The sequence below is a fragment of the Salvelinus namaycush genome, unplaced genomic scaffold (assembly GCF_016432855.1).
Source record: "Salvelinus namaycush isolate Seneca unplaced genomic scaffold, SaNama_1.0 Scaffold5, whole genome shotgun sequence".
In the NCBI taxonomy this organism is placed as follows: domain Eukaryota; kingdom Metazoa; phylum Chordata; class Actinopteri; order Salmoniformes; family Salmonidae; genus Salvelinus; species Salvelinus namaycush.
In genome coordinates this window covers 358,573-430,661 of record NW_024061197.1, presented here as the reverse complement: position 1 = coordinate 430,661, position 72,089 = coordinate 358,573, and the positions used below count along the sequence as shown (strand labels likewise).

The following is a 72,089-nucleotide window of genomic DNA, read 5'->3' as shown; positions in this document are numbered from 1 at the left end:
TAGTAATGTTGTCTGAGTGGGACAGGTTGTATGATGTAGTAATGTTGTCTGAGTGGGACAGGTTGTATGATGTAGTAATGTTGTCTGAGTGGGACAGGTTGTATGATGTAGTAATGTTGTCTGAGTGGGACAGGTTGTATGATGTAGTAATGTTGTCTGAGTGGGACAGGTTGCTCTGATGATGGCTATCATACGGTAGATTTCCTGAACTTGCTTCGTCATTGTAAAAAAAAAAAAACACACACAAACACGTATGCAAACACACACACACACACACACACAAACACGCATGCAAACACATATACACAGACACACAAGCATGGACACACGTATGCAAACACACACACACACACACATAAAGAATGTTCATAGCCCTGTTGTGGAATGCAGAGAACACAAAAAAAGGTTTGGTCTGGGCTTAGGAATGTAGTTGATCAGGACGAACGGCAACACACACACACACACACACACACACACACACACACACACACACACACACACACACACACACACACACACACACACACACACACACACACACACACACACACACACACACCTTGACTGAGTATAGGACCACGCCTGCAATGACAACCTAGTCAAAGCCAACACCCTCCACGTCACTCAGTCACACACACACACACACACACACACAGAAGTGTGAAGAGAGGGGGAGGAGGGAGTGACTGACACAAACAGTGAAAGATGTTTTTCCATCCTGGACTTTAAATCACTCTAAATGACTTCCATTCTAAACCAGAGCTCTATTGTAGAATGTCTTAGTACCACAGTAGAACCTGAGACAGACAAAATGTCAACAATATAAAACAATTAGAGAGTGTCATTTCCCCAAATTTGAAACCCTTATTCAAGGTTTCAAAGACCTCTCTGATGAAGATAGGCTACCCGTCCTGTTGGGGGAGGACGCAGAGAGCTGTGGGTTGGCAGCGCACTACATTGCTGCCTGTCATAACATGAGGGACAGGGTCTGACAGACCAATCAACCTGCACATGCCCTCTATGATTATTGTTATTGTTGTTGTTCAATGTATGGTTATTTTAACCCTTATTGTTGTTGCTGTTGTCAATATTGATTATTATTATTTTTATTATGTTAATATTGTAAATCTCCAAAGAAAGCTTTGGCAATATGTACATTGTTACATCATGCCAATAAAGCAAATTGAATTGAAATTTGAGACAGAGACAAAGACAGAGACAGAGAGAATTGGCAAATCTTTCTTTGGAGATTTACAATATTAACATAATAAAAATAATAATCAATATTGTCACAGGACAACAGCAACAACAATAATCAAGGGTTAAAATAACCATTTTACATTTGGCTAGAAATTCAAAAGGAAATGATCTTAAACAGAGAAAAATCTCCTCCTGTGTGCTACCTATATCCCCCCACTAGAATCCCCATACTTTAATGAAGACAGCTTCTCCATCCTGGAGGGGGAAATCAATCATTTCCAGGCCCAGGGACATGTACTAGTCTGTGGCGACCTAAATGCCAGAACCGGACAAGAACCTGACACCCTCAGCACACAGGGGGACAAACACCTACCTGGAGGTGACAGCATTCCCTCCCCCATATGCCCCCCTAGGCACAACTATGACAACATAACCAACAAAAACGGGTCACAACTCCTGCAGCTCTGTCGCACGCTGGGTATGTACATAGTCAATGGTAGGCTTCGAGGGGACTCCTATGGTAGGTACACCTATAGCTCATCTCTTGGCAGTAGTACTGTAGACTACTTTATCACTGACCTCAACCCAGAGTCTCTCAGAGTGTTCACAGTCAGCCCACTGACATCCCTATCAGATCACAGCAAAATCACAGTCTACTTGAACAGAGCAATACTCAATCATGAGGCATTAAAGCCAAAGGAACTAAGTAATATTAAGAAATGCTATAGATGGAAGGAAAGAGGTGTAGAAACCTACCAAAAAAACAATTAGGCAACAACACATTCTATCCCTTTTATACAACTTCCTGGACAAAACGTTCCACTGAATGGAAAAAACTCCCCATATAGAGGTGTGCCAAGCTCGTAGCTTCATAAACATATTAGAGACACATAATCTCCCTCAGATTACACAGATCCACAAAGAAACTGAGCTGCACTTTATGACCTCCTGCCAAATGTATGACCATATTAGAGACACATATCTCCCTCAGATTACACAGATCCACAAAGAATTCAAAACCCAATTTTGATAAACTCCCATATCTACTGGGTGAAATGTGTGTGCCATCAGTGTGCCTCAGTGTGCCATCACAGCAGCAAGATTTGTGACCTGTTGCCACAAGAAAAGGTCAACCAGTGAAAGATTGTACAACCCATATTTATGTTTATTTATTTTCCCTTTTGTGCTTCAACTATTTGCACATAATATGAAATGACTTTATTATTTTGGAACTTCTGTGAGTGTAATGTTTAATGTTCATTTGTATTGTTTATTTCACTTTTGTTTATTTTCTACTTCACTTGGCAATGTTAACATGTGTTTCCCATGCCAATAAAGCCCTTGAATTGAAAAGAGAGAGAGAGAGAGAGAGAGAGAGAGAGAGAGAGAGGGGAAGAATCTGTCAGTATCTGTGTCATTGTCCTCCTCCACATTCCAAGATAAAAGGAAGTAAAAACAGGTTTTTAGAAATGTATTACCATATCAATAACAGAAATACCTAATTTACATAAACATTCAGACCCTTTGCTATGAGACTTGAAATTGAGCTCAGGTGCATCCTGTTTCCGTTGATCATCCTTGATATGTTTCTACAACTTGATTGGAGTCCACCTGTGGTACATTCAGTTGATAGGACATGATTTGGAAAGGCACACACCTGTCTATATAAGGAATTGTCCAAAGAGCAATCAGGCCTTTATGGTAGAGTGATCAGACTGAAGCCACTCCTCAGTAAAAGGCACATGACAGCCCGCTTGGAGTTTGCCAAAAGGCACCCAAAAGTCTCTCAGACCATGAGAAACAAGATTCTCTGGTCTGATGAAACCAATATTGAACGCTTTGGCCCGAATGCCAAGCGTCATGTCTGGAGGAAACCTGGCACCATCATTGAAGCATGGTGGTGGCAGCATCATGCTGTGGGGATGTTTTTTACCTGCAGGGACTGGGAGACTAGTCAGGATCTAGGGAAAGATGAACGGAGCAAAGTACAGAGAGATCCTTGATGAAAACCTGCTCCAGAGCACTCAGGACCTCAGACTGGGGCGAAGGTTCACCTTCCAACAGGACAACGAACCTAAGCACACAGCCAATACAACGCAGGAGTGGCTTCGGGACAAGTCTTTGAATATTCTTGAGTGGCCCAGCCAGAGCCCGGACTTGAACCCGATCGAACATCTCTGGAGAGACCTGAAAATAGCTGTGCAGCGACGCTCCCCATCCAACCTGACAGATCTTGAGAGGATCTGCTGAGAAGAATGGTAGGAAGTGTCACGCCCTGGCCATAGAGAGGCTTTTATTCTCTATTTTGGTTAGGCCAGGGTGTGACTAGGGTGGGCATTCTAGTTTCTTTATTTCTATGTTTTGTATTTCTATGTTTTGGCCGGGTATGGTTCTCAATCAGGGACAGCTGTCTATCGTTGTCTCTGATTGGGATTCATACTTAGGCAGCCTTTTTATCTTTGGTGTTTGTGGATAGTTGACTTTGTTAGTGGCACTGTAGCCCTGTTAAGCTTCACGGTTGTTTCTTCGTTTCTTGTTTTGTTGGCGACATTTACAATAATAAAAGAAAATACGCACACAACGCTGCACCTTGGTCTCCTTCCGACGACGGCCGTGACAGGAACTCCCCAAATACAGGTGTGCCAAACTTGTAGCGTCATACCCAAGAAGACTCGATGCTGTAATCGCTGCCAAAGGTGCTTCAATAAAGTACTGAGTAAAGGGTCTGAATACTTATGTAAATGTCATATTTCTTTTTGTTTATATATATAAATGTGCAAAAAAAAATCTAAAACCTGTTTTTGCTTTGTCATTATGGGGTATTGTGATGTCATTATGGGGTATTGTGATGTCATTATGGGGTATTGTGTGTAGATGGATGAGGGGGAAAACAACAATCGAATCCATTTTAGAATAAGGTTGTAACGTAACAAAATGTAGAAAAAGTCAAGGTTTGTGAATACTTTCTGAAGGCACCAGAAGTCCCTCTAAGTTTGGACTAATAGTCAGGTAAGAGTACAGGTGGCTAGAAACAGGTTACAGTGAGAGTAGACTACTGCTGAGAAACAGGCCCAGCCCTACTGCATGCCAACAAACACAAAACACACGGAAACAAAGAACACACAGAGAAAACATACTCAGGGTGTATCCCAAATGGTACCCTATTCCCTATAGGACCAGGGCCCTGGATGGAAAAGGGATGGGCCCTGGTCAAAAGTAGTGCACTATATAGGGAATAGGGTGCGACTTTGGAACGCACATTGAGACGGGCCCTGTACAGTATCATCCACCCAGGAAGATTCCTATGACATATTTAGGACTAGGTTAATGAGGGGGTGGGACTTGGATAATGGGGCGGGGCCTGGGAGTGGATAAGGGAAAGAGGGAAGCAGAGAGAGAGTTCTCCGTACTATCAACAGCTTCAACACATATCTATCTACACAGCTGGACAGGTAAGACTCTCTACTGAATGACATTCATTATTATTCTTGTTAGACAGGTTAAATAAAGGTTAAATTAAATAAATAAATAAAAGGTAAGAATCTATACTGAATGACATTCATTGTTATGGTCGTCGGGGTTGACCTGAGGCTTTCAGGTGTGAGGTTCCGGCCGTTTGATAACTTAGAACCCACTGGGCCAGAACTGGTTGAATCAATGTTGTTTCCACGTCATTTCAACCCCCAAACATCTGTGTGATGACGTTGCATCAACGTGGAAGACTGATTGGATTTGCATAAAGTCATCAACGTAATGGAATTATTATTTAAAAAGTCACCCAACTTCGAACCTAAATCCAATGACATGGGAGACATTTGTTGTTGATTTCACGTTGAATTCACATTAGTTGACAACTCAACCAAATGTAAATCAAAACTAGACGTTGAACTGACATCGGTACCCAGTGGATAGTTTCCATAGATTACACCGAAACAGATCTGAGACAGGCTACAGAAACTAAACCAAGCTGTTGAAATACTAATCATTCACTATCCACCTGTGAGACTTAGCAAGAGAGCGATGAGGTGTCAAAGTGTGTGATGTCATCAGGGGGTTAGGTGCTTGGGAGTTGTCTCTCTGTCATATGGAGTAGGTGTCTGGTCATGAGAGTTATAGAGCGACTGCCTTTAAAAAGCAACAAATCCCGTTGAAAACGTCCTATGGGGTGTCCATATGGAGTAGGTGTCTGGTCTGAGAGTTATAGAGCAACAAATCCCGTTGAAAACGTCCTATGGGGTGTCCATATGAGTCAGAAACAGTTATTCTAGTGTCACAATTGACTACAAAGTGAAAATAGGATCATGTTGGTCATAAAGTCTCGTCTAAAATGGAGTTTGGAACATCCATGCATCACAATGGGTAAATGAATGCTGGGCTTTGATTTGTTGATGTCCTTTAGCCCACTAACATGGGTTGAACAGCTGTCGTGATCGCTCTCTATCCGATGGCACAGACAGTGAGACAGACCTGTTCAGCAGCTCCGACTGTTTACGTGAGACAACACGTAGACAACACATTCTTACTCCAGAAATACTGCACCAAACACCTTAGTTCGATGTAAAATTGCGCAACTAAAAAAATCCTTGACAAATAGGCTACGGTGTCTCATGAGGGACAAACATCACTAACCAAACGCAGAATCGGTCAGGGGAAAAAATCAAGTTTTTCTAATGAGCAACAGAAAAACAGGTGCCAATCGGTGTGTTCAGTGGTTCTATAAGGGTTCATTATAAACTGGGTGGTTTGAGCCCTGAATTCTGATTGGCTGAAAGCCATGGTATATCAGACCATATGCCACGGGTATGACAAAACATTTATTTTTACTGCTCTAATTACGTTGGTAACCAGTTGATAATAGAAATAATGCTCCTCTGCGGTGTGTGATATATGGCCAATATACCACGGCTAAGGGCTGTGTCCAGGCACTCTGCGTTGTGTCGTATTAAGGAACAGCCCTTAGCAGTGATATGTTGGCCATATACCACACCTCCTCGGGCCTTATTGTTTAATTATAGACTACCCTGACTTTCTCTGTTTCCTATTTCTATCATGTTAAATATTAACCACTACCAGTATGGACTGTCAGTCGGTCTAATAAGCCAATTTACTGTTAGTTCCCTCCGGTTGGTATAGTCTACATCACCATTCCATTTAATAACACTGTTTCATTTGTCTTCATTTGCTTCCTCTGTAAACACACCATGTCGTTGTTGCTGAGGATCATTAGTAACAGTTGATAATATATATTTATTTTTTTAAACGAATATTGAGGCAAATTAAATTGGTTATGGAGCAGAGCACAGATCAAGTCGTAACATTTTGTACCTGACTTGGCTGTGTCATCAACACAATATCACACGCAATTCCTGCAAATATGTCCAAAAAGTATTTCAGCAGATTTTTTAAGTTTTTGTGTGGTTTTGTGTGGCTTAATTTGTGTGAAAATACACACATTTTCAGAATAGTCTTTTGGAAGTTATTAGACCAATGCATGATGGGCAATGGAGTTCTACACTGGCTTTTTGTGTCCCACATTTATTTATATAAAAAAACAAACGTGTTAACAACCCAATATTGTTCATCAACCAGGTTTTCACAGAAATTATTATAATAGTAGCCTTACGTTGTTTTATTATTATTATTATTATAGATATTATTATTATAGATATTATTATTATTATTATTAATGCCAATACTGTTTTCTATTCTTGTTTTCACTTAACACTTTGGGATAATGGTGCTGTGTCGGATTTTATGAGGGTTGCCAGATTGGAGTAAAAAGCTGTTTTTGTCTGGGCTTTTTGTTGTTGTGTGGTATCGATGAAGGTATTTGATTGGGAAATGGGGATACATGTTCATGATGGGAAATTAATTCATCAATAAATGTGGGGAATTTTATTTTATTTAACCTTTATTTAACTAGGCATCGTTAAAACAGAAGGCCTGTCAAAAAAAATCTGTTTGGTTTAAATTCCCCTGGTGCATCTGTATGGTATTTGCAACTATAACAAGTCTGGACTATGATCAATTAAACCATATCAATAACAAGTCTAAACTATGATCAATTAAGCCATATCAATAACAAGTCTAAACTATGATCAATTAAGCCATATCAATAACAAGTCTGGACTATGATCAATTAAGCCATATCAATAACAAGTCTGGACTATGATCAATTAAGCCATATCAATAACAAGTCTGGACTATGATCAATTAAGCCATATCAATAACAAGTCTGGACTATGATCAATTAAGCCATATCAATAACAAGTCTGGACTATGATCAATTAAGCCATATCAATAACAAGTGGACTATGATCAATTAAGCCATATCAATAACAAGTCTAGACTATAATCAATTAAACCATATCAATAACAAGTCTGGACTATGATCAATTAAGCCATATCAATAACAAGTCTGGACTATGATCAATTAAGCCATATCAATAACAAGTCTGGACTATGATCAATTAAGCCATATCAATAACAAGTGGACTATGATCAATTAAGCCATATCAATAACAAGTCTAGACTATAATCAATTAAACCATATCAATAACAAGTCTGGACTATGATCAATTAAGCCATATCAATAACAAGTCTGGACTATGATCAATTAAGCCATATCAATAACAAGTCTAGACTATGATCAATTAAACCATATCAATAACAAGTCTGGACTATGATCAATTAAGCCATATCAATAACAAGTGGACTATGATCAATTAAGCCATATCAATAACAAGTCTAGACTATAATCAATTAAACCATATCAATAACAAGTCTGGACTATGATCAATTAAGCCATATCAATAACAAGTCTGGACTATGATCAATTAAGCCATATCAATAACAAGTCTAGACTATGATCAATTAAGCCATATCAATAACAAGTCTAGACTATGATCAATTAAGCCATATCAATAACAAGTCTAGACTATGATCAATTAAGCCATATCAATAACAAGTCTGGACTATGATCAATTAAGCCATATCAATAACAAGTCTGGACTATGATCAATTAAACCATATCAATAACAAGTCTGGACTATGATCAATTAAGCCATATCAATAACAAGTCTAGACTACGATCAATTAAGCCATATCAATAACAAGTCTGGACTATGATCAATTAAGCCATATCAATAACAAGTCTAGACTACGATCAATTAAGCCATATCAATAACAAGTCTGGACTACGATCAATTAAGCCATATCAATAACAAGTCTGGACTACGATCAACTAAGCCATATCAATGCAGTTAAACAGGTTAATGTAAAATAATGATTTATGTTGGCTTACACTTACGGCACTTCCAAGGCCGTTTCATGATGATTATTACGGTCCTGTCAAACATGTTATATAATTAGGCTGTTGTAACAAGGCATATGCCAGCATTGTTGGACTACTGCCTCTGCCCAGAGGCCTACAAGACTTTCACGGCACCGGCCGTTAGAGCTCACTTTGCCACGTATGAGCCCTGGTTAGAGTCCGTGTTGCAGCTCACTTTGCCACGTATGAGCCCTGGTTAGAGTCCGTGTTGCAGCTCACTTTGCCACGTATGAGCCCTGGTTAGAGTCCCTGTTGCAGCTCACTTTGCCACGTATGAGCCCTGGTTAGAGTCCGTGTTGCAGCTCTCACTGTCTTCCGCTACACTGGTGGCAGCGTTGGGATCACGTCCAGCTCACGTCTAGTTATGTGACCTAGTGGTGGGAAGCGTTCTGTTTTTCAACATTGTGTTGGATGTAATTACGTTGATGTATCTAGTGAACAATGGATAAGCAGCAATGGGCGTGATGGATAGAAGTCGTCACGACAGGTGTGAACAAGCCTTACAGGTGTGAACAAGCCTTTCATCAGTTGCCTGAAGCTGAATAGGAAGTGTTATGACCCGACCAGTTACTCAGAACAACATCCACTGTGACTGTCTCATTTACATAAGTGCACTTACCAGTGTGGACCCAAAACAAATACATTCTACACATTTATAAACTACCTGTTTAAAGTGTTATTATAACCAGGGCCCCCGAGTGGCGCAGCGGTCTAAGACACTGCATCTCAGTGTAAGAGGTGTCCCTGGTTCAAATCTAGGCTGTATCACATCCGGCCGTGATTGGGAGTGCCGTAGGGCGGTGCACAATTGGCCCGGCGTCGTCCGGGTTTGGCCGTCATTGTAAATAAGAATTTGTTCATAACTGACTTGCCTAGTTAAATAAAGGTGAAATATAAAACCATGGTGTTATTTTAGTACTGAAGTATATATGTGTTGATTAATTATTGCTTTCTTCAGTGGAAATACAGAATATGTATAAAAATACCAAATATACCAAAAGCTAAATCAAGCAGAGATTTCCGACTCTTTAACCATGTAGTCATTACTGCAACATTCAAACTACAAACATTTAACCAGTTAAAGATAATGAATACATTAGATACAAATATATTATTAAAAATAATGAATACAAAAGTCAAGAGTTGGCTATAACCTGAGTACAAACAAAGTGAGTGTGTGTATATGTGTGTAAGTGTTTGTGTGTGTATTATGGGTGTGTATTATATTTCCCATCATAAAAATGTATACACATTCCCCAATCAAATACCTTAACCGATACCAAATTCTATAAAAAATACATCTGTATTTTTTTCTCCAATCTGGCAACCCTCATGAAATTGTATTAAATTAATTTTGACAAAAATTATGTAATGTACACAAAAAAGTGGAGCCTCGTATTAAATGCTTTTTAACAAAAATGATGTAATGTACACAAAAGTGGAGCCTCGTATTAAATGCATTTTAACAAAAATGATGTAATGTAGGCTCCACGAAATATGGAATGCGTTATGAAGAAAATCGTGTAGGACTACTGTTGCCTACACAGTAAAAGGGCCTTTATGACTACAAGAGTACGAGTATCCCAAAGTGTTCAGTGAAAACAATCATAGAAAACAGTATTGGAGTGAATAAATTAAAATAAACAGTGTAAGGTACTATTATAATTATTTCTGTGAAAACCTGGTTGATGAACAATATTGGGTTGTTAACACGTTTGTTTTTTTATATAAATAAATGTGGGACACAAAAAAAGCCTGTGTAGAACTCCATTGCCCAAAATGCATTGGTCTAATAACTTCCAAAAGATTGTTCCGAAATTTGCCTCCCCCAAAAAATGTATTCTCTTATGAATGAAGTCGCAAAGAACAATTGGGTATTTTCCTACGAATTACATCACACACATATTTTTTCTTTGTGCATAAAGGCTCACCAAACCTGTTTTCATGATTCATAAATACTATCCTAACCATAAATAATCTACAAGGTAAGAGGTTTTTTAAACTACCAATTGGTGCTGAAACGGAGAGGAATGTGCATATACACGACTTGGCCGAAAGTGGAAGAAATGTGTGGATTCAGCTATTTCAGTCACACCCGTTGCTGACAGGTGTACAAAATCGAGCACACAGCTCTGCAATCTCTATAGACAAACATTAGCAGTAGAATGGCCTGTACTGAAAACCTCAGTGACTTTCAACGTTAGTTCGTTCAATTTCTGCCCTGGTAGAGCTGCCCCGGTCAAATGGAAGTGCTGTTATTGTGAAGTGGAAATGTCTAGGAGCAACAACGGCTCAGCCGTGAAGTGGTAGGCCACACAAGCTCACAGGACGGAACTGCTGAGTCCTGAAGCACGTAGCGCGTAAAAAATCCTCTGTCCTTGGTAGCAAAACACTCTCTACTGAGTTCCAAACTGCCTCTGGAAACAACATCGGCACAAGAACTGTTCGTCAGGAGATTACTGAAATGGGTTTCCATGGCCGAGCAGCCACACACAAACCTAAGATCACAATGCGCAATGCTAAGCATTGGGTGGAGTGGTGTAAAGCTCGCCCCCATTGGACTCTGGAGCAGTGGAAATGCGTTCTCTAAAGTGATGGACGAAATCTGCGTTTGGCGGATGCCAGGAGAACGCTACCAGCCCCGATGCATAGTGCCAACTGTAAAGTTTGGTGGAGGAGGAATAATGGTCTGGGGCTGTTTTTACTTCGTTTGGGCTAGGCCCCTTTGTTCAAGTGAAGGTAAATCTTAATGCTACAGCGTACAATGACATTCTAGACAATTCTGTGCTTCCAACTTTGTGGCAACAGTTTGGGAAAGGCAGGGAAGGGACGGATCCTGTAGGGCACCAGAGGAGACAGACAGGGAAGGGAAGCATCCTGTAGGGCACCAGAGGAGACAGACAGGGAAGCATCCTGCATGGCACCAGAGGAGACAGACAGGGAAGGGAAGCATCCTGCATGGCACCAGAGGAGACAGACAGGGAAGGGAAGCATCCTGCATGGCACCAGAGGAGACAGACAGGGAAGGGAAGCATCCTGCAGGGCACCAGAGGAGACAGACAGGGAAGGGAAGCATCCTGCAGGGCACCAGAGGAGACAGACAGGGAAGAGAAGCATCCTGCAGGGCACCAGAGGAGACAGACAGGGAAGGGAAGCATCCTGCAGGGCACCAGAGGAGACAGACAGGGAAGGGAAGCATCCTGTAAGGGCACCAGAGGAGACAGATAGGGAAGCATCCTGCAGGGCACCAGAGGAGACAGACAGGGAAGGGAAGCATCCTGTAGGGCACCAGAGGAGACAGACAGGGAAGCATCCTGCAGGGCACCAGAGGAGACAGACAGGGAAGCATCCTGTAGGGCACCAGAGGAGACAGACAGGGAAGGGAAGCATCCTGTAGGGCACCAGAGGAGACAGACAGGGAAGGGAAGCATCCTGTAGGGCTGCATTCCTCCTCTTCTGTTCTATGGGTTTATGACTGCTTCCACCAAGGTGTGTGTGTGTGTGTGTTTAAGTGTCTGTGTCTATTCCATATGTGTGTGTGTGTGTGTGTGTGTGTGTGTGTGTGTGTGTGTGTGTGTGTGTGTGTGTGTGTGTGTGTGTGTGTGTGTGTGTGTGTGTGTGTGTATGTGTGCGTTTACATGTGTCTGTGTGTGTCTGTAGGCCTTTGGTCCCCACCCTAGTGTATGTGTGCGTTTACATGTGTCTGTAGGCCTTTGGTCCCCACCCTAGTTAAAATAGTCATCCTTCATGTTGCATAGTGTATAATCCCACTGACAGCAGAGGACTGAGTGACAAACAGTTAAAACTCTTTGTCTGATGGATGGGCAGGGTGTGTGTGTGTGTGTGTGTGTGTGTGAGGCCACAGGCAGGTTCTAGTATAGGAGCTGGTCCGTATGTCTGAGCCTGGGGTAGAGTTAGATTTGGGTCAGATAGATAATTCCATCTCAGGTCAGGTTTAACAGGTACAGGATAGAGAGTCAGTCTTCTAGCTTCCAAATGGAATCCTTACAACATTCTGAACCTTTTGTCCCAGAATTCCCTGCTTTGCAGAAGGTTGCAGCAACACAACACTGATCCAGTAATGAGATCATCTCACTATATAAATGTTCTGCTGTTTGTGGATTGGGGTCAGAGACAGTGAGCTACAACAGTATCGGAACAGTGACACATTGGTTGTTATTTTGGCTCTCTACTCCAGCACTTTGAAATTATACGATGACTATGAGGTTAAAGGTCAGAGTGCAGACAATCATTTGAGAGTATATTTTCATCTGTATCAGGTGAACCGTTTAGAAATGACAGCACTTTTTGTACATAGTCCCCCCCCCCCATTTTACAGGACCAAAAGTATTTGAACAAATTCCCTTGTATGTATTAAAATAGTCCAAAGTCCCATATTTGGTCCCATATTCCTGTGGTTGTTTTGTAATGTTTCTTCTTTGTGGAATTCAGGAAGAGTAGATGTTGCCATAGTAACGGCTAATGGAAACCAAATATATAGCTCTCTAAATGACAGTGACTCATAACCAACACAGTGGAGCACTAGTCTGGGTACCAGTCTGTTAGGCCGTCATTCCACTCATGCTAAACATCTGACACGGAGTACAAGGAGTGGAATGTCAGCTAAACAGACTGGTACTTAGACTAGTGAAGCCTCGCCTGTAACCTTCAGAAGACACAAGACGACACTCCCTGAACAACTACAGGACACTGAGGTTGATCAGCTCATTCTTACCATAACTATTAGACTGTAGAGGATGCTGAATGACAGGTTTCAGCTGTGTGTGTGTGTGTGTGTGTGTGTGTGTGTGTGTGTGTGTGTGTGTGTGTGTGTGTGTGTGTGTGTGTGTGTGTGTGTGTGTGTTCTCCGTACCTGGTGTTATGACACCACCTAGTGACTGAATAGAGCATTATGTCAGCCTGGGTTGGACTAGCATTATGTCAGTCTGGGTGGGACTAGCATTATGTCAGTCTGGGTTGGACTATCAATCAATCAATTTTATTTTATATAGCCCTTCGTACATCAGCTAATATCTCGAAGTGCTGTACAGAAACCCAGCCTAAAACCCCAAACAGCTAGTAATGCAGGTGTAGAAGCACGGTGGCTAGGAAAAACTCCCTAGAAAGGCCAAAACCTAGGAAGAAACCTAGAGAGGAACCAGGCTATGAGGGGTGGCCAGTCCTCTTCTGGCTGTGCCGGGTGGAGATTATAACAGAACTATGCCAAGATGTTCAAAAATGTTCATAAGTGACAAGCATGGTCAAATAATAATCATGAATAATTTTCAGTTGGCTTTTCATAGCTGATCATTAAGAGTTGAAAAACAACAGGTCTGGGACAGGTGGCGGTTCCATAACCGCAGGCAGAACAGCTGAAACTGGAATAGCAGCAAGGCCAGGCGGACTGGGGACAGCAAGGAGTCACCACGGGCGGCAGTCCCGACGCATGGTCCTAGGGCCCAGGTCCTCCGAGAGAAAGAAAGAGAGAAGGAGAAAATTAGAGAGAGCCAAGATTTTCAAAATGTTCATAAATGACAAGCATGGTCAAATAATAATCAGGAATAAATCTCAGTTGGCTTTTCATAGCCGATCATTAAGAGTTGAAAACAGCAGGTCTGGGACAGGTAGGGGTTCCATAACCGCAGGCAGAACAGTTGAAACTGGAATAGCAGCAAGGCCAGGCGGACTGGGGACAGCAAGGAGTCACCACGGCCGGTAGTCCCGACGTATGGTCCTAGGGCTCAGGTCCTCCGAGAGAAAGAAAGAGAGAAGGAGAAAATTAGAGAGAGCCAAGATTTTCAAAATGTTCATAAATGACAAGCATGGTCAAATAATAATCAGGAATAAATCTCAGTTGGCTTTTCATAGCCGATCATTAAGAGTTGAAAACAGCAGGTCTGGGACAGGTAGGGGTTTCGTAACCGCAGGCAGAACAGTTGAAACTGGAATAGCAGCAAGGCCAGGCGGACTGGGGACAGCAAGGTGTCAGCATGCCCGGTAGTCCTGACGTATGGTCCTAGGGCTCAGGTTCTCAGAGAGAAAGAGAGAACGAGAGAATTAGAGAGAGCATACTTAAATTCACACAGGACACTGGATAAGACAGGAGAAGTACTCCAGGTATAACCAACTGACCCTAGCCCCCCGACACATAAACTACTGCAGCATAAATACTGGAGGCTGAGACAGGAGCGGTCAGGAGACACTGTGGCCCCATCCGAAGAAACCCCCGGACAGGGCCAAACAGGAAGGATATAACCCCACCCACTTTGCCAAAGCACAGCCCCCGCACCACTAGAGGGATATCCTCAACCACCAACTTACAATCCTGAGACAAGGCCGAGTATAGCCCACAAAGGTCTCCACCACAGCACAAACCAAGGGGGGGCGCCAACCCAGACAGGAAGATCACGTCAGTAACTCAACCCACTCAAGTGACGCACCCCTCCTAGGGACGGCATGAAAGAGCACCAGCAAGCCAGTGACTCAGCCCCTGTAACAGGGTTAGAGGCAGAGAATCCCAGTGGAGAGAGGGGAACCGGCCTGGCAGAGACAGCAAGGGCGGTTCGTTGCTCCAGAACGAGCAACGAACCGTCAGTCTGGGTTGGACTAGCATTATGTCAGTCTGGGTTGGACTTGCATTATGTCAGCCTGGGTTGGACTAGCATTATGTCACCCTGGGTTGGACTAGCATTATGTCAGTCTGGGTGGGACTAGAATTATGTCAGTCTGGGTTGGACTAGCATTATGTCAGTCTGGGTTGGACTAGCATTATGTCAGTCTGGGTTGGGCTAGCATTATGTCAGTCTGGGTTGGACTAGCATTATGTTAGTCTGGGTTGGACTAGCATTATGTCAGCCTGGGTTGGACTAGCATTATGTCAGTCTGGGTTGGACTAGCATTATGTCAGTCTGGGTTGGACTTGCATTATGTCAGTCTGGGTTGGATTAGCATTATGTCAGTCTGGGATGGACTAGCATTATGTCAGTCTGGGTTGGACTAGCATTATGTCAGTCTGGGTTGGACTAGCATTATGTCAGTCTGGGTTGGACTAGCATTATGTCAGTCTGGGTTGGATTAGCATTATGTCAGTCTGGGTTGGATTAGCATTATGTCAGTCTGGGTTGGACTAGCATTATGTCAGTCTGGGTTGGACTAGCATTATGTCAGTCTGGGTTGGACTAGCATTATGTCAGTCTGGGTTGGACTAGCATTATGTCAGCCTGGGTTGGACTAGCATTATGTCAGTCTGGGTTGGACTAGCATTATGTCAGCCTGGGTTGGACTAGCATTATGTCAGTTATACACCATTTATAGAGGTTCACAAGCGCTTATAGATGATTTGTGAAATAATAGTTTTTTATGTAGCGCTTATGAAGCCTCTCACTCCAGCCCTGCCTGTAAAACACCTGATTCAAGTCTTGATTAGACATGATGATTGGTTGATTCAGTCCTGATGAGCCTGGCTTGCTCCAGAGGACGATGCTGATGTTACAGTGCTTATGGTAGACACACCTAACCTCTGACCCCTCTCACAGAAAGCCCAGGCAGAAGACAATGAGCGTAAATGGAAAAGAACCTCCCCCCTACAACATACCAGGTACGTCAACATTCTGCTGTTCGCTGTAACATGAGGACTGTAAAGTTGTATTGTACAATTACATACTAGGTTGTAACTATACTGTAGCTGTGTATCATATAGGTTACGTCCCAGGTTGTAACTATACTGTAGCTGTGTGTCATATAGGTTACGTCCCAGGTTGTAACTACACTGTAGCTGTGTATCATATAGGTTACGTCCCAGGTTGTAACTATACTGTAGCTGTGTATCATATAGGTTACGTCCCAGGTTGTAACTATACTGTAGCTGTGTATCATATAGGTTACGTCCCAGGTTGTAACTATACTGTAGCTGTGTATCATATAGGTTACGTCCCAGGTTGTAACTATACTGTAGCTGTGTATCATATAGGTTACGTCCCAGGTTGTAACTATACTGTACCTGTGTATCATATAGGTTACGTCCCAGGTTGTAACTACACTGTAGCTGTGTATCATATAGGTTACGTCCCAGGTTGTAACTACACTGTAGCTGTGTATCATATAGGTTACGTCCCAGGTTGTAACTACACTGTAGCTGTGTGTCATATAGGTTACGTCCCAGGTTGTAACTACACTGTAGCTGTGTGTCATATAGGTTACGTCCCAGGTTGTAACTATACTGTAGCTGTGTGTCATATAGGTTACGTCCCAGGTTGTAACTATACTGTACCTGTGTATCATAAGTTCCAGCTGTCACTTGCTATAGATTGTCCTCAGTCTATTTTACATATTGGAGCCATCTAATCAAACTCTCTCTTTCTCTTTTCCTAACTCTCTATCAACCCCCCTGCAACTCTCTCCTTCTCTTCCCCCTCCCTCTCTCTCCTTCTCCCTCTCCCTCCCTCCGTCCCTCCGTCTCGCTCTCTTTCTCATCTCTCCCTCGCAACTCTCTCCTTCTCTTCCCCCTCCCTCTCTCTCCTTCTCCCTCTCCCTCCGTCCGTCCCTCCGTCTCTCTCTCCTTCTCATCTCTCCCCTCCCTCTGTCTCCCTCTCTCTTCCAGTTGAAGGACAGGGTGATAATGGGGTGAAGGTATATCATGTCCATACCCCCTTCAACCCTCCTTCCTCCACCATCCCCTCCAATAACTACTCTGTGTCTCAGTCTCAGGGCAAACCAGGTAAGCACTTCCTGTCTTAAGCCTAATTTATACTGTACGCAAGCACACAACACCAGAACTGTAGCGACATCAGCTAGCTCATCTAGCTAGCTAAAATGTAAATCTCATTGGTTGAAGAATTGTTCTGACTTTAAAAGAAACCTGAACACAATCATGGCGTATTTATAACCGGGAAAATCCCCCAGGTTCCAAGGGAAGCATTTTGAAGGCAGCATAAGTCTCTCTCTTGTCTCTACCCATTATACCATCTTTCTCTCCCTTGTTCCCAACTATACCAGCAGTGTTGGAGCCAGACAAAATATAACTTGTCCTCTCTCTCTCTTCCCCTAGTGTACACCAGTGGAGGAGGTGGTATTGGAGGAGGTGGTGAAACTCCTACTCAGAAGTTTGTGAGTTATGACGCAGAACTGGGCCGTTCAGAGGGCATGACCACCTGTACTTCCTGTCAACAACAGGTGATGACGAACGTCACCTATAAAGTCGGAGCCTTCGCCTGGCTATCGTGCATCCTCTTCATCCTCTGTGGGTGAGTAAAGAAGGGGAGGGGAGGGTGGGAGGGATAGAGGGGAACAGAGGGACCCATAAAGTGGTCTTCATCCTCTGTGGGGGAGTAAAGAAGAGGAGGGGGAGGGTGGGAGGGATAGAGGGGAACAGAGGGACCCATAAAGTGGTCTTCATCCTCTGTGGGGGAGTAAAGAAGAGGAGGGGGAGGAATTATAGAATGTCTTGATTCTTTTGAGGGAAGTAGACATGTCTAAAATCAACTGAACACCATGTCTCTCTCCCACCCTTCTCCCCCTCAATCTCCCACCCCTCTCTCCCCCACCACTTCCACTCTCCCCGTCTCCCATCCCCTCCTATCCCCCCCTCTCTCTCCCAGGTTGGTAGTGGGCTGCTGTCTGATCCCGTTCTTCTTGAAACACTTTAAGGATGTGTACCACTCCTGTCCTCGCTGTAACCGCATTATCCACGTGGAAAAGCCACGCTGCTGCTGACCGCCATACCACCACTAGGGGAGCTGCTGCTGACTGCCATAACAACACCCACCACTAGGGGAGCTGCTGCTGACCGCCATACCACCACCCACCACTAGGGGCGCTGCTGCTGACCGCCATAACAACACCCACCACTAGGGGAGCTGCTGCTGACTGCCAATATGCTTTACTACCAGCAGGGGAGCTGTGGCTCTGCTCTCAGTCTGGGCTGGATTCCATTAGAAATGCATCAGTACAGTGAAATGCCTTTCTCACAGGAAACATGCTCCCTTTCCCTCATGCACCCACAGCTCGGTGGAGGAATTTGAGAGTGGTTATATTTATCCAGCCCCATCCCTCAGCTGTTTACCAATGCAGTGGCGGGGTCAGGGTGACCGTTTGGTAGTTCTTTGAATTGCAGATTGCCCTTTAAAATGTGGGTTTCAATACTGCTCTTATCTACACTCTTTCATAACAGCGAGGGAGAGGAAAAGGGGGGATGTTTTCAGAATGGAATCCAGCCGAAGGGAGAGACCCCCTAGCAGCAGCCCCACAGAAACCTACAGGATTACACAGTCATAGGATGAATCCCAAAATGGCACCCTACTCCCTATATAGTGCACTACGTTCGAGAGGGAGCTAGTACAAAGTAGTGCACTACATAGGGAATAGGTTACAATTTGGTACACACATTAGTTTAAATGCTGACCTAATTTACTGTACCAGAGGGTTGTAAATAGTATGAATCTGTGAACTATTTTTTTGTCAAATTAAAATAAAAACAAGCTAGTAGATGAAGATGTGGTAGAGCTCAACCTGGACCTTGTTCACAGAGGGAGCAGGGATGCACAATAACCTTCCCAGGTTTCCCACAAACCCAGGTTGGTAAATGTATACATTACTATCTATATTCCCTTGAATAATGCCCTGGGTTGACCAACCGACAGACAACGAGTCCAATATTCGGATAATTATCATTATAACTATGATTCCTACAATCGGGCATCATTTAGGGCTCTCCCCAGGTCTTCCCCCTTTTCACAAAGCTGTTATGTACATAAAGAACTGAACTGGGTGTTTTACCTTATTTTAGATTAAACCAAATATGATTTTATTGATAAAACTCATCAGTCTGTCAACTACAATGAAGTGCAACAATCCCACACAGCTAACCTGATGGAGTTCTGTTATATTGTGTAACACCACACAGCTGACGAGACATGGAGTACTGTTATATTAATGTGTAACACCACACAGCTGACCTGCTGGAGTTCTGTTATATTGTGTAACACCACACAGCTGACGAGACATGGAGTTCTGTTATATTAATGTGTAACACCACACAGCTGACGAGACATGGAGTACTGTTATATTAATGTGTAACACCACACAGCTGACCTGATGGAGTTCTGTTATATTGTGTAACACCACACAGCTGACGAGACATGGAGTACTGTTATATTGATGTGTAACACCACACAGCTGACCTGCTGGAGTTCTGTTATATTGTGTAACACCACACAGCTGACGAGACATGGAGTTCTGTTATATTAATGTGTAACACCACACAGCTGACGAGACATGGAGTACTGTTATATTAATGTGTAACACCACACAGCTGACCTGATGGAGTTCTGTTATATTGTGCAACACCACACAGCTGACGAGACATGGAGTACTGTTATATTAATGTGTAACACCACACAGCTGACGAGACATGGAGTAGTTATATTGTGTAACACCACACAGCTGACGAGACATGGAGTAGTTATATTGTGTAACACCACACAGCTGACGAGACATGGAGTTCTGTTATATTAATGTTTAACACCACACAGCTGACGAGACATGGAGTACTGTTATATTAATGTGTAACACCACACAGCTGACGAGACATGGAGTACTGTTATATTAATGTGTAACACCACACAGCTGACGAGACATGGAGTACTGTTATGTTAATGTGTAACACCACACAGCTGACGAGACATGGAGTGTTATATTGCTTATATAGATTATATGCCTCTAATAAAATATGTTATCACTTTTTTTGTGTGGTTTTTAACTGACCCCCTGGTTAAAATAAACAAGTTGTTTGAGCTAAAGACAAAAGGTTTATCACATACAGTGCATTCAGATAGTATTCAGACCCCTTGACTTTTCCCACATTTTGTTACGTTACAGCCTTACTAACATTTATTAAATCGTCCCCCCATATCGATCTACACACAATACCCCATTATACAACAAAAAAAATACAGAAAAATCACATTTCCATAAGTCAGACCCTTAACTCAGTACTTTGTTGAAGCACCTTTGGCAGCGACTACAGCATTGAGTCTTCATTGGTATGACGCTACAAGTTTGGCACACCTGTATTTGGGGAGTTTCTCCCATTCTTCTCTGCAGATCCTATCAAGCTCTGTCATGTATGACGCTACAAGTTTGGCACACCTGTATTTGGGGAGTTTCTCCCATTCTTCTCTGCAGATCCTATCAAGCTCTGTCAGGTTTGATGGGGAGAGTCGCTGCACAGCTAAATTTCAGGTCTCTCCAGAGATGTTCGATCGGGTTCAAGTCCAGGCTCTGGCTGGGCCACTGAAGGACATTGAGACTTGTCCCGAAGCCACTCCTGCGTTGTCTTAGCTGTGTTCTTAAGTTCGTTGTCCTGTTGGAAGGTGAACCTTCGCCCTCAGTTTGAGGTCCTGAGCGCTCTGGAGCAGGTTTTCCTCAAGGATCTCTGTGTACTTTTCTCCATTCATCTTTCCCTCGATCCTGACTAGTCTCCCAGTCTTTGCCGCTGAAAAACATCCCAACAGCATGATGCTTCACAATAGGGATGGTGCCAGGATTCCTCCAGACGTGACACTTGGCATTTAGGCCAAAGAGTTCAATCTTGATTTCATCAGACCAGAGAATCTTGTTTGTCTTGGTTGGAGTCCTTTAGGTGCCTTTTGGCAAACTCCAAGTGGGCTGTCATGTGATTTATACAGAGTGTAGGCTTCCGTCTAGCCACTCTACCATAAAGGCTTGATTGGTGGAGTGCTGCATAGATGGTTGTCCCATCTCCACAGAGGAAATCTGGAGCTCTGTCAGTGACCATTGAGTTCTTGGTCACCCCTGATTTCTCAGTTTGGCCATGTGGCCAGCTCTACTGTGTTCTTGGGAACCTTCAAATGCTGCAACAAGTTTTTGGTACCTTTCCCCAGATCTGTGCCTCGACACAATTCTGTCTCGGAGCTGTACGGACAATTCCTTCAACCTCATGGCTTGGTTTTTGCTCTGACATGCACAGTCAACTGTGGGACATTATATAGACAGGTGTGCACCTTTCCAAATCATGTCCAATCAATTTAATTTAGACTCCAAGTAGAGTCTAAATTCCAGGTAGACTCCAAGTTATAGAAACATCAAGGATTATCAATGGAAGCACGATGCTGCTGAGCTCAATGTCGAGAGAAGACATTTCTGTTTTTAATACATTTGCAAACATTTCTAAAAACCTTTTTCACTTTGTCATTATGGGGTAGTGTGTAGATTGCTTAGGAAAAACCAATATTTAATCAGTTTTAGAATAAGGCTGTAACTTAACAAAATGTGGAACAAGTCAAGGGGTCTGAACCCTTCCCCAACCCACTGTTCCTAGACACCACAACTCCACTATATTTTCTTTAAACACAAATTGGTATATTTCTGGAAGCAGGCCTTACAAGACAACCTGCTAGACCTGGTGCTGTCCTTCTCAGCATTGTTTTAACACATACACAATGTACAAAACATTAGGAACACCTTCCTAATATTGAGTTGTGCACCCCCCTTCTCCCTCAGAACAGCCTCAATTCGTCGGGTATGGACCGTACAGTCTGGAAAGTGTTCCACAGGGATGCTGGCCCATGTTGACTCCAATGCTTCCCACAGTTGGGTCAAGATGGCTGGATGTCCTTTGGGTAGTGGACCATTTTCGATACACATGAAACTGTTGAGCGTGAAAAACCCAGCAGCGTTGCAGTTCTTGACACAATCTGGTGCATCTGGCACCTACTACCCTACCCTGTTCAAACGCACTTAGAATATGTTGTCTTGCCCCATTCACCCTCAGAATGACACACAATCCATGTCTCAATTGTCTGTAGGCTTAAAAAAATCCTTCTTTAACCCGTCTCCTCCCCTTCATCTACACTGATTGAAGTGTTTTTTAAATATTTTTTTAAACAAGTGAGATCAATAAGGGATCAAAGCATTTCACCTGGTCAGTCAACATCATGGAAAGAGGTGAATGTTTTGTCCACTCTGTCTCTACACTCGCTCCATATAAACAGGCTTTAACTCAGACGGGACTATAGCAGCGAGCGGACATGTTTTTATACAAATTTTTTATTCAACATACATTTTCCAGCAAAAAAAAGGCAATATACAGGAGTAGTCGTGGTACACTGCCGCTACAGGGACGAGCTTCAACTGGAAAAACACCCAATCAAGGAGGAACATGGGTGTTGATCAGGGCTCGTTATCCACCGAGAGTCTCAGGATAGTAGTGCTGCTCTAGCAGCAGTTTGGCCTTCTAGATCGTAAAGGAATAAGCTTCTACGGACAGATCCTAGATCAGCACTCCCTACTCAGAGACTCTTTGTGGATAACGGGCCCTGATCTCATCTAGGGTGACAAAACTCCAGTAACTTTCCCAGAATTCCCTGGGTTTCCCCAGAAACCCCTGTTGGAAGATTCCTGGGAATCAGGAGGAGTATACGCAGCTAGTCTGGAATCCTCCAACTGGGATCTGTGGAAAACCTGGGAGTCTTTTTGGGGGGGAAACGTTAGCATCGTTTCTGAACCCTAATCCCACCGGTCGGTACCGCAGCTCGTTATCTTAACCCTTAACATCACTATCAGAACCAACGGGTGCCGTTAGTTAAAACAAACAGGAGAAAACAGAACCAAAAACAACAAGAATCTAAAGAATCAAGGAACCCTAAACAAAAACAAAAACAAACTACACAAGGAATATGAACACCTGAATCATTTCAACTTGTAGCCACCAACAACAACGTTCTGTGTTTCTCATTTTACATGTTTTTTTTGTTTTTTATATATACACACAATTTCAAATCTCTTCACAAAGCCAACTATGATGCGTTTTTATGGGAGGGGGGGGCATTCCATCTGTGCTTAAGAAAATCGGTCAGTGTGTTGGTTGTTCTAGTAATAATTATAGTAACACTGGTTCTGTGTATATATGGTGAAACCAGAGGGCTCACTAATGGCCGAGGCTTCCTACTAAAGCAGCACTGCTCAGTCAAACTCCCCCAACACAAACACCAGAGATACACGCCATCACAAACCCTCCGGGAGAGAGAGAGGGAACAGAACAGGGGAAGAGGAGATACACGCCATCACAAACCCTCAGGGAGAGAGGGAGGGAGGGAACGGAACAGGAGAAGAGATACAAACCCTCAGGGAGAGAGGGAGGGAACGGGAGAAGAGGAGATACACGCCATCACAAACCCTCAGGGAGAGAGGGAGGGAACGGGAGAAGAGGAGATACACGCCATCACAAACCCTCAGGGAGAGAGGGAGGGAGGGAACAGGGGAAGAGGAGAGGAAGGGCAACATTAAAATCATACGTACGACCAAGTTGCCATTTACCAGTCCTGAGAAACGGCGTTGATATGAAGTGGCAACGTGCAAGATGAAAGTACAGACCACTTGTTCTCTTTTTACATTTATTTTAAACAGATGCTGTGGATTTTTATTTTATTATACAAGAAGATATTGCAGAAAAAAGACAAAAACTGAATTTGTTTTTAAAGATGGAAACACTTTGACTAGTTGACTAAAGGGGAGGGGGGATATGAAGAGGATCACATCAGGAATACTAGTCTCAAGCTTCAACCCTTCTGCAACTGGTTCTCTTCTTTAAAAGACCAAATCATCCTTCTTGGTTTCTGCTAACGATGATGTCTCTCTTTTCTCTGCCTCGTCACCCCCCACTATATGCAGCAGCACTCTTTACGTTTTGAAACAACTCTTATTATTAAAAACAAAAACAAAAAATAAACCAGGAAAAAGTCAAGTTCATCATCCTGTCCTTTTCTCCAATTTCATTTCTTTCATCCAGACAAAAATAGGCAGTCGGAGTTAGAGAAGCCAAAAACTTAACAGCCTCAAAAACAGTAGAAGGGTGGTGGTGGGGGGGAGGAAGAGGGGGTTTTGGGAGGAAGGGGGTATAGTATCATCATCATCATCATCAGCAGCCTGCTAATGGATGGATGGATGGATCCGTGTGACAGAGACAGGAGGAGACATCACGGTGTCTGTCTGTGGAAGGTGTTAGAGGTGGGGCACAGACACTTGGTTGGTTACAGTCTGTGGTTATGGTGGGTTAAGGAGGAGGAAGAGAGAGAGGAGGAAGAGGAGAGAGGAGGAAGAGGAGAGAGGAGGAAGAAGAGAGAGGAGGAAGAGGAGAGAGGAGGGTTGCTCAGTTGTGGATCTTGATAGCTTTCTCCAGGTAGGTATAGCGACCTCTCTTCGGGGCTTTGTTGAAGTGGTCCAGGCCTAACCAGGGTCGAGGGTGGGACATGTTACCTAGAGGGGAGAGGTGTTACAAAACCACAGCACATAGTTAACATTCTGAGAGAGAGAAAGCATGGTGGTGGTAGTAGTTGGTAGTAGTAACAGTGGTAGTAGTTAGTAGCAGTGATTGTATTAGTAGTCGTTAGTAGTGGCAGCGGTAGTTAGTATTAGTAGTAGTGGCAGCAATAGTTAGTATTAGTAGTAGTGGCAGCAATAGTTAGTATAAGTAGTCGTTAGTAGTGGCAGTAGTTAGTAGTAGTTAGTAGTAAAAGTCCCAGAATAACCCATGGGCTGATATTTGGTTCTTTCTACCAGTTATCAACACAACACGGAATATCTTCTCCTCGACATTCCATTTCTTGCCAAAATAGAACACCATGTTCCTGATCCAAACCCCAGAAACTCAGCAGACAACATAAATTGTACAACTACATGTAATTTGAGAGAGGGTTCATTTGTTCATCTATGGCCATAATATTGGGTCAAATCACATTAATTAGACCTATAATTCATAACAGCTAAATAGTTGAATGTATTAAATTAATAGTTTAGTTCCAAAATGACAAAACACTCATTGAAACTCATTTCTGAAGCTTCTATATTGCAATAGTCTATATGACAGAGATACAATCTAATTTACACAGCATACTAAGATTCCCAGAGAGCATTTCATTTCCCAGGGTGCAACGCTCTGCCCCAGGACTGCTGGCTTGCTAGTCCACACAAACGTGAAGTACTCTAAACGTATTGCTGTCAAGTTATGAGTGCATTTGACCTTACTTTAGGGTTGTGTAAACATATTATAATGCTCACATGTCCATGTCATGCTGAATATAGTGTCATGTCATTGTCACACACTAATGATTCACATTAAGTAGAATAATGATGACGTTACAATGTGAGGTGTAAAATATTTGTCCGTTGTCATTTTGGAACAAAACCTCTCTTTCACTGCACTGTTTTGTTCCACCGTTTGCCTAGTTGTTTAGGTGGGCTGGCCCTCGTCATCTGCTCTGTAAGCAAAGTATTCCCATAGTTGACTTCTGCAGACAGTTTGGTCAACAAGCTGCGGGCCGGAGGTGGTTTTTATTTGAGCCATGCTGACTGCATTTTCTCTTGCTTACTCCTCAAAAATGGCTCACGCTGTTTCAGCTACATGCGCAAGCACAGCCTGGCTAGCTGCTGCCCCCCCCCTAGAGAAGACAGGTAGCCTGGCTAGCTGCTGCCCCCCCCCTAGAGAAGACAGGTAGCCTGGCTAGCTGCTGCCCCCCCCTAGAGAAGACAGGTAGCCTGGCTAGCTGCTGCCCCCCCCCTAGAGAAGACAGGTAGCCTGGCTAGCTACTAACCCCCCCCTAGAGAAGACAGGTAGCCTGGCTAGCTACTGCCCCCTCCCCCTAGAGAAGACAGGTAGCCTGGCTAGCTACTGCCCCCCCCCCCCCCCCTAGAGAAGACAGGTAGCCTGGCTAGCTACTGCCCCCCCCTAGAGAAGACAGGTAGCCTGGCTAGCTACTGCCCCCCCTAGAGAAGACAGGTAGCCTGGCTAGCTACTGCCCCCCCCCCTAGAGAAGACAGGTAGCCTGGCTAGCTACTGCCCCCCCCTAGAGAAGACAGGTAGCCTAGCTAGCTACTGCCTCCGCTAGAGAGGACAAGTAGCCTGGCTAGCTGCTGCCCCCCCCTAGAGAAGACAGGTAGCCTAGCTAGCTACTGCCCCCAAGAGAAGACAGGTAGCCTAGCTAGCTACTGCCCCCGCTAGAGAGGACAAGTAGCCTGGCTAGCTACTGCCCCCCCCCCTAGAGAAGACAGGTAGCCTGGCTAGCTACTGCCCGCCCCTAGAGAAGACAGGTAGCCTGGCGAGCTACTGCCCCCCCCCCTAGAGAAGACAGGTAGCCTGGCTAGCTACTGCCCCCCCCGCTAGAGAAGACAGGTAGCCTGGCTAGCTACTGCCCCCCCTAGAGAAGACAGGTAGCCTAGCTAGCTACTGCCCCCGCTAGAGAGGACAAGTAGCCTGGCTAGCTACTGCCCCCCCCTAGAGTAGACAGGTAGCCTAGCTAGCTACTGCCCCCGCTAGAGAGGACAAGTAGCCTGGCTAGCTACTGCCCCCCCTAGAGTAGACAGGTAGCCTGGCTAGCTACTGCCCCCCCTAGAGTAGACAGGTAGCCTGGCTAGCTACTGCCCCCAAGAGAAGATTCAGACAAATTACGAGACAGACTGGATCCTCTCAATCCGTAGACAACATTTGACACAAGCACCAAAAGTAACAGAAAGTGTAGTACCGAACCGTTTTTCATGTTCTAGTCTCAAAAGAGTATCAAAGTTTTGGTATACCGTGCAAAACTAGTAGTTAGTAGTAGTAGTTGATAGAAGTTAGTAGTAGTGTACCTGGCTGTGGCTGGAAGTCTTTCAGGTTGACCTCGTACTCATCCTCAGTGATGTACTGATGCCGGCCCATCATCACAATCGCAAACTTGAACTGCAGACAAACAAAGAACACAGTGAGTATTCATAAAGCAGTTTAAACTCCACCCTCCTGGTTGAAGGCTATAGATGGCTGACGGAGGGAGGGAGGAGGAGAGCGGGAGGGGAGGAGAGAAAGAGAGCGGGAGGGGAGGAGAGAAAGAGAGCGGGAGGGGAGGAGAGAAAGAGAGCGGGAGGGGAGGAGAGAAAGAGAGCGGGAGGGGAGGAGAGAAAGAGAGCGGGAGGGGAGGAGAGAAAGAGAGCGGGAGGGGAGGAGGAGAGAGCGGGAGGGGAGGAGGAGAGAGCGGGAGGGAGGAGGAGAGAGCGGGAGGGAGGAGGAGAGAGCGGGAGGGAGGAATAGGGAGGGAGTGGAGAGAGGAATAGGGAGGGAGTGGAGAGAGGAAGAAAGTACTGACCTTCTCAAACTCTTTCTCCTGGATTTCCAGCATGCTCTGAATCCTCCTCATCACATCTCTGAACGGCTCACCCTGAGAACACACAGAGTCAGTCAAACGCACAGGAAAAACCCAGCAGCGGTACAATTCTCCAAGCTGTTTAAAGGCACAGTCAACTTAGTGTATGTAAACTTCTGACCCACTGGAATTGTGATACAGTGAATTATAAGTGAAATAATCTCTGTAAACAATTGTTGGAAGAATTACTTGTGTCATGCACAAAGTAGATGTCCTAACCAACATGCCAAAACTATAGTTTGTTTACAAGAAATTTGTGGAGTGGTTGAAAAACGAGTTTTAATGACTCCAACCTAAGTGTATGTAAACTTCCGACTTCAACTGTATATCAAACCTTTGATGTACTCAAAGATCCACTATTACAATGTTTTACCCACTCCTATAAAAACTGTAGACTATCAGACGCTCAACAACAAGGTCTGATTTCATTATTACTGAAACAGGACCCAGGTGGTAAGTATAAAGATCCAACCGGAAAAGAAGAAAAACTGGAGGCCCCTTACACTTCATTGCTGTGATGCAAAAATCCTGGCAAAATGCTTAGTGAATAGAACAGCAGACTTCGAAAAAGACCTTTGGGGAATCTCTTGTACAATTGGTTAAAGTCATGTACAGCAACAGCGAGATTTAAAAATCGTAAAATAATGTTTACTTCTCAGAAAGTATTGAACTGGCCAGAGGAGTTAAACAAGGTTGTCCATTGTCTCCATATGTATTTGTTCTGGCCATTGAAATGCTCTCTTAAGATCAGATCGAACTAAGTGTTAACTATACGGAGATCACTCAAGTTTAACTATTTTTGAAGAAGATAAAATGAAGAAACCGCACTGATTAACTCTAATCACATCACAGTTTATGTATTTACTAACGGCGCCGTCTACTCCAGACTACTCATCTTTCAAATTATATGAGCAAATAATATTTACATTTATTTGGAATGGTAACCCAGACAAAAGTAAACGTGCTTATTTATATAATGAATATGTTTTGGGGGACTGAAATGTAAATATTAAAGCATTAATAAAAGGTCTAACTAAAAGCTTCACTCATACAAAAGTTAAACAGAAACCCAAAATGGTTCCTCAGTGGCAACATTTGTAGTTAATCCACAATACTAATCTAATTGACAGGGTGAAAAGATGGAAGCCTGTACACAATATGAATATTCCAAAACATGCATCCTGTTTGCAACAAGGCACTAAAGTAATACTGCAAGCAATGAACTGTTTGTTAAATAGGATTTTGTTTTAACATTCTATGGTAAAACAGTAGCAGTTCCATCCTGAGCGATGAAGGAGAGGCTTTGACTTTAGCAGCAGTTACAGTAGCCTCCACACCTCTGAGACAGTAGAACAGACATGCTTCAGCAGTAGGCTGTCAGTCAACACACAGAGAGACAGTCACACCAGATCCAGTCAGTCAGAACAGACAGTCACACCAGATCCAGTCAGTCACACCAGATCCAGTCAGTCACACCAGATCCAGTCAGTCACACCAGATCCAGTCAGTGAGAACAGTCAGTCACACCAGATCCAGTCAGTGAGACAGACAGACAGGTAACAGAGTAAGACAACACACACCTGTCTGATCTTCAGAAGGAAAGGGATTCCAAACGTTCCAAAGACCTCCTTGTGGAAATGTGCGACGGGAATCAACATCTCAGTGTCCTTATCCAGGTCTACCTGGTCCAGAGGAAGTTCCTACAGCGAGAGAGAGGTTAGAAGGAGAGGAGGAACGTACCTCTATTCTGAAGGTGTGGAGAGAGAGAGAGGTTAGGAGAGGAGGAACGTACCTCTATTCTGAAGGTACGGCTGGCGGCGGGAGATAAACATTCTAACAGCTCGTCCTCCTGGTGAACCCCGATGATCTTATAGCTTACTATCTCCAACAGTCTGGAGAGGGGGAGGTGGGAGGGAGGGATGGGAGGAGTGTGGGAGGGGGGGGAGAGAGTGTGGGAGGGGGGAAAGAGAGAGTGTGGGAGGGAGAAAAAAGTGGGAGAGAGGGAGGGAAAGAGGGAGGTTAGAGGCAGGGTGGAGAAAAGTAGAGAACAGCAGCAGTCATGCATAATAATAGCAATGAAGAACCACTGGATGTAATACAGGCCTGACCAGCAGAGGGCAGCACTGTGGTGACAGTCTCTCTGCTTACCGGAGCTTCTCTGAGCCTTTGTCGGAGAGCTCCACAGCTTTTTTACATTCCTCCAGCAGGTCCCTGACACAGCCGTGTTTATCTGGGTAGAGAGTGATCTCCTGGAGGGAGACAGAGAGTTAGTTATGAAAATCATTTATTCATCATCAGGGTCAAAGGTTAGAAAGCCTGAGTGAGATTACATTTTTCATACGAGGTGACAGTACAGAATGTTACCTTTTATTTGAGGGTATTTTCATACACATGTTTATTTTATTAATGCACTTTATACATCGAGTTCCCCCCCCTTATGAAGAAGTCAGAAGTATTGGGACAAATTCACTTGGGTGTATTAAAATAGTCAAAAGTTTAGTCCCATATTCCTAGCACGCAATGAATATATCAAGCTTGTGAATACAAACTTGTCGGATAAATTTGCAGTTTGTTTTGGTGTAACATTAAAGATCATGCCCCGCCCCCCACTACTACCAATAACAGGGCGGTATGATCATGCCCCGCCCCCCACCATAACCAATAACAGGGGAGCATGATCATTATTATTCATGATTTTGGGGGTATGAGTGATCGTTATTATTCATGATTCATTCAGGATTATCTGTAACCATGGTAGCATCCACATTCATGTAGAAGTATTTAGAAACATTTTATTCTTATTTACAATAAAAGCGACTCCAATGACAAAACATTATTTACCATTCATTTCTAATGGGCACAACATACCGCAAATTCATCCAACTAGTTGGTAGTCACAAGCTTGATGGATGTAGTCATTGCATGCTAGGAATATGCGACCAAATAATAAACCTTTGACTATTTTAATACATGATACATAAAGTGCTTTAATTTCTAAAACAGTAAAACAGATATGAAAATACCCTCAAATAAAAAAATGTGACATTCTGTTCTGTCGCCTCAGAAAACATTTGATCTGAAATCCCAAAAGCTGGAGTATAAAGTCAACTGAAAAGGTGTATCTTTACTGTGTGTAATATTAACAGGGAGGGGAGTGTGTATGTTACCTCTTCTCTGTATAGGCTGTATCTTCACTGTGTGTAATATAAACAGGGAGGGGAGTGTGTATGTTACCTCTTCTCTGTACAGGCTGTTGAGCCATATGGACTTGAAGCTCCTCCTGTTCTCAAAGTCTGTGATCTTCATCTTTAACTGAGAGGAGACAACATTAACAGTCAGTTCACTCTCTCACATATATTTTGCTGTATATCTACAAATGACCAAATGCACTGACTGTTTAAATTAAAACTAGTGGTAATCTAATGTCCCCGTTCAGCAGGTACATCCAGATGAGAGACGTCTCCGGTACTTCACACCATGTTCAACAGCACATACATAATAACATCTGTTGTCAGTCAACTGATAAAGCCTCATATCAACACAAGACATTTCATCATTTGAATGCTGACGGTGTGCAAGATACCTCTCATTGGTCAGCGTGTGACGCTGGGCACAGTGCTCAGTTTGACTAGACTACTGATATTGTCTAGGGGTTATTCTCCATGTAAAATAACCTGATCAATGAGGGTCAACACAGTGCTCAGTTTGACTAGACTACTGATATTGTCTAGGGGTTATTCTCCATGTAAAATAACCTGATCAATGAGGGTCAACACAGTGCTCAGTTTGACTAGACTACTGATATTGTCTAGGGGTTATTCTCCATGTAAAATAACCTGATCAATGACGGTCAACACAGCGACATGCTCAGGTCCACACATCTTCAGTCACAAGAGATGAGGTGTAGAATGTAAAGACAATATGAAGGGGTTTCCCTGACTGATGCATTCTCCATTTGGACGGGTTTGGGGTCTGCAGACCGATGGACTCGTATCTTAAACATCTGAATGGGGACTGATAGGAAGTGACACGCATGCTGCTCTGCTGTGTACCGAGACACACACACCGCTCTTCACTGGGACGCGCCAGGCAACTTCAAATAGACTCAGCCATCCGCTGTCACGTCACCATCAATGATGACTGTCTATCATATCTCACACACACACACAGCCCTACCTGTTGGTAGTAGAGTTTCTTGGGCTGACGTGGTTTGAAGAACTGCAGCAAATCTCGGAGAGTTCCTTCATAGTTGTGTCTGAGAGGATTCCCAGGTCCGTCTCTGTACCTGCCCAGAGAGGAGAGGAGAGGGGGAGGAAAGAGGAGGAGGAGAGAGAGGAGGACGAGAGACAGAGGAGAGAGGGGGAGTAGGATGAGAGAGGGAGTAGGACAAGAGGGAGAGGGAAGGAGGGAGGAGAGAGAGGGAGTAGGATGAGAGAGAGAGGGAAGGAAGAGGAGGGAGGGAGAGGGAGGAGAGAGAGGGAGGGAGGAGAGAGAGAGGGAAGGAAGAGGAGGGAGGGAGGGAGGAGAGAGAGGGAGGAGAGAGAGGGAGTAGGACGAGAGAGAGGGAAGGAAGAGGAGGGAGAGGGAGGGAGGGAGGAGAGAGAGGGAGTAGGACGAGAGAGAGAGGGAAGGAAGAGGAGGGAGGGAGTAGGACGAGAGAGAGAGGGACAGGTTACTCAACAAGTTAACTTGGGGCTTCAAACTTGTTGTACTGACTCAGTGTGTCAGGTGAAAGCGGAGTGTGTGTCCATGTGTGTGACGGCAGTCCTACCCCTGGGATTTGAAGAACTGGAGGAGCATGGGATCTGTGTTCAACCTCTGAGCCACCGTCTTCGCCACCTAACAGACAGGTTAAACAGATTCTCCAGTACTTCTGTAGGGTGCAGCACAGCTTCAAGAAAACAGTTGCTTTCAAACTACGGATTTCATGGCAAATTGAGGTAAGACAGTAATTCTGCTCATACATTATACATATATTAACAACAAACACATTGACACATCCAGCCCAAAGCAGTAGGTTCAAAAATACTTTTAGTGGCCAAAGTACCGGAGCATGTCTTTAACAAACACACTAGCTTTGTGGAACAATACTCAAATACAGAAGGAACAGTCACAATGCAAGACGGTGTGACCTCCTGTTGACCTGGAAGTAGTTCATCCTGTTGGGAGTGTGTGTGTGTGTGTGTGTGTGTGTGTGTGTGTGTGTGTGTGTGTGTGTGTGTGTGTGTGTGTGTGTGTGTTACCTGGAAGTAGTTCATCCTGTTGGAGAGTGTGACAACAAAGCCGGGGTCGTTGTGGATGGTCTTGTCACAGAAGATAACGTCCACTCGGTGGTAGAGATCCCGGAAGTAGTCCTTGGCTGTGGGCAGCTCACTGCTGTCGTTCTCTGGGTCGTCTCTGTAGAGAGGAGAGGAGAGGAGAGGAGAGGAGAGGAGAGGAGAGAGACAGAATACAGACATTAGCTGGGAGAGGCTAGTCAATATGTTACTGAATTCTCCAAACACGATGTGTTGTGACGAGCATAACATTCTCTACGACAGGGCTCTCCATCTCTGTTCCCTCCTGTAGGTTGTCGTTAGATTCCCAGGACCATGTTGGAATGACTTACTTCTGGAAGACGATGATGTCTCCGTCCATGAGTTCATCCAGGGCCTTGTCCAGTGACACGTCGTAGTCCTGTATCCGCTCTGTTAAATTAGGCTTCACTTCCTGGAACACAGACACATGGGAGATGGAGGCTGTTTGTGTAGATGTGATAGACCTGGAGTTGTGTGTGTGTGTGTGTGTGTGTGTGTGTGTGGTAGGGGTTACGAGTTCACCAAGCCCGTTTACCGAACTCACAGTTTGGTACGTATTGCGGTTTAGGGGTTTGGTTCAGTCCAGCAGGAAAATTAAATGGCAACAGTTACTGCAGTAAATGTTTGTTTTGTCAAAAGATGTAAAACTAACCCAGGAAGAGATAGTCAAATGTAGGACCTTAGAATAAAAATTGTCCACACCAATGGTCAAACCACAGCAGGACATTTTTTTGGTCTGGGATTTTTTTTTATATAAATTTTTTGGGTGTAATTACCCTTTAATTTAAACATGCACCACCCAGTGTAGAGGACTAGTGGTTTGATTCCCAGATCAGATTTACCAGCCAGTGTGTGTGAGTTCTCACCTCATAGAGGATAAGGCTGGTCTCCTGTTGAAAGCCTGCTCTCTCACACATGACGGGCAGCAGGTCTCCTGGTAGAGAGAACAGCGTACATTTAACACTGCTTTACACACACACCTTTCAACTCTAATCCTACTCCACATCCACCACAGGGTTCTCCTCAGGATTTAACAAGGTGGTGCTGCTGAGTAAGGAGGGGGAGGCCTGGAGGGACCCCCTCTAACCGAATCCCCCTCTAACAGAATCCCCCTCTAACCGAAACCCCCTCTAACCGAAACCCCCTCTAACCGAAACCCCCTCTGACATTTCCTGCACTCTATAGGCTTAAATGATAACAAAAGTAAAACAATTAAATTCAAATAAAAGTGGCGCAACCAGTCCACAAGGTGGCACAGCCCCCCCCCCCCCCCCCCCCCTTTACGAGTTGTTAGGAGTCTGTATCATACAGCCCAGACACAGCAGGATACTTACGTATTTTACAGGATATAGCTGTGTAGATATGTTAGGAGAGGAGTCTGTACCATACAGCCCAGACACAGCAGGATACTTACGTATTTTACAGGATATAGCTGTGTAGATATGTTAGGAGAGGAGTCTGTACCATACAGCCCAGACACAGCAGGATACTTACGTATTTTACAGGATATAGCTGTGTAGATATGTTAGGAGAGGAGTCTGTACCATACAGCCCAGACACAGCAGGATACTTACGTATTTTACAGGATATAGCTGTGTAGATATGTCCACAATAATTTAAGCTTCTGCTTTTTGGATCATACATCTTCAAGAACAACATGACGTCGTCTGAAAAGAGAAGAGAGTTTGAGGATGATCATTAAAAACAAAAGGACAATCTATTTTTACTTGACCACAGTTACATGAAAAAAACATTTCCATTTCTTGGAAACGACTTGTGATTTCATCTCGAAAAGTAAAATGGCTTTAACTAGCTGCTTTGTACTTAGTGGTCATCAGTCAGAGGGCGTTAACCCCCCAGTCAGAGGGCGTTAACCCCCCAGTCAGAGGGCGTTAACCCCCCAGTCAGAGGGCGTTAACCCCCCAGTCAGAGGGCGTTAACCCCCCAGTCAGAGGGCGTTAACCCCCCAGTCAGAGGGCGTTAACGCCCCGTGTCCTAAACAACCTGGGAATAAAGGATTATCAGAATAACAGTCGTTGATAAACTGGTAATAATCTGTAAAATAAATGTCTAAACTCACGGTCTTTGTCGAACTTGGGTAACGTTGCTCCGCTGGCAGCCATCTCAGGATCCACCGTCTCCAAAAATATAGTCCAGGGATTCTCATTGTCGCTCAAGTCTATCATCTGGGGAGAACAAACACACAGGGTTAAACACACACACACAGGGTTAAACACACACACACACACACACACACACACAAACCACATCTACACACACCAGTCCCTCTACTGTCTTCCAAGAGACTACAGGACAGTTTCCAGGTCAACCTGGTGGTTGTGTTACTCACAGACTTGCTGCAGTCTGCCTCGTAGTCCAGCATGGCAGGTCTCTTGGTGCCGTTGCTCCGGGCCTGCATGGGCCACAGCCTCATCTGGTCCTGTGGGAAACCCTGCAACACATCAATACACACTGTCAGACTGGGGATACACACAAGCATAGTTCCTCTCCAGGTTTCTTACTTTGGCGTCCTCCAGGAGAAGTAGAACAGTGGTCGAACGGCAGGTTAACCTGTTTGGGCTGCAGGGGCAGTATTGAGTAGCCGGATAAAAGGTGCCCATTTCAAACGGCCTCGTACTCAATTCTTGCTCGTACAATATGCATATTATTATTACTATTGGATAGAAAACACTCTCTAGTTTCTATAACCGTTGGAATTATGTCTCTGAGTGAAACAGAACTCATTCTACAGCACTTTTCCTGACAGGGAGTGAGATTTCAGAAATCTTGGCCCCTGGTCCCAGGTCAGTTTTAAGGTCCCTGTAAATGCTATGAGGATACAAACACTGCCTACGCCTTCCTCTAGATGTCAGTAAGAGGTGACAATTTGAATGGAGTCGATTGCGCAATCAGGGCCTGTATAAAAGAGCACAAGGCGGAAGTAGCTTTCTTTTCTTCCTGCGCCTGACGCACGATGGACGTCGGACTGGCTCTCTTTCCAAGCTTTGGTTTAGCCACTTCTAAATCGCCGGTCATGTTTTTACTCGTTATAGGTGTTAAAAACATCATAAGGTAGTTAATTTAAACCGTTTTATAGCAATTTATATCCGTTTAGTGCGATTTTGAGGCATTTCTTTGTGATGCACTTTGAACGGCTGGGCACGTTTCCAGTACATGCCGAACGTTAGTGGCCATTTCGACAGGGCAAGAGGACATCTTTCGACCAAAAGACGATTAGACCGGAGAAAGGATACATTGCCCAAGATTCTGATGGAAGATCAGCTCATAGTAAGAAATATTTAAGATGATAAATCGTTGTTCTGTAGAAAAATGTTAAACGCATATTCCGCCATTTTTTTTGGTATAGCTTCGCTTGGCGAACCCTGTATTGCACAGTAAGGATAATTTTAGAAATGTAATTCAGCGATTGCATTAAGAACTAATTTGTCTTTCGATAGCTGTCCAACTTATATTTTTTTAGTCAAGTTTATGAATAGTTATTCATTAGACAAGATCACTGTCAAAGATGGCGCCCGACATTTTCAGGCCAGTTTTGCTACTATTCTCATTGTATAACCACGGTTTTTGTGGCTAAATATGCACATTTTCGAACAAACTCTATATGTATGTTGTAATATGATGTTACAGGAGTGTCATCGGAAGAATTCTGAGAAGGTTAGTGAAAAAATTAATATATTTTGGCGATGATAACGTTATCGCTCTCTTTGGCTTGAATCAATGCTCGGGTAACGTTTGCACATGTGGTATGCTAATATAACGATTTATTGTGTTTTCGCTGTAAAACACTTAGAAAATCGGAAATATTGTCTGAATTCACAAGATCTGTGTCTTTCCATTGCTATGGGCTGTGTATTTTTAAGAAATGTTTTATGATGAGTAAATTGGTAATACACGTTGCTCTCTGTAGTAATTCTAGTCGCTTTGGTGAGATTTGTGATGGTGGCTGCAATGGCAAACTATGATTTATACCTGAAATATGCACATTTTTCTAACAAAACCTATGCTATACAATAAATATGTTATCAGACTGGCATCTGATGAAGTTTTTTCTTGGTTAGTGGCTATTTATATCTTTATTTGGTCGAATTTGTGATAGCACCTGATGGAGTAAGAAACTGATGGAGTTAGAAAAGTGGTGTCTTTTGCTAACGTGGTTAGCTAATAGATTTACATATTTTGTCTTCCCTGTAAAACATTTTAAAAATCGGACATGTTGGCTTGATTCACAAGATGTGTACCTTTCATATGCTGTATTGGACTTGTTAATGTGTGAAAGTTAAATATTTAAAAAATATTTTTTTTTGAATTTCGCGCCCTGCACTTTGAGCTGGATGTTGTCATAGGTGTACCGACCTCGGGCTTGCAGCCATAAGAAGTTAAAGGTTAACGGAGGAGAGGACAGACAGACAGACAGGCAGACACAGACAGACAGAGACAGAGAGAGTCTCACCATGGTCTGGGAGAGATTCTGGACAAACTCCTGCAGCGTGGAGCTCTTCAGGACCTTGAACACAGTGTACTTCACCTTCTCCTCATCATACATGTCATTACCCTGGTGACCACAGAACTGGTCCTCTGTCACAATCTGGGAGGAGAGAGAGAGGAGGAGAAAGAGAGAGCGAGCGAGCAGGAGGGCGGAGGAGAAAGAGAAAGGAGGAAGAGAGAGAGGGCGAGGGGGAGACAGAGGGAGGGGGAAGAGACATGGAGAGAGAGAGAGAGAGAGACAAGTGATTCATAACACCAACATTCTCCAAAAGCTGTTGTGTTATTATGTGGACCTGTGACTGGGGGGGGGGGGGGAGCTCCAAGCCTTACCTGGACCTGCATGTAGAGATGGGCCTCCTGCCGCTCCTTCCTCTTCTGAGCCTCAACCCTCTTCTCCTCCTGAAGCCGCTCCACCAGCTGCTGGGGGATGTCCACGTCGTTTACCGCCAGCAGCACCTCACCTGGAGACGGGTAAACACAGGGTTATCTAACAATACCTCCCCCGAAGCGTTGACTACCATGTGCTACAAAAAGGTAGTATAAGGCTTCATAGCATTGAGTTATAAGGCTTCATAGAGTTATAAAAGTAATCATATCCTGACTTAAGCTACTGAGTTGTAAAGCAGCATAAGGTGACTTACTGAGTTTGGACTCGCGGATGTACACCAGCATGTAAGCGTTGGTGCAGTGACGTACTGATAGGTCGTCGTCATGGCCACCGTAGTTGTGTTCAATAGCTTCCTCCTTGGTGCACCGTGACACCACGTCATCATCAAACTTACACCACTGGAGGAAGAGGAGAAAGAGGAGACGGGAACGGAGAGGGAGAGACAGAGAGGAGACGGGAACGGAGAGGGAGAGACAGAGAGGAGACGGGTACGGAGAGGGAGAGACAGAGAGGAGACAGGAACGGAGAGGGAGAGACAGAGAGGAGACAGGTAGGGAGAGGGAGAGACAGAGAGGAGACAGGAACGGAGAGGGAGAGACAGAGAGGAGACAGGTAGGGAGAGGGAGAGACAGAGAGGAGACGGGTACGGAGAGGGAGAGACGGGTACGGAGAGGGAGAGAGAGAGGAGACGGGAACGGAGAGGGAGAGACAGAGAGGAGACAGGTACGGAGACAGAGAGGAGACAGGAACGGAGCGGGAGAGACAGAGAGGAGACAGGAACGGAGAGGGAGAGACAGAGAGGAGACAGGAACGGAGAGGGAGAGACAGAGAGGAGACAGGAACGGAGAGGGAGAGACAGAGAGGAGACAGGAACGGAGAGGGAGAGACAGAGAGGAGACAGGAACGGAGAGGGAGAGACAGAGAGGAGACAGGAACGGAGAGGGAGAGACAGAGAGGAGACAGGTACGGAGAAGGAGAGACAGAGAGGAGACGGGAACGGAGAGGGAGAGAGGAACAGATGTACGTTATTAAGAAAACTGTTTATGTACCGTCATTGTATCATTTCTCAGGACACACATGAGCAGAGTGTTGGCTGCATATTGACATGATTCCCCCTTTACTATGTTAATAACCTGATAAAACACCTTTCATGTTGACAACACAACCGTAGTTCTTACGCCCCATTAATGATCAAATATACTACTGCATTTAACTGATTGGTGGGTTGGGGGACTCACGATGGGTTCCTTGACGCTGACTTTCCCGTCTCCTTTGGGGTTGAGGTAGACAACATAGTGTCCTCCGTGGTTGTCTCCGCTGTGCACCAGCACGGCGTGCAGGATGTAGTTGGCCGGGTCCTTAGAGTCAGTCTTCTGGAGAAACTCATCCAGGGGAAGCTGCTCCGGAAACTCAAACCTGGGAGGGGGAGGAGAGACCGAGACACAGAGAGGAGGCGAGACGGAGAGGGGGCGAGAAGGAGAGGGGGCGAGAAGGAGAGGGGGCGAGAAGGAGAGGGGGCGAGAGGAAGAAAAGGTGTTTTTGTGATCAGTATTATCGTGTCCATGTTCTTCCTGTGTTGTAGCTTCAATGTGAGCTCCATTCAGGACATCAGACAGGTGCTGTGTTACCCCAGTGGGGCTTTGACCTACACGGGGGGGTTAAGTTACCATGACCTACACTGGGGGTACGTTACCATGACCTACACTGGGGGTTAAGTTACCATGACCTACACGGGGGGGTTAAGTTACCATGACCTACACGGGGGGTTAAGTTACCATGACCTACACGGGGGGGTTAAGTTACCATGACCTACACGGGGGGGTTAAGTTACCATGACCTACACGGGGGGGTTAAGTTACCATGACCTACACGGGGGGGTTAAGTTACCATGACCTACACGGGGGGGTTAAGTTACCATGACCTACACGGGGGGTTAAGTTACCATGACCTACACGGGGGGGTTAAGTTACCATGACCTACACGGGGGGGTTAAGTTACCATGACCTACACGGGGGGTTAAGTTACCATGACCTACACGGGGGGTTAAGTTACCATGACCTACACGGGGGGGGGGGGGGGGGGGGGTTAAGTTACCATAACCTACACTGGGGGGGTTAAGTTACCATGACCTACACTGGGGGTTAAGTTACCATGACCTACACTGGGGGGTTAAGTTACCATGACCTACACGGGGGGGTTAAGTTACCATGACCTACACGGGGGGGTTAAGTTACCATGACCTACACTGGGGGGTTAAGTTACCATGACCTACACTGGGGGGTTAAGTTACCATGACCTACACTGGGGGGTTAAGTTACCATGACCTACACTGGGGGGTTAAGTTACCATGACCTACACTGGGGGGTTAAGTTACCATGACCTACACGGGGGGTTAAGTTACCATGACCTACACGGGGGGTTAAGTTACCATGACCTACACGGGGGGTTAAGTTACCATGACCTACACGGGGGGTTAAGTTACCATGACCTACACTGGGGTACGTTACCATGACCTACACGGGGGTAAGTTACCATGACCTAACAGAGGGGCTAAGTTACCATGATCTACACGGGGGGTTAAGTTACCATGACCTAACAGAGGGGCTAAGTTACCATGACCTACACGGGGGGTTAAGTTACCATGACCTAACAGAGGGGCTAAGTTACCATGACCTAACAGAGGGGCTAAGTTACCATGACCTAACAGAGGGGCTAAGTTACCATGACCTACACGGGGGGTTAAGTTACCATGACCTAACAGAGGGGCTAAGTTACCATGACCTACACGGGGGGTTAAGTTACCATGATCTAACAGAGGGGCTAAGTTACCATGACCTACACGGGGGGTTAAGTTACCATGACCTACACGGGGGGTTAAGTTACCATGACCTACACGGGGCGTTAAGTTACCATGACCTAACAGAGGGGCTAAGTTACCATGACCTACACGGGGGGTTAAGTTACCATGACCTACACTGAGTGTAGAAAACATTATGAACACATGCTCTTTCCATGACAGACTGACCAGGTGAATCCAGGTGAAAGCTATGATCCCTTATTGATGTCACTTGTTAAATCCACTTCAATCAGTGATGATGAAGCGGAGGAGACGGGTTAAAGAAGGATTTTTAAACCTTGAGACAATTGAGACATGGATTGTGTATGTGTGCCATTCAGAGGGTGAATGGGCAAGACAACATATGAAGTGCCTTTGAACAGGGTAGGGTAGTAGGTGCCAGACGGACTGGTTTGTGTCAAGAACTGTAACGCTGCTGGGTTTTTCACGCTCAACAGTTTCCTGTGTATATCAAGAATAGTCAAACACCGAAAGGACATCCAGCCAACTTGACACAACTGTGGGAAGTATTGGAGTCAACATGGGCCAGAATCCCTGTGTAACGCTTTCAACACCTTGTAGAGTCCAATGCCCCGACAAACAGACTGTTCTGAGGGCAAAATGGGGTGCAACTCAATATCAGGAAGGTGTTCTTCATGTTTGGTATAGTCAGTGTACCTGTGGAATCAACATGTTTAGACAGGTGTGTGTGTCGGTGTGTGTTACCTGTCGTTGATCTTGATGTTTTGGTCGGTCTGAGGGTCGTACATGAACCTCATCAGCTGCAGGTGCAGTATGGGAGGGAAAGTCAGGAACTTCACCCCCTTCTCCGCTTCCTGAAAACACACACATGGCCAGTAAATCTACTGACTCATCATCCACGTGTCCTACCTCCAGTAGATTATACAGGTCCAGAACCCTTCCAGGTCTGAATCTAGACAGAAAGTATGTGTAGATTATACAGGTCCAGAACCCTTCCAGGTCTGAATCTAGACAGAAAGTATGTGTAGATTATACAGGACCAGAAACCCTTCCAGGTCTGAATCTAGACAGAAAGTATGTGTAGATTATACAGGACCACAGAGTATGTGTAGATTATAAAGGACCAGAAACCCTCCAGGTCTGAATCTAGACAGAAAGTATGTGTAGATTATACAGGACCAGAAAGTATGTGTAGATTATACAGGACCAGAAACCCTCCAGGTCTGAATCTAGACAGAAAGTATGTGTAGATTATACAGGTCCAGAGACCCTCCAGGTCTGAATCTAGACAGAAAGTATGTGTAGATTATACAGGACCAGAAAGTATGTGTAGATTATACAGGACCAGAAACCCTCCAGGTCTGAATCTAGACAGAAAGTATGTGTAGATTATACAGGACCAGAAAGTATGTGTAGATTATACAGGACCAGAACCCCTCCAGGTCTGAATCTAGACAGAAAGTATGTGTAGATTATAAAGGACCAGAAACCCTCCAGGTCTGAATCTAGACAGAAAGTATGTGTAGATTATAAAGGACCAGAAACCCTCCAGGTCTGAATCTAGACAGAAAGTATGTGTAGATTATACAGGACCAGAAAGTATGTGTAGATTATACAGGTCCAGAGACCCTCCAGGTCTGAATCTAGACAGAAAGTATGTGTAGATTATACAGGACCAGAAAGTATGTGTAGATTATACAGGACCAGAAACCCCTCCAGGTCTGAATCTAGACAGAAAGTATGTGTAGATTATACAGGACCAGAAAGTATGTGTAGATTATACAGGACCAGAACCCCTCCAGGTCTGAATCTAGACAGAAAGTATGTGTAGATTATACAGGACCAGAAAGTATGTGTAGATTATACAGGACCAGAAACCCCTCCAGGTCTGAATCTAGACAGAAAGTATGTGTAGATTATACAGGTCCAGAAAGTATGTGTAGATTATACAGGACCAGAACCCCTCCAGGTCTGAATCTAGACAGAAAGTATGTGTAGATTATAAAGGACCAGAAACCCTCCAGGTCTGAATCTAGACAGAAAGTATGTGTAGATTATAAAGGACCAGAAACCCTCCAGGTCTGAATCTAGACAGAAAGTATGTGTAGATTATAAAGGACCAGAAACCCTCCAGGTCTGAATCTAGACAGAAAGTATGTGTAGATTATACAGGACCAGAACCCCTCCAGGTCTGAATCTAGACAGAAAGTATGTGTAGATTATAAAGGACCAGAAACCCTCCAGGTCTGAATCTAGACAGAAAGTATGTGTAGATTATAAAGGACCAGAAACCCTCCAGGTCTGAATCTAGACAGAAAGTATGTGTAGATTATACAGGACCAGAAAGTATGTGTAGATTATACAGGACCAGAACCCCTCCAGGTCTGAATCTAGACATAAAGTATGTGTAGATTATAAAGGACCAGAAACCCTCCAGGTCTGAATCTAGACAGAAAGTATGTGTAGATTATACAGGACCAGAAAGTATGTGTAGATTATACAGGACCAGAAACCCTCCAGGTCTGAATCTAGACAGAAAGTATGTGTAGATTATACAGGTCCAGAACCCCTCCAGGTCTGAATCTAGACAGAAAGTATGTGTAGATTATACAGGACCAGAAAGTATGTGTAGATTATACAGGACCAGAACCCCTCCAGGTCTGAATCTAGACAGAAAGTATGTGTAGATTATACAGGACCAGAAAGTATGTGTAGATTATACAGGACCAGAAACCCCTCCAGGTCTGAATCTAGACAGAAAGTATGTGTAGATTATACAGGACCAGAAAGTATGTGTAGATTATACAGGACCAGAACCCCTCCAGGTCTGAATCTAGACAGAAAGTATGTGTAGATTATACAGGACCAGAAAGTATGTGTAGATTATAAAGGACCAGAACCCCTCCAGGTCTGAATCTAGACAGAAAGTATGTGTAGATTATAAAGGACCAGAACCCCTCCAGGTCTGAATCTAGACAGAAAGTATGTGTAGATTATACAGGTCCAGAACCCCTCCAGGTCTGAATCTAGACAGAAAGTATGTGTAGATTATACAGGACCAGAAAGTATGTGTAGATTATACAGGACCAGAACCCCTCCAGGTCTGAATCTAGACAGAAAGTATGTGTAGATTATACAGGACCAGAAAGTATGTGTAGATTATACAGGACCAGAAACCCCTCCAGGTCTGAATCTAGACAGAAAGTATGTGTAGATTATACAGGACCAGAAAGTATGTGTAGATTATACAGGACCAGAACCCCTCCAGGTCTGAATCTAGACAGAAAGTATGTGTAGATTATACAGGACCAGAAAGTATGTGTAGATTATAAAGGACCAGAACCCCTCCAGGTCTGAATCTAGACAGAAAGTATGTGTAGATTATAAAGGACCAGAACCCCTCCAGGTCTGAATCTAGACAGAAAGTATGTGTAGATTATACAGGTCCAGAACCCCTCCAGGTCTGAATCTAGACAGAAAGTATGTGTAGATTATACAGGACCAGAAAGTATGTGTAGATTATACAGGTCCAGAACCCCTCCAGGTCTGAATCTAGACAGAAAGTATGTGTAGATTATACAGGACCAGAAAGTATGTGTAGATTATACAGGACCAGAAAGTATGTGTAGATTATACAGGACCAGAGATGTTCAATTAACTGACCCTTCTCTGGTCCAAACAATTGATTTTGACCAACAAATCCATCCTAAGAATTTTGAAATCTCGTTGTGGCCCTCAAACCAAAAATGATTGCCCACCTGTTCTACAGCCTCACCTATAGGCCATGTTCATAAAGCACATTTACACCCATCATTAACTCTATATAAACCCATTATGAATATGTTATGTAGCCTGAGTGTTAATAAAGCATCTATAAATCCTGTACACACCCTTTATAAAGCCTGAACAAGGCCACCCGTAGTCATATAAAGCATCTTTTAACCATACATAAGGCCTTTATAAAGCCTGAACAAGGCCACCCGTAGTCATATAAAGCATCTTTTAACCATACATAAGGCCTTTATAAAGCCTGAATAAATAATGCCTCACCCGTAGTCTTATAAAGCATCTGTTAACCATACATAAGGCCTTTATAAAGCCTGAACAAGGCCACCCGTAGTCTTATAAAGCATCTGTTAACCATAGATAAGTCCTTTATAAAGCCTGAACAAGGCCACCCGTAGTCATATAAAGCATATTTTAACCATACATAAGGCCTTTATAAAGCCTGAACAAGGCCACCCGTAGTCATATAAAGCATCTTTTAACCATACATAAGGCCTTTATAAAGCCTGAATAAATAATGCCTCACCCGTAGTCTTATAAAGCATCTGTTAACCATACATAAGGCCTTTATAAAGCCTGAATAAATAATGCCTCACCCGTAGTCTTATAAAGCATCTGTTAACCATACATAAGGCCTTTATAAAGCCTGAACAAGGCCACCCGTAGTCATATAAAGCATCTGTTAACCATACATAAGGCCTTTATAAAGCCTGAACAAGGCCACCCGTAGTCATATAAAGCATCTGTTAACCATACATAAGGCCTTTATAAAGCCTGAATAAGGCCTCACCTGTAGGCCGTGTTCTCCTGCGTCGTATTTGTTGTCTCCGTCGAGCTGCTCCACAGCAACGTAGTCCTTAAAGGACTCAAAGACTAGAGGGAAGAGAAACACTTAGCTATATACACACACACAGTTACACACACACATAGCTACACAGTCACCAACTCAGTAGCCTTGTGGTTAGAGTGTCTGCCCTGAGAGTGAAAGGTTGGGAGTTCCCTCCCCGTCCGAGTCATACCAGAGACTGTACAACTGCCATCTGAAGCATCTCTGCTTAGCGCTGAGCATTAAGGACACTGGGAGTAAAGGCCTTCTGCATGTCCAACTCTCGATAAACCCTTAACACTAGAACAGCCTGGCCTTTCAGCCTATCAGTACACGCTAGAGATGTCCTTTCAGCCTATCAGTACACGCTAGAGGACGTTGCCGGGCATCCCCTTTAGCATCAGATGCATACCAACCTGCAAGGTGCATAAACATGCTTGATAAATAGTGAATTAAACATGTGTAAATTATTAATTGCATTAAATAATATTCATGGAAATATCAAGGATGTGAACACTTGTATTTATTTTACATCTGTACACCGTGAGTGTTGCTTTACCATTCGCCATCACTGAGTATGTTGGTATGTTGTTTTGTGCAGAGGGGGGGGGGGGGGGGGGGGGCAGCTCCCACCTTTGTGTGTTCACTGTTCCTAGCAGGCTAGTCTTCTTTGTGTGTTCACTGTTCCTAGCAGGCTAGTCTTCTTTGTGTGTTCACTGTTCCTAGCAGGCTAGTCTTCTTTGTGTGTTCACTGTTCCTAGCAGGCTAGTCTTCTTTGTGTCTTCACTGTTCCTAGCAGGCTAGTCTTCTTTGTGTGTTCACTGTTCCTAGCAGGCTAGTCTTCTTTGTGTGTTCACTGTTCCTAGCAGGCTAGTCTTCTTTGTGTGTTCACTGTTCCTAGCAGGCTAGTCTTCTTTGTGTGTTCACTATTCCTAGCAGGCTAGTCTTCTTTGTGTGTTCACTATTCCTAGCAGGCTAGTCTTCTTTGTTTGTTCACTGTTCCTAGCAGGCTAGTCTTCTTTGTGTGTTCACTGTTCCTAGCAGGCTAGTCTTCTTTGTGTGTTCACTGTTCCTAGCAGGCTAGTCTTCTTTGTGTGTTCACTGTTCCTAGCAGGCTAGTCTTCTTTGTGTGTTCACTGTTCCTAGCAGGCTAGTCTTCTTTGTTTGTTCACTGTTCCTAGCAGGCTAGTCTTCTTTGCAATCAACTTGTCTGCCAGGGAAATTGACGTGAAGAAGTTGTCCATGGTCACATTTCTTCCTCTGCCCATGTTAAGGCTCCACGAGTCTCTAAACCACACTGTCAAACAGTCGCTCACCCGATGGCCTGATTTTCACCCACTGGCCTGGTCTCATTTTTCCCCAGATAGGGAAAGTCATTGAGCAAGTACTTGGTTTGGATATCAGCGGCTAACCAAAACTAAAGTCACATGTTCCATTATCAGCTTCTATCTGGTTTCTATTGGCCATTCAGCCACTGGTGATATTTTAATGTTATGTTTATTATGTTACTAGTTTTTTGCTTATAGTAGCCAGAGCAATGCTGCCTCACTAGTGGTCATGAGCTGAATGAATGGACAGCAAGGATATTGTTGGAAAAACACTTTTTATATATAAATTGTAGAATTGCATGTAATTGTAAAAGAAAAAAAACTTGAACATTTGTCTACACCACCAAGATGGGGGCCTCTAAAAGTCTCTAAAATCCAGCCACGCCGACTGCGCCCACCACATAAGCCCCTTTTCAAAGCAGAAACCCCCCTGTAAAAGGACGGAGACTGGAGCAACATGACACACATCCAGTAACCCAGAGAAGGAAAGGGATTCAACATGGCCGACACACATCCAGTAACCCAGAGAAGGAAAGGGATTCAACATGACAGACATCCAGTAACCCAGAGAAGGAAAGGGATTCATCATGACAGACACACATCCAGTAACCCAGAGAAGGAAAGGGATTCAACATGACAGACATCCAGTAACCCAGAGAAGGAAAGGGATTCATCATGACAGACACACATCCAGTAACCCAGAGAAGGAAAGGGATTCATCATGACAGACACACATCCAGTAACCCAGAGAAGGAAAGGGATTCATCATGGCCGACACACATCCAGTAACCCAGAGAAGGAAAGGGATTCATCATGGCCGACACACATCCAGTAACCCAGAGAAGGAAAGGGATTGATACTCACTGTTTTTCTTTCCTTTGATACTGAGCTGGATGTCGTAGTAATCCTCTATCCGCTCTGACCGGTAGTCAACGTGCTTACACTGGATATAGGACTGGAGAGAGAGATACAACACATAGTTACACTGGATATAGGACTGGAGAGAGAGAACATAGTTACACTGGATATAGTACTCGAGAGAGAGAACACAGTTACACTGGATATAGGACTGGAGAGAGAGAACACAGTTACACTGGATATAGGACTGGAGAGAGAGAGAGAGAGAGAGAGAGAGAGAGAGAACACAGTTACACTGGATATAGGACTGGAGAGAGAGAGAGAGAGAGAGAGAACACAGTTACACTGGATATAGGACTGGAGAGAGAGAGAGAGAGAGAACACAGTTACACTGGATATAGGACTGGAGAGAGAACACAGTTACACTGGATATAGGACTGGAGAGAGAACACAGTTACACTGGATATAGGACTGGAGAGAGAGAGAGAGAGAGCACAGTTATACTGGATATAGGACTGGAGAGAGAGAACATGGTTACACTGGATATAGGCCTGGAGAGAGAGAGAGATACAACACACAGTTACACTGGATATAGGACTGGAGAGAGAGAGAGAACACAGTTACACTGGATATAGGACTGGAGAGAGAGAGAGAGAGCACAGTTACACTGAATATAGGACTGGAGAGAGATACAACACACAGTTACACTGGATATAGGCCTGGAGAGAAACAACACAGTTACACTGGATATAGGCCTGGAGAGAGAGAGATACAACACACAGTTACACTGGATATAGGACTGGAGAGAGAGAACATAGTTACACTGGATATAGGACTGGTGAGAGAGAGAACATAGTTACACTGGATATAGGACTGGAGAGATACAACACACAGTTACACTGGATATAGGACTGGAGAGAGAGAACATAGTTACACTGGATATAGGACTGGAGAGAGAGAGAGAACATAGTTACACTGGATATAGGACTGGAGAGAGAGAGAGATACAACACACAGTTACACAGACCTCAACGGGGAGAGAGAATAGAGGACGTGAACGTACCACCATCTTTCCTCTGAACAGTTTGGGGATGGTTCCCTCCACGCAGGTGCCTTTCATTTTGTTCTCAACGTTGTCCAGGAGCTGGAACACAAACACACATTATGGATGGAACAGTGTATGTGAGCGGAGCAGAGATGGAGCCCAATTTGACTGGAGCGCAGAGCGAGATTACACAAAGGCTGGAGCGTCAGCCTTCTCGCTCACTCCAATTTGGCTCCAGTAACGTTCACTTCGCTAGCTCAGAGCGTGCCCGGCCCAGCATGCATTTGTAGTCTAATTGTGTGCCACTATAGTCCCTTGCTTTAGCTACTGTCATGGAGTTCACTAAATATTTTCATAAAGAAACTGATAAAACACACAAGTGCTAAATCAAGGTGATTTATAAAGATGAGGACCAAGAGCAAGAGAGGGAGTGGTGCGGTGATGTGGTGTCCACAACTAAAGAAGAGAGGGAGTGGTGCGGTGATGTGGTGTCCACAACTAAAGAAGAGAGGGAGTGGTGCGGTGATGTGGTGTCCACAACTAAAGAAGAGAGGGAGTGGTGCGGTGATGTAGTGTCCACAACTAAAGAAGAGAGGGAGTGGTGCGGTGATGTAGTGTCCACAACTAAAGAAGAGAGCGAGTGGTGCGGTGATGTAGTGTCCACAACTAAAGAAGAGAGGGAGTGGTGCGGTGATGTAGTGTCCACAACTAAAGAAGAGAGGGAGTGGTGCGGTGATGTAGTGTCCACAACTAAAGAAGAGAGGGAGTGGTGCGGTGATGTAGTGTCCACAACTAAAGAAGAGAGGGAGTGGTGCGGTGATGTAGTGTCCACAACTAAAGAAGAGAGGGAGTAGTGCGGTGATGTAGTGTCCACAACTAAAGAAGAGAGCGAGTGGTGCGGTGATGTAGTGTCCACAACTAAAGAAGAGAGGGAGTGGTGCGGTGATGTAGTGTCCACAACTAAAGAAGAGAGGGAGTGGTGCGGTGATGTAGTGTCCACAACTAAAGAAGAGAGGGAGTGGTGCGGTGATGTAGTGTCCACAACTAAAGAAGAGAGGGAGTGGTGCGGTGATGTAGTGTCCACAACTAAAGAAGAGAGGGAGTGGTGCGGTGATGTAGTGTCCACAACTAAAGAAGAGAGGGAGTGGTGCGGTGATGTAGTGTCCACAACTAAAGAAGAGAGGGAGTGGTGCGGTGATGTAGTGTCCACAACTAAAGAAGAGAGGGAGTGGGGTGGTGATGTAGTGTCCACAACTAAAGAAGAGAGGGAGTGGGGTGATGTAGTGTCCACAACTAAAGAAGAGAGGGAGTGTGGTGATGTAGTGTCCACAACTAAAGAAGAGAGGGAGTGTGGTGATGTAGTGTCCACTACTAAAGAAGAGAGGGAGTGTGGTGATGTAGTGTCCACTACTAAAGAAGAGAGGGAGTGTGGTGATGTAGTGTCCACAACTAAAGAAGAGAGGGAGTGTGGTGATGTAGTGTCCACAACTAAAGAAGAGGGAGTGTGGTGATGTAGTGTCCACAACTAAAGAAGAGGGAGTGTGGTGATGTAGTGTCCACAACTAAAGAAGAGGGAGTGTGGTGATGTAGTGTCCACAACTAAAGAAGAGAGGGAGTGTGGTGATGTAGTGTCCACAACTAAAGAAGAGAGGGAGTGTGGTGATGTAGTGTCCACAACTAAAGAATCATTGTGGAATCTGAAAAGACACTTATCCTGAAAGTATGATGGTGTACTTACTGTCTACATGCCAACAGAAAGGAACGAGGTGGGTAGATAACACTGTGTTATTGGAGCAAAGTATTTATAACTAAAATTCAGATCTCTTAAACATTTCAGTTCATTTTTGTTTTATTATCTATAGGATGGAGCATAATTGATTTTGGCCCAATAGACCTGCATATTCCCATGTCTAAGGAGCTTTCTGTTTTGATTGGGTTATTTTGCCTAAAAGCCTTCAGGCCTTCCTATAGATAAATAACTCTGCATCTCTGCCCAGCCTGGATAGAGCGGCCAAAAGGGTGTTAATCATCCCCAGTGGCTCTGAAAGTGAGGAGAGGATGTTCTCCATCGCTGTCCTGCTCTCCAGACACCATCACATGAGCCTATAAACATACTGGCCAAAATCCTGGTTCTAAAAAATGAATTAAAAAAGGCACTAAGTACATTTTCATTTTATTTGTATTTAATTCTAAGTAAGTCAAAGACTATATGCGTAATTTATAGACCATAATGATTTAATACAACTAAACGTTGTTTAAATGCCGAGTGCTTTACGTCCCTACCAGCTTATTGCGTCGCACTCCCAAATACTTCACAATGTCTTTCTTTGTAGACTATAGCATTGAAATAATATAGCCTGAATCATTCATTTTTGTTCCTTCTTAGTCTCCCTGTCTGGTTCTTAACCGATTGAGAGTGTTTATATGCTGTTTAATGTGACATGTAGCCTATTCAGAGTGTTAATATGCTGTTTAATATGACATGTAGCCTATTCAGAGTGTTAATATGCTGTTTAATATGACATGCAGCCTATTCAGAGTGTTAATATGCTGTTTAATATGACATGTAGCCTATTCAGAGTGTTAATATGCTGTTTAATATGACATGTAGCCTATTCAGAGTGTTAATATGCTGTTTAATATGACATGCAGCCTATTCAGAGTGTTAATATACTGTTTAATATGACATGTAGCCTATTCAGAGTGTTAATATACTGTTTAATATGACATGTAGCCTATTCAGTGTTTATATGCTGTTTAATATGACATGTGGCCTATTCAGAGTGTTAATATGCTGTTTAATATGCCATGTAGCCTATTCAGAGTGTTAATATACTGTTTAATATGACATGTAGCCTATTCAGTGTTAATATGCTGTTTAATATGACATGCAGCCTATTCAGAGTGTTAATATGCTGTTTAATATGACATGTAGCCTATTCAGTGTTTATATGCTGTTTAATATGACATGTAGCCTATTCAGAGTGTTAATATGCTGTTTAATATGACATGTAGCCTATTCAGTGTTAATATGCTGTTTAATATGACATGCAGCCTATTCAGAGTGTTAATATGCTGTTTAATATGACATGTAGCCTATTCAGAGTGTTAATATGCTGTTTAATATGACATGTAGCCTATTCAGAGTGTTAATATGCTGTTTAATATGACATGTAGCCTATTCAGTGTTTATATGCTGTTTAATATGACATGTGGCCTATTCAGAGTGTTAATATGCTGTTTAATATGACATGTAGCCTATTTGAAATGATGAGTGCTTCTTACAATCACCTTCTCATGTTTATTATAATACTTTTCATTCAAATCCATATGGTTTTGGTTTCACTACTTCAAAACCAAAATGGTAGGTTCAGGTATTCACAAACAAATAGATGGCTGCTGGTTAAATTGTGATTTTAATGAACGGAGCGAATTTGGAGCGACAGTTGTTTGTTTTGTTTCCCTGTGAGGAAAGGACCGTGGAGCGCTGAGCGGGATTTCCCACCATTCAACTCCGCTCACATACTCTGGGATGGAACACAGACACGTTACGGAAGGAACACACACACAGACACGTTACGGAAGGAACACAGACACGTTACGGAAGGAACACAGACACGTTACGGAAGGAACACAGACACGTTACGGAAGGAACACAGACACGTTACGGAAGGAACACAGACACGTTACGGAAGGAACACAGACACGTTACGGAAGGAACACAGACACATTACGGAAGGAACACAGACACATTACGGAAGGAACACAGACACATTACGGAAGGAACACAGACACATTACGGAAGGAACACAGACACATTACGGAAGGAACACAGACACATTACGGAAGGAACACAAACACGTTATTTAACGAACATGGCACGGGACCTCAGATCCTCAAAAAGTTCTACAGCTGCACCATCGAGAGCATCCTGACTGGTTGCATCACCGCTTGGGTATGGCAATTGCTCAACATTTGACCGCAAAGTGCTACAGAGGGTAGTGCGTACTCCTTGTCATCCAGGACCTCTATACCAGGCGGTGTCAGAAGGCCCTAAAAACGTATCTAGGACTCCAGCCACCCAAGTCATAGACCACCGCACGGCAAGTGGTTCCGGAGTCTGTGACCAAAAGGCTCCTAAACAGCTACTACCCCCAAGCCATAAGACTCCTGACCATCTAATCAAATGGCTACCTTGCCTCTCTTGCACGGGCTCGATGTACACTCACTGGACTCTTACCACACACTCACACATACTACACTGACACTCCAACACACACATTGATGCAACACACACAAAACACATTCCTTCACATTCACTGCTGCTACTCTTATCTATCCTGATGGCCTAGTGACCTTTACCAATACCTACATATTACCTCAACTAACTCGTACCCCTGCATAGTGACTCGGTACCGGTACTCCTTGTATACAGCCTCGTTACCATCTTTCCTATAGATCATTTCTTACAACTCTGCCTTGTTGGTTAAGGCCTTGTAAGTAACCATTTCACGGTAAGCTCACCACCTGTGGTACTCGGCACGTGACAAATTAAATTAGATTTGAACACACACACACACTTTGGAAAGAACACAAACACATAGGGATCTAAAGTGCGACCAACTCGGTCACATACGTGACAATATTTTGCTGTGTGACCAGCAGTTTAATTTTGGGAGCACTGTGTGACTACGAAAATGATCTTCCTGATAATAATTGTTGTAATGATAAGGCTTGACTGTACCAGTGTTTCTGACTGCCTTAGACAAGTCAGTGCAGATTCATCAGCGTCATGGTTGCACCATTACTACAGAGAAAACATCTTGGTTCTTACCCAACCAGGTCAAAATATCTGACCCATTACTATAGAGAAAACATCTTGATTCTAACCCAACCAGGTCAAAAGATCTGACCCATTACTACAGTGAAAACATCTTGGTTCTGGCCCATTACTATAGTGAAAACATCTTGGTTCTGACCCATTACTATAGTGAAAACATCTTGGTTCTGACCCATTACTATAGAGAAAACATCTTGGTTCTGGCCCATTACTATAGAGAAAACATCTTGGTTCTGGCCCATTACTATAGAGAAAACATCTTGGTTCTGACCCATTACTATAGAGAAAACATCTTGGTTCTGACCCATTACTAGTGAAAACATCTTGGTTCTGGCCCATTACTATAGTGAAAACATCTTGGTTCTAACCCAACCAGGTCAAAAGATCTGACCCATTACTACAGTGAAAACATCTTGGTTCTGATCTGACCCATTACTACAGAGAAAACATCTTGGTTCTGATATGACCCATTACTATAGTGAAAACATCTTGGTTCTGACCCAACCAGGTCAAAAGATCTGACCCATTACTACAGTGAAAATATCTTGGTTCTGACCCATTACTATAGTGAAAACATCTTGGTTCTGACCCAACCAGGTCAAAAGATCTGACCCATTACTACAGTGAAAACATCTTGGTTCTAACCCAACCAGGTCAAAAGATCTGACCCATTACTACAGAGAAAACATCTTGGTTCTGACCCATTACTATAGTGAAAACATCTTGGTTCTAACCCAACCAGGTCAAAAGATCTGACCCATTACTACAGAGAAAACATCTTGGTTCTAACCCAACCAGGTCAAAAGATCTGACCCATTACTATAGTGAAAACATCTTGGTTCTGACCCATTACTATAGTGAAAACATCTTGGTTCTGACCCATTACTATAGTGAAAACATCTTGGTTCTGACCCAACCAGGTCAAAATATCTGACCAGCAGCATTTGAATCTTCCTATAGCGGATTTTCCGGGAACCACATTAAAAACATTCATAAACCATGTCACGGACCGTTCTAAAAACGACTTGCACTTCGACATCGTTAACCATTTGTTTACACGATGTTCAGTCATGTTCGGTCATTGGCTAGCTAGTTAATAACCTGGTAACTTTAGTATATCCAGACATCTGGGGACACAGACAGACAGGTAAAGCTTCTTCAGGAGATCAAGGATCATAGTAATGACAGACATCTTGCATGTCATCATCACCAACCAGACGTTCTTAAAGAGACAGTGTACCTTTTTCAATGTAACGTTTCTCAATAGGAAAATTGTGCTTTTACACAATGTAGAAACATAATTTTCCACAAATTATTTTGTAATTGAAATGGCATGTATTTTTCATCAAATTTTTCAGCTTTTATAATAAACTAATGTATTTACAGTGTTACATATTAGTTTCTAGGTCTCAACCTGTGCTTCGAAAGTAGCTATAATTCATATAGACCCAAAATAGGCTGTAACTCAATCAATTTGTAGGGTCAATATGCAGAAATCACTCCATCATTTCCTGGTGGCTAAAATTCAAATAGCTCGCCTAATTTCAGTTTGTGACCAAACAAGCAATTTATAGTGTAGAGAATAATTGTACCATCTAAACCGCTGTGAAATATCTCTTCAATAACCAAAAATGATTGTATTTTCAGCTGGTATAGAAAACCTAAAGAAAAATACACAAACAAAACTTAAGATCTGGTCTGGTGCTCCTAGATTTTGTATGGTGCAACCAACATTTTTAAATGTAGAGGCCTGAAAACACACACTACTGAACGAACACACACACACAGAACAACTACTCACCACTCTGCAGAACGAACACACAGAACAACTACTCACCACTCTGCAGAGCTCCTGAACGTCATGTTGCATGAAGCTGTCTAATGTCTCCCACCTACACAGAAAACAACACGCTGTCAACTACTGTCACAGTCACCATGTTTTAGACAACACATTCACTGTCAACTACTGTCACCATGTTTTAAACACATTCACTGTCAACTACTGTCACAGTCACCATGTTTTAAACAACACATTCACTGTCAACTACTGTCACAGTCACCATGTTTTAAACAACACCCTGTCAACTACTGTCACAGTCACCATGTTTTAAACAACACATTCACAATCTGTCAACTACTGTCACAGTCACCATGTTTTAAACAACACATTCTCTGTCAACTACTGTCACAGTCGCCATGTTTTAAACACATTCACAATCAACTTCAGTCACAATACAGCCATGTTTTAAACAACACATTCACTGTCACCATGTTTTAAACAACACATTCACAGTCACCATGTTTTAAACAACACATTCACTGTCAACTACAGTCACAATGTTTTAAACAACACATTCACAATCTGTCAACTACAGTCACAAAACCACCATGTTTAATCATTGACCCATAATTGAACATGATGCAAAGCGTCACTTGATCAGGACAATGTGACTTATTACCAGGGTCTATCACTGTAGTCACTATTCATTAGTGCACACCGTAGCAAAAACATTTAGCAATGGAAAATGAAAACAAGCGTTTCTCAGACAAAATCAGATAGTTCCCTTCCAGTCTCATTGATTAATCAATCGGTCGGTCATCTCTTTTCTCCTGCAGCGTTGCCAGCTGAGGGGTCCTGGCACCTACCCAAAGGACTTGGTGAGTTTCTTGGTGCCGACGGGCTTGTCACTGTGCTGCAGCTCATAGAAAACCCTCTGTAGAGCCAGCGGAACACTCTTAGACGAGTCGTCTCCCTCTGTAGGCATCATGTACACCGCCTGGTACAGGAGAGAGAGAGGGGAGGGGTTAGACACACAAACACTCTTAGACGAGTCATCTCCCTCTGTAGGCATCATGTACACCGCCTGGTACAGGAGAGAGGAGGGTTAGACACACAAACACTCTCAGAAGAGTCGTCTCCCTCTGTAGACATCATGTACACCGCCTGGTACAGGAGAGAGGAGGGTTAGACACACAAACATTCACACTCTCTCAAAAGAGTCATCTCCCTGTATAGACATCATATACACCGCCTGGTAGGCACAGAGGAGAGGGGTGTTACACACACTTGAGCGTAGTATGACAGTGGTAGTTAGTTGTCTCACTGACCCTCCGTAGCTGGTTGGTGAAGAACAGGGTCTGTAGGAGGCTGTTCATATAACATGTCGCTCCCTGGTTCTTCAGACCCACGTAGCCGGTGTGTTTCTTTGAGTCCCACCTGCACACACACAGGACAGCAAGGGGTTAACACAACTACACACACGATATGAATGGGTTAAACCAGGGGTGGGTAACTCCAGGAAGAGGGTTGGACAGCCCTGCTCTAAACCAGGGGTGGGTAACTCCAGGAAGAGGGTTGGACAGCCATGCTCTAAACCAGGGGTGGGCAACTCCAGGAAGAGGGTTGGACAGGAAGAGGGTTGGACAGCCCTGCTCTGAACCAGGGGTGGGCAACTCCAGGAAGAGGGTTGGACAGGAAGAGGGTTGGACAGCCCTGCTCTAAACCAGAGGTGGGCAACTCCAGGAAGAGGGTTGGACAGGAAGAGGGTTGGACAGGAAGAGGGTTGGACAGCCCTGCTCTAAACCAGGGGTGAGTAACTCCAGGAAGAGGGTTGGACAGCCCTGCTCTAAACCAGGGGTGAGTAACTCCAGGAAGAGGGTTGGACAGCCCTGCTCTAAACCAGGGGTGGGTAACTCCAGGAAGAGGGTTGGACAGCCCTGCTCTAAACCAGGAGTGGGTAACTCCAGGAAGAGGGTTGGACAGCCCTGCTCTAAACCAGGGGTGGGTAACTCCAGGAAGAGGGTTGGACAGCCCTGCTCTAAACCAGGGGTGGGTAACTCCAGGAAGAGGGTTGGACAGGAAGAGGGTTGGACAGCCCTGCTCTAAACCAGGGGTGGGTAACTCCAGTCCTTGAGGACCTGATTGGTGCCACACTTTGTCTCCATCCCTAGAAAACACAGCGGATTAATCAAATGTCATTCTACACTGAAGATCATGATTTAGGTGATTATTGGAGTCAGGTGTGTTAGCTGGGGCAAGACTGACATCAGGCCCGAGGACTGGAATTGCCCACCACCCCTGGGTTAACCCAACTACACTGGGACACGGGGGTAAGTTTACAACCACACATTGATGTCAGGATCACAGGATCTACGGTCAAGTCACTAGAAATTGAACAATCTTAAAAATCAAGCTTTTAAAAAGATACTTCAAATTCAAGACACCACTAAATAGAACTGGTTCAAGGTATTGTGTTCTCATTATTCCAAACATCTGGTGAACTGGCCAATGGTGCCAAAACACAGAGGTGAGAGAGGACAGCAAAGAGGGAATGAGAAGGAGAGAGAGAGAGAGAACGAGAAGGAGAGAGAACGATAAAGAGAGAGAGAAAGAGAGAGAGAGAGAGAACGAGAGAGAGAGGGAAGGAGAGAGAAAAAGAGAGGGTGAGATAGAAGAGGGAAGGAGAGAAGTGAGGAATCAAGACTCACGCCACTCCGTGAGGAGCGTCCGCCTGCACGTAGACTTCAAAGGAGACTTTATCATCCTCCACAAAGCCTCTCTCTGGATCAGTCACATCCTGAAAACACACACCGGAGGAAAATTATGTTGGCTGTGTCTGTACGTGTATATATACACACACCAGTGTATCCCGGTGTGTGTGTGTGTATACCGGTGTGTGTGTGTGTATACCAGTGTGTGTGTGTGTGTGTATACCAGTGTGTGTGTGTGTGTGTGTGTGTGTATACCGGTGTGTGTGTGTGTATACCGGTGTGTGTGTGTGTGTGTGTATACCGGTGTGTGTGTGTGTGTGTGTGTGTGTGTGTGTGTGTGTGGTACTCACGCTCCAGGACATGAAGTTAGAGAAGCCCCAGTCGTTCTCCTTGTGGAAGAAGAGGTGGCTGATTCTGCGGCTGAACGACTTCTCATCGTCCTTATAGTTGATGATCTTCAGCATGGCCTGAGCATGGCACGACCAGGACCTAGCAGGGGGACACATTTACACGTTACACCAGGAAACTACTTCAGCATGGCACGACCAGGACCTAGCAGGGGGACACATTTACACGTTACACCAGGAATCTACTTCAGCATGGCACGACCAGGACCTAGCAGGGGGACACATTTAAACGTTACAACAGGAAACTACTTCAGCATGGCACGACCAGGACCTAGCAGGGGGACACATTTAAACGTTACAACAGGAAACTACTTCAGCATGGCACGACCAGGACCTAGCAGGGGGACACATTTACACGTTACAACAGGAAACTACTTCAGCATGGCACGACCAAGACCTAGCAGGGGGACACATTTACACGTTACACCAGGAAACTACTTCAGCATGGCACGACCAGGACCTAGCAGGGGGACACATTTACACGTTACACCAGGAAACTACTTCAGCATGGCACGACCAGGACCTAGCAGGGGGACACATTTACACGTTACACCAGGAAACTACTTCAGCATGGCACGACCAGGACCTAGCAGGGGGACACATTTAAACGTTACAACAGGAAACTACTTCAGCATGGCACGACCAGGACCTAGCAGGGGGACACATTTAAACGTTACAACAGGAAACTACTTCAGCATGGCACGACCAAGACCTAGCAGGGGGACACATTTACACGTTACACCAGGAAACTACTTCAGCATGGCACGACCAGGACCTAGCAGGGGGACACATTTACACGTTACACCAGGAAACTACTTCAGCATGGCACGACCAGGACCTAGCAGGGGGACACATTTAAATATTACACCACACACATGAGCTAAGGCAGTGTTTCCACTTAGAGTCAAAATAAAAAGTCTGATGGGGAAAGTAATCGTGTGTGTGTGTGTGTGTAGCGGAGGTGAGTCGGACTCACGCTCTCGTGATGAGTTCAAGTCACCCTGCCTACAACTTCAAAACCAGCGTCACCCTCGACCCAAGATGAAATGCCTTGTCCTAATGAACGGTTCAGTTGGTTTCCCCAGCGGGAGGCCGGGGTTCAGATCCCACCCATGACGTCTGTCTGTATCATGTGACGTCCATGGAGTCACCAGGATACAAATACCATGAGGTAGTCGCTAGAAACAGGGCCTAAGAGAAATGAAGCAATGCTGTGTTTCTCTGTGTGTGTGTGTTGATCAGGGTCTCTGCCTGCATGCTGTGTGTGTGTGCACTAAGGGCCTAATGAGTAAGGCGTTGGTCCCCTGTGTGTGTGTGTGTGTGTGTGTCATGTGACTTACGTGGAGTCGGAGTCTGCGTTACACTGCAGGAAGAAGCCAACACTCTTCTGGTGCGGCCGGTCTGGGTAGAAACGAGGCATCACCATGATCTTCCAGGGCAGGTTCCTGACGAAGCAGGAAGGGCTGAGAACAGACTCACTCAGCCGGCTGAACCTCTCCACCACAAAACGACACGTCGCCTCCGACCGCCAGCTGGTATCTAGACACACAGGAGAGGAGGGTCAGTGTGTGTGTGTGTGTGTGTGTCTATCAGTGTGTGTGTGTGTCTCCATCAGTGTGTGCAGGTGAGTCCTCCTCACCATCCTCCATGTCCTCCTCTGTGTTGTGTCCGTCTGCCATGGCAACGTTCCCGTTAATCACCGGGTTGGCTGGGATTCTCGGGGGATCGTCTGTGTCCCCAGCTGCACACACACACACACACACACAACACACACAGAGAGGAAGACGATCGTCAGATAAACAAACAGAGATATCAGGGCTGGAAGAAACCAGCAGGGTGATACTCCTTAGTATCATGGTCAAGGAAACAAAACGCGAGGTGGATTTAACTTCTTTAGGAAAACAGCCCTGATGTTGGAAACTACCATCATTATGTTGTCATCCAGAGTCATGTATTTTCCAAGCTACATCACATTGTCCTTTTAAAAACCTGCTGTATGTTACAAATACATTTAGTCTGGTTCGTGTTTTCATTTTTTTGCCATGGAAAAAAATACTGCGATACAGGCATCGTCCCGGCCCTAACAGAAATATGTTGTTTCTCACTGGTATGATGATGATATGAAGGGGAAGATACACACAGTCCACTAGCTAGGAATGATCCCCTTCAAATAGAGGCTCAACGTCAACCAGTATGTTATTTCAGCATGATGCCCAACAGAGATACAACACAAACGTCCAGAACTAGAAAAGGTGCAGAGAAACATTTTGGTTCCTGAAACATCAGCGTCTTCTGTTTATAGTTATGATGACTGGGTCAGTTTAAAACACTGATCTGTATTATAGTTATGATGACTGGGTCAGTTTAAAACACTGATCTGTATTGTGGTAATGATGACTGGGTCAGTTTAAAACACTGATCTGTATTGTGGTAATGATGACTGGGTCAGTTTAAAACACTGATCTGTATTGTGGTTATGATGACTGGGTCAGGTTAAAACACTGATCTGTATTGTGGTTATGATGACTGGGTCAGGTTAAAACACTGATCTGTATTATAGTTATGATGACTGGGACAGTTTAAAACACTGATCTGTATTATAGTTATGATGACCGGGTCAGTTTAAAACACTGATCTGTATTGTGGTTATGATGACTGGGTCAGGTTAAAACACTGATCTGTATTATAGTTATGATGACTGGGTCAGTTTAAAACACTGATCTGTATTGTGGTTATGATGACTGGGTCAGGTTAAAACACTGATCTGTATTGTGGTTATGATGACTGGGTCAGTTTAAAACACTGATCTGTATTGTGGTTATGATGACTGGGTCAGTTTAAAACACTGATCTGTATTGTGGTTATGATGACTGGGTCAGGTTAAAACACTGATCTGTATTGTGGTTATGATGACTGGGTCAGGTTAAAACACTGATCTGTATTGTGGTTATGATGACTGGGTCAGTTTAAAACACTGATCTGTATTATAGTTATGATGACTGGGTCAGTTTAAAACACTGATCTGTATTATAGTTATGATGACTGGGTCAGTTTAAAACACTGATCTGTATTGTGGTTTCCTTGTGATGTCTGTGTTTAATATTTAGAACAGAAGTTAATTTCCCTGCAATCTAAACATGCTGCCCGCATCCAAAATAGCACCCTATTCCCTACATAGAGCTCTGGTCTAAAGTAGTGCACTATGGCACCCTATTCCCTACATAGGGGTCTGGTCTAAAGTAGCGCACTATGGCACCCTATTCCCTACATAGGGGTCTGGTCTAAAGTAGTGCACTATGGCACCCTATTCCCTACATAGGGGTCTGGTCTAAAGTAGCGCACTATGGCACCCTATTCCCTACATAGGGGTCTGGTCTAAAGTAGCGCACTATGGCACCCTATTCCCTACATAGGGGTCTGGTCTAAAGTAGTGCACTATGGCACCCTATTCCCTACATAGGGGTCTGGTCTAAAGTAGCGCACTATGGCACCCTATTCCCTACATAGGGCTCTGGTCTAAAGTAGTGCACTATGGCACCCTATTCCCTATATAGTGCACTACTTTTAACCAGAGCCCAATGGCACACTATTCCCTACATAGCGGACTACTTTTAACCAGGGCCCCTAGGGAAGGTGTAGAGAATAGGGAACCATTTGAGAATCAGTGAAGTATACCTCGTCTCTGTTAGCAATTCTACAGTCAGTTTGAATGACAGAAAAGCATCTCATACATATATATATATATATTAGTGTGTCCTTACCTACCCTAGCAGTATGCGTGTCATCTCTTCCCTATACATGCCCTTCTGTGTCTGTGTGAGAGAGCCTGGTTGCATGTACCGAGTCTGTGTGTGTGTGTGTGTATATATACGGAGCCCCAGTGAGCCACGCTCACGAGACTGGCCTAATTTTTCCAAGTGGATTACAGGCAGCTAACGACATGTGTCACTCAGCCTGCGTCCCTGATGATTCCCTATTCCAGGGATCCTCAACTAGATTCAGCCACGGGCCCATTTTCTTCTTGAGTGGCTTTTCAGGGGGCCAGGCTCCCGAGTGGGATCCCAGATGGCACAGCGGTCTAAGGCACTGCATCTCAGTGCTAGAAGCGTCACTACAGACCCTGGTTCAATCCTGGGATGGATCACAACCGGCCGTGATTGGGAGTCCCATAGGGTGGTGCACTATTTGCCCAGCGTCGTCCGGGTTAGGGTTTGGCCGGGGTAGTCCGTCACTGTAATTTAAGAATTTGTTCTTAACTGACTTGCCAAGTTAAATAAAAGCTTCAATAAAAAATATACTTATAAATAATTTGTAGATTGAAAATTGACTGCAAGAAGCAAAAACAGATATAACGTTTGACTAAAACATAACCATTTCAAACCTTAGATTTGTAAACGATCACGTCTCTCTACTACGCGTGGGAATACCTGGGAACAGATTTCTCAAATAGTTATTTACTTGGAGCTGATTTCCTGGTGTTTTTACAGTATTTTAAGTCCAACAACTAAAATAAAATAAAAAATATATAAAAAATGTTACTCAGAAAACTTGGGGAGGCCAAATAAAAGCAGCAATTGAAGACTCCCTACATAGAGCAATACAGTATCCTCCGGAATAATGTGTAGCAGGCGGGGGGGGGGGGGGTCCTTCCTATAATTCTTATGTTGAAGGATGAGGAGCTCCAATGGCTCCCTATGTAGTGCACTCAGTTCTGGTGCTTAGGAACATTGGGTTAACTGCCTTGTCCAGGGGCAGAACGACAGGTTTTTACCTTGTCAGCTCGGGGATTCGATCTTGCAACCTTCTGGTTACTAGTCCAATTCTCTAACCACTAGGCTACCTGCCACCCATTTCATATACTGAACATGGCACATTACGTTAATAATTTTAACAAATAATTTTACCAATGTGTTATTGGGCAAGTTTTTGGAGGTGGGCATTCCATTTTTAGATGGTGTCGGCATTCTAATTTTCATTAATTTGAGTAGAATGTCCTTTTTTTTAACTAGGCAAGTCAGTTTTGAACAAATTGGTATTTACAATGACGGCCTACCCCGGACGATGCTGGGCCAATTGTGCGCCGCCCTATGGGACTCCCAATCACGGCCGGTTGTGATACAACCTGGATTCGAACCAGGTACTGGAGTGACACCTCTTGCACTGAGATGCAGCGCCTTAGACCGCTGCGCCACTCGGGAGCTTATCATTACCAGATCTCATATGTAATCTTTTAACTATTATCATATTGATTAATTTTATGTCCCCAAAAAACTTGCATAAACACTGAATATAATGTAGGCCTACTTGTTAGGGTAACTTGGGGTAAATCACCACCCGGGGTAATAAGCCTGTACTTCACAGAAACCACTTCGTCACGATCCCCCCCAACACTTCCCCTGGTTTCCACTACTCTTGCTCAACAAAAAATATTATCTGTCTCAAAAATATTTAAGTCATTCCAAAGAAATTAAATTGGAGGTAGAGAGGCGTTGTACCCCAAGTCACCCTACAATTGACAGACGATACATTTCGCCCCACTCTCTCCCAGGCACATGCCAGTGTTAACACGCTTCTGCTAAACATCCTGGGTTTAAAATGGCGACGTTCACGCATATTTAGGAGTTGAGAAATAAATCAAGTAGGACTGGAAAGCTGGGATTTCTCTCTTTTTTGAACAAAAGCCATTAAAACTGCTGTTGTTTTGAGATGCCAATGCACAACAATTCTTGCTTTCTTGTCAGAATGCATGTTTTCCCTCCCTATGACACTGAGAACAGAAATGAGCCACGAGAGGAATATTTATCTAGCATAGAACAACAAGCCGACAAGGTAAATAGATAAACTATTCTACTATATATGGGGATGTTAGATATTATTATTTACTTGTTTTGCACCTCAGCAGAAATATTTGTTCATGTTTCATATGTTGTTGTTGCCGTGGCGGCAATGGTTGTTGCCGTGGCGCAGTACCACAGCAAAACGAGCGAAGCGGAAACATTGGAGCAATACTTTTCACCAGGTCACATAGGGTAGACCTAAAGGCAGTGCACTATGTAGGGAATGGGCCAATAGATGTTGCTATGAAAAGTTAAGCATTAGATCACTTATTTTGGTATTGCCTCCATGTAGCGTGTTTGTGGCCACAGGTTGAAGAATGGCTGAAAAATCTAAACATGAATCTAAAATTAACCCTAACAAATAGCGCTGTTGGGAGAGTCGGAAAACCGTAAATCAACCATATAATACTTTTAGTAAAAACATTGATCATTAACCTCAGGTTCAGAATGTATACAAAACATCACAGCAGTTGAAAAATATATGGCACCAGGAAATCACAAGAAAGCGGTTTACAGAGATGGGTGGGATCGGGCAAAAAATGTACATTTTGGACCACAAGCCACTGCAGCAGGTAGATTTAAAAAAAAATCTGCGTTTCATTTAATTGCTATTTAAAAACAAACAGCAGAAATACTTTGAATACAGCTACTGCAGCATTTATTTAGCAATAAATGTGATAAAACTTCACAATTTTTTTACTCACAAATGCAGGTGTAATGCTCACACTGGAGCCTTGACCACCCGCCAACATGGCTGGTGAAATAGACATCTTACCCACCAATGCCAAAATCGACCCGCATTTGGCAGGTGTTAATTTTAGGCCCTGGATGGGATGGACTGAGAGTAGCTGGGGGCGGGGTTTAAAAGCTCACGTTCTATAACAGTTATGACTGAAAATACAATGTATAATATAAGTACGTCAAAATATGGACTCATCAACCCAAAGGGTGGCTACTTCGAATAATCTCAAACATAAAATATATTTTGATTTGTTTAACACTTTTTTTGTAATTACATGATTCCATATGTTATTTCATAGTTTTGATGTCTTCACTATTATTCTACAATTTAGAAAATAGTAAAAAAATAAAGAAAAACCCTTGAATGAGTAGGTGTGTCCGAACTTTTGACTGGTACTGTACACGTAACAAAAGAAAAAGCTGTTAAAACTATGTTTTTTTTGTCTCCAGAAGAGTTTGTCCTGCATCTCAGTAGTGCTGCTCTAGGATCAGTTTGTCCTGCATCTCAGTAGGAGTGCTGCTCTAGGATCAGTTTGTCCTGCATCTCAGTAGGAGTGCTGCTCTAGGATCAGTTTGTCCTGCATCTCAGTAGGAGTGCTGCTCTAGGATCAGTTTGTCCTGCATCTCAGTAGGAGTGCTGCTCTAGGATCAGTTTGTCCTGCATCTCAGTAGTGCTGCTCTAGGATCAGTTTGTCCTGCATCTCAGTAGGAGTGCTGCTCTAGGATCAGTTTGTCCTGCATCTCAGTAGGAGTGCTGCTCTAGGATCAGTTTGTCCTGCATCTCAGTAGGAGTGCTGCTCTAGGATCAGTTTGTCCTGCATCTCAGTAGGAGTGCTGCTCTAGGATCAGTGTGTCCTGCATCTCAGTAGGAGTGCTGCTCTAGGATCAGTTTGTCCTGCATCTCAGCAGGAGTGCTGCTCTAGGATCAGTGTGTCCTGCATCTCAGTAGGAGTGCTGCTCTAGGATCAGTGTGTCCTGCATCTCAGTAGGAGTGCTGCTCTAGGATCAGTTTGTCCTGCATCTCAGCAGGAGTGCTGCTCTAGGATCAGTTTGTCCTGCATCTCAGTAGGAGTGCTGCTCTAGGATCAGTTTGTCCTGCATCTCAGTAAGAGTGCTGCTCTAGGATCAGTTTGTCCTGCATCTCAGCAGGAGTGCTGCTCTAGGATCAGTTTGTCCTGCATCTCAGAGTAGGAGTGCTTACCACTGGTGCTAAATTAGGTACATTTAGTAAGAGTAGTGCATGGTATTCAGCAGCTGGGATGGGAAAGGGGCCAGGCCAGGAATAACCACTGGTGTTAAGCTAGGTACATTTAGTAAGATGTTAAAATGGTTATAAGAATGGCAAGGTGCCAATGTAAACCAACTAGTTGTAGTGTATGACTATTACAGTGTTAGGCCTCTTACAATGCACCTCAGCTAGACCTGAATCTGCTCATCCAAACATCAGTTGTGTAAATAAATCAAACAGAGATTCTATCAGTTGGACTAATGCACCTGTGGTAATGATGAATAATCTTCATCATATGCATCACAATTGATCAAAACGCTACAGAGCATGCTATTGACGAAAATATTGCTAAACTGTCAGAAATGTTGTTGACTGTCTCCAACAAATGGGGATTATTAAAAATGGCGAGCCACACGCGTTGTCTTCATACAATGAAGCAGCAAATCCCCGCGCGCTGGCTGTGTCGATGCAACCTCCACATGCAGGCCTTGCCGCAGAAACAAACCCTGCACTGCCACCCACCTCGAGTTCTTATGTTGGCTAAATCCTAAACTTGGCTTAACGCCATCTATCTAGCTGTGCACCATTAAATATTTCCGGGCATCTTTTGGGCACTAGTGCTTTTTTCAGTAACGTTAGTTCGCCAGCTAGCTTAGACTATCGTTGATGTATGGCAAACCAAATTGACGCATCTGTGTTGATTAACTGAATTGTAAGCTAGCTAGTACCTCTTTGCTAGCTAATGAAATTGGTCTTTCAGCTAGATATCACCACTGCTAAATGAGTTAGCCATCTAGCTAGTTACATGATTATTTCCTGTATAGCTAGCTCATTTGATCATCACATAAATGACATGCTAGTCTCAATTACGATGATGCAAACCATTCCTTTATAAAAACGTAAACAAACAGCTAAGGCCCTGCTTCAAATTGATCGCTTTAAAATTCTAGCTAAGTATCCACCATCTTGGAATCGCCACACACCCCCGTCCACGGAGAGGCCTCCTATAACGTTCACTAAGCGCTAGCTAAGGATAACCATTTTCAGTTAACAATCATAATACAGCAAAACAATTATATTACAAATAAAAATTATTAAATTATACATATACTGTTTACAACATAACTGAGTGACGCGATGAATTTGGACCACTGAGTGATCGCACCTTGTTACCTGGCTACTGTAGCATGGCTAACGTTCGTTGATTCGCGGCTAAGCATAGCTGACGTTAGTTAGCTAATTACAAATACATTACACAGTCGGGTTGGCTAGTTAGCAAACAAATAGTAAACGCACAGTAGCCATGAGATCACTAAAATACCTAACTAACCTACCAATTGGTCAGTCAAAGGTGTAAGTAAATAGCAACATTTCCCTAATACTGCTGGGTCATTAATTGCCATTGTTAAAACTGCATGCGTAGGCTCAAAGAGTCATGTGAAACAAGCTAACTTTAGCTAAGTGGGCTACTGTTTACAAACATGAACGGGGGGGGGGTGTAACATCCAGACTAAAATTGTGTTAACGTAACTCTGTGACCGTGCACAAACGATCGACTTTGTAGCGTGAGTGAGCTATTGAGTCGGTTTATTTGGCAACTAGCAGGCTAGCTAACCGCGATGAATGAATTTTACATGCTATTGCTAACTAGCCAACTGATCAAAATATAATCACCGTAAGTTAGCTTGTTAGGTGACAGAGATATGGCGGTTGTAAATATACTGTAAAACATGTGGTTTATGTAATGTTTCACTCAAGTTGGCTTACGTTAAACCAAAACGAATGTTTTGACCATCGGTAGCTACCTAACGTTGGCTACCAAGTTGACTGCGCCACGTTTATCACGCCAACTTGGCTAGCTAGCTAACGTCAGACAGTGAGAGTGCAAGAAATCAGTCCGCGAATGTGCTAACCTGCCAGTTGCATGTGATGTAGTTAGCGAGTCTCGGCTAGTTACCGGGTTGTCCAACGTTAACTAACTAGTTACATCCATGACGCTGGTATTTGACATGTCAACAACACTAAGTTAGCTAGCTAACGTTGGCTACTGACTAAACGAGCGAACGAGGTCAGATGCTGCTGCAATGGACGCATCATCAGCAAAATGAGTTGTGACCATTGTGGTAGGCCTTGATGTTTACAGTAACGATAGATCAGTTCACGCTAGCTATGCACTTCAACTATTTTAATGTAATTGTTTTAGTTTATTGTCCCTTCCCGTGGCTTTTTACCTTCCATCTCCATATCCTCGGGCTCGCTAAGTTGTTGCTCGCCGGCTTTCTGCTGCTGTTGTTGAGTGTGGTGGTGGTTCATGTTGGCAACTGTTGTGAAGGGATGATGCCTGTTGTCTTTGTTCCCCTCGAACTTGTCTGTTGCTGGTTCCGTGGGGAGCCGGGTTCTGGGTTGTTGGTGAGGTGTTTGAGGGTGCGGAGGTGGAATAGACAGGTCGAACCTTGGTGGCTGGGCCTGTTCTAAAACAACCTCGGCCTTTTCTCCCGTCAGCGCCGGGGATTGAGGGGAGGAGGTCGGTGGGGGAGCAGGCAGAGAAACGCGGACGTATTTGCTTGCTATTCGCCCAATCTCGGCGCCTTGATGGGTGCAAGTCGCTGACGGTGGTGATGACTACGGCTCCAAAAAGGGAGACCCGTTGAATTAAATAAATCCGACTTTACCCCAGGTAATATGGGGCAATTGGCTAAGTGAGAAAGACAACTCACGACCTGCAGTCAGAAACAAATACTGTTGCCCTGCTTTAAAGCCAACTGGCACAAGGCAGCCAACTAACGAAATTAGTCAATCAGGGAAAACAAATGTTCATAAACTATCGATGCACATTGAAATACAACTTTCCCTTCGATATTCCCAGTCCGTGTGCTCCTCCGATTGTCCCTCGTCTGGGGGAGAGCAGAGAAAAAAGCTATCCATTCAAACCTGCTTATAATTTGGAATAGCACTAATTTAGAAGTTTAGGGTGATAGCGATGCCACAGCCCGATATCGACTTTCCCACACATTAAACCACCGTATTACTATTAGCAACAAAATTCAGCACCTTGTCGCATTTCAAACGTCTGTTCAATTAAGAAATGTGCCCGGTCACAGCCAGAGCCTCTCACCCGCTTCCTTGGTTTGTGATGTTGAGTTTGAGGTAAAAACTCAAAATGGCGGTCGCGCTCTTCTCTGAAATGTCACATCCGCATGGAGATCTAAACACTCCGGCACACAGCAGAATCGCTGGGTCGCTCGCTGACGGACTGTGTATTTTTCATTAACCAAAATACTGGTCAGCAATCATAGGCTACAACTCACGGCAGTAAAAAAATATATAATCCTAGCTAATATTATAGGTTAGTTGGTATAACGGGTTATAGCAGAGGTGTCAAAATCATTTTGCTCCGGGGGCCGCATTCGGTCTTCAACGAGGTCCGGAGGGCCGCACTGAAAATTGGTTATATTTCCACGCCGTTAAAATGAGAAAAAAATTGTCCTCTTATCCATCGTTTTTTGAATTTTCTATGCTCCCTGACTGTCTAGCCTTCATTTTTGGTGATTATTAGCAAGCTGGACACAGTCAAGAAACTGTATGAATGTAAGTCAATTATAATTTACAAAGTTTTGATTTGGTTTTAGTCATTTTAAAGTAAGCCTATATTAAGTATGTTCCTTCGTCCCCCCCCCCCCAAAAAAACACCCATGGGCCGGATTTTGACACCCCTGGGTTATAGCGTTTACCAGAAATAGGAGTGTACTGGATACACTTAAAGGGCCCATTTTCTTTAAAAGAATTGCAACAAGACACTGCAAACACATACCATAAGTTTTTTTCTCCAGTGCTATGGATATGAGTTGTATAAATTGTATTATTTTCCCCGCTTTGGAGTATATTCTGTTTTAAGGATATATGATGAGTCAATATCGCAGTGTAAAAACTGAGTGAAAGGGCGCAACATCATTTTTTTGTCTCTAAGCTTCAATTTTCCAATCCAAAGAAATTCTCTGGTACATAACTGGACAACTGAACATTGCAACATTTTGACACAATACACTGATATAAGGCTGTATCACAACCGGCCGTGATTGGGAGTCCCATAGGGCGGCGCACAATTGACCCAGCATCGTCCCGGGTAGGCCATCATTGTAAATAAGAATTTGTTCATAACTGACTTGCCTAGTTAAAAAAAGGAGGGTGAATGCAGATGCCAACCCCATGCTTCAGCCTATTTATTTGCAGTTTGCTGCAACAGTTGGGCTAAAGTTGTTTATTTCTAATAGCATACCTGATAATATGGACCATGCATAGGCTAGATACTGTACATGGCACAATATGTTAAAATCCTATAAAACTGGTGTTAGCTGCACTATTTACTGCATTGTTAAGGGACTGTTGTAAAATGCAGTAAACTTGAAAGGTTCACAGGAATGAAATGATATCTCAAGCCTCGTAGTGGACACACACACTCATACTGAATTTGTTTAGGCAGTTTTTAATACATAGCTAGTATAGTTATTATTGTTGTAGCTATTAGCTAGAATATGAAGAGTATCCTACCCTCCTATCATAGATGAAGCAATATGAACTGAGTGATGAGAGATGTTCTGTTTGTAGGAAAACAGTGCCCTCTAGTGGAGAGATAGGAGAAGGGTGCTGAAAGTTGCTGTAGTTAGGTACAACAGCTTTTCAGCTGACTCATCCAAAGCTATTGGAATGTCTTGTTCATCTACCTCCACCCACACACAGGAACACACACACACTGGCCTAACCAGGTCTTGACCAACAAGCTGCCATGATTACCATAGATATCATACCAGACACATCACTTGTAATGTCCTGCTGTTTATGGAAAGTGGCCTATTAAATAATTATGTAGCTACGTTGTGAAGAATCAAATCAAAATCAAATCAAATTGTATGTGTCACATGCGCCGAATACAACAGGTAATGCTTACTTACTTACAACCGTGAAATGCTTACTTACAAGCCCTTAACCAACAATGCAGTTAAGAAAATCAACAACAAAAAAAGTAAGAAATAAAAGCAACAAATAATTAAAGAGCAGTAGTAAAATAACAATAGAGAGGCTATATACAGGGGGTACCGGTACAGAGTCAATGTGCGGGGGCACCAGTTAGTCGAGATAATTGAGGTAATATGTACATGTAGGTAGAGTTATTAAAGTGACTATGCATAGATAATAACAGAGTAGCAACAGCGTGGAAGAGGGGGGGGGGGGGGGGGGGGGCAATGCAAATAGTCTGTGTAGCCATTTGATTAAAAGTTCCTCAAACTTTGTCTTGTAAACATAGCTGAGCTGCTAAATGTTTTAATTCATTCACTTAACACTCAGTCCATGTTGTTACACAATCTGGGGTCCCCTAGATTCACACCTGTCTGCCTCCAGCCTTGAAGGTGTTTTGATCAGCAATGAGCTCAGCCCTGGGTCGTGTTCATTACACACCAAACAAAAGAAAACGGATTGAAACAGGGAGTGCCGAGAAAAAGCTGGGGGGTTGGTTTCCTGGGGCCCAGAGTTTTTCCAATTCTGGTAGACTAACCTAACCAGGTAAAACTTGGGACCCTAGTGGTAGGGTATGACATAGTAATAACTCAGGTGTAAAATAGTTTTATATGGGCTATGATGGGACCAGAGATGTTCGCATCATGGTTAAAAGAAAACTAGACAACAACTGCGATTGGACAATAGAACTAACAGGGCAGAGCTGGCTTTAATCATGTAGGTCTTTGCATCTGTAATTAAAAAGTTACTCACATTGTATGTCATCACTGTGTTGATTTATTAATTGATAAGGGACCACCCAAAGTTTGAATCTAAACGTTTTTCTCTTAACACAAATAAATAGGCCTATTTTAGGCTATAAATACATGAAGTTACCGCTTCCTTTCCCCTGGCCAGAGGGGATCAGAGGTCATAGGCTTCTCTAGGCTATCTACATCTGTGGTTGTTATCAGTAGGCTAC

The 72,089-nt window shown here is 44.0% G+C and overlaps 2 protein-coding genes across 3 annotated transcripts; one reads left to right on the top strand and one right to left on the bottom strand.

Annotated features, from left to right (window-relative positions):
* Window positions 1–16,087: 16,087 nt before the first annotated feature.
* On the top strand, window positions 16,088–18,244 carry LOC120041649 (lipopolysaccharide-induced tumor necrosis factor-alpha factor homolog). Its single transcript, XM_038986515.1, has 4 exons — window positions 16,088–16,130; window positions 17,133–17,249; window positions 17,580–17,775; window positions 18,130–18,244. Exons 1-4 carry the CDS (start codon window positions 16,088–16,090, stop codon window positions 18,242–18,244), a joined length of 471 nt encoding a protein of 156 aa, XP_038842443.1.
* Window positions 18,245–23,302: 5,058 nt separating this feature from the next.
* Window positions 23,303–69,303, bottom strand: LOC120041668 (ubiquitin carboxyl-terminal hydrolase 7). 2 transcript variants are annotated; one of them, XM_038986533.1, is made up of 31 exons: window positions 68,347–69,297; window positions 59,949–60,050; window positions 59,650–59,848; window positions 58,253–58,391; window positions 57,900–57,988; window positions 56,520–56,628; window positions 56,058–56,188; window positions 55,249–55,303; window positions 48,590–48,670; window positions 47,534–47,624; window positions 45,306–45,388; window positions 41,474–41,583; window positions 39,150–39,327; window positions 38,165–38,309; window positions 37,854–37,984; window positions 37,489–37,623; window positions 35,368–35,469; window positions 35,098–35,203; window positions 34,592–34,684; window positions 33,884–33,951; window positions 33,329–33,429; window positions 32,964–33,117; window positions 32,492–32,559; window positions 31,897–32,005; window positions 30,955–31,032; window positions 29,869–29,969; window positions 29,513–29,612; window positions 29,301–29,420; window positions 27,664–27,735; window positions 27,173–27,263; window positions 23,303–24,805 (listed from the first exon to the last, which is right to left on the bottom strand). In XM_038986533.1, the coding sequence occupies exons 1-31, from the start codon at window positions 68,426–68,428 to the stop codon at window positions 24,699–24,701; spliced, it is 3,330 nt and encodes a 1,109-aa protein (XP_038842461.1). In that variant the 5' UTR covers window positions 68,429–69,297; the 3' UTR covers window positions 23,303–24,698. The 2 variants fall into 2 exon arrangements, with proteins under 2 accessions (XP_038842461.1, XP_038842462.1); XM_038986534.1 differs by having other exon boundaries at window positions 24,693–24,805; window positions 31,897–31,999; window positions 68,347–69,303.
* Window positions 69,304–72,089: the final 2,786 nt, after the last annotated feature.

What these genes read in the sequence shown, in the direction of transcription:
- LOC120041649 (XM_038986515.1), top strand. Translation starts at nt 16,088, where the DNA reads ATGAGCGTAAATGGAAAAGAACCTCCCCCCTACAACATACCAG. An exon ending in TCCCCCCTACAACATACCAG is followed by an intron (nt 16,131 to 17,132) that starts GTACGTCAACAT and finishes TCTCTCTTCCAG; the next exon opens with TTGAAGGACAGGGTGATAAT. An exon ending in ATCCTCTTCATCCTCTGTGG is followed by an intron (nt 17,776 to 18,129) that starts GTGAGTAAAGAA and finishes TCTCTCTCCCAG; the next exon opens with GTTGGTAGTGGGCTGCTGTC.
- LOC120041668 (XM_038986533.1), bottom strand. Translation starts at nt 68,428, where the DNA reads ATGAACCACCACCACACTCAACAACAGCAGCAGAAAGCCGGCGAGCAA. An exon ending in CCAGCCTTATCCTCTATGAG is followed by an intron (nt 33,430 to 33,883) that starts GTGAGAACTCAC and finishes TCTGTGTTCCAG; the next exon opens with GAAGTGAAGCCTAATTTAAC. An exon ending in ACAGGATGAACTACTTCCAG is followed by an intron (nt 32,560 to 32,963) that starts GTAACACACACA and finishes CCTGTCTGTTAG; the next exon opens with GTGGCGAAGACGGTGGCTCA.